The sequence below is a fragment of the Zingiber officinale genome, chromosome 3A (assembly GCF_018446385.1).
Source record: "Zingiber officinale cultivar Zhangliang chromosome 3A, Zo_v1.1, whole genome shotgun sequence".
Taxonomy (NCBI): Eukaryota; Viridiplantae; Streptophyta; class Magnoliopsida; order Zingiberales; family Zingiberaceae; genus Zingiber; species Zingiber officinale.
Genome location: NC_055990.1, coordinates 32,975,185 through 33,047,273, shown reverse-complemented (window position 1 = coordinate 33,047,273; position 72,089 = coordinate 32,975,185).

Genomic DNA, 72,089 nt, shown 5'->3' with positions numbered 1-72,089 from the left:
TTTGAAGAGGCTAGTACCCGACTTCCAAGATTGTCGTTAAACAAATCTAGGTGACAATTCCAAGGTCTTGGCCCTGGTAAGACCAAGGTCTTTACCCTCATAGAACTTGTGACTAGCTACCACAGTCTCTATTAGGGAGCGCGCATTGGTACTAAGCCTGGGCCCAAGAGAAGTTGATTATTATTTTTAAGTAATAAAGAATAAGTTTTTAACCAAGAAGAACTTTATTATTGTTTTGAAGTAATAAAGTATAAGATTTGGAACAAATGAAACAAGTTTCACATATGCTTAGAGTCAGTAAGTTTAGTTCTTTTGAATTCTAGCATGCAGTATTAGTTTTATTTGTTTCCTGATTAGTTTATTGAGCATGATTAGATTTATCTACTAGCATGCAGTTTTATCCTTGTGTAGCATGATTAGCTATTAGAATTACATGAGTAGATTTCTTAGCTTTTCTTTGCTATTAGTTTGACATGAGCAGTTATGTTTATGCTTTATTTTCTTTTAGAGCATATAGTTTCTAGTTCTTTCTGTATACATGCATATTCATGTTTTTGTGAGTTAGATATCGTTTACTGAGCAAATTTTGCTTATAGATTGCATTTCCTCTTACTGCAGATAAAGGAAAGGAAAAGATCTAGCAAGGAAGGCGACAAGGTGGTGCGGATGGTGTGTGATGCTAGGACTATGGAAGTCTTGGGGCTAGAAAAGAGTTCTTTTAGTTTTCTTTCTTTATTACTAAGTTTTCCATGTTTTAGTGGACTGTAAACATTTGAGATTGTACTTTATAGTTCATGTCATTTGAGTTCATTTTTGTTTTAGATTGTTATTACTGCGTGGTTGTGAAGTAATATATATCAGCCGCATGTGGCTGATGGTTATTATTTGCATGTATTGATGAATTTGGTCACCGGTACAGGGGAGACTCTGCCGAAATTTTTCGGTAGGGATTCCTCGTGGTTTCGATTACACCGGTTAAGTAGAGTTAATAGTTAAGTAACGGTCACCTTAGAGAGTAGTAGTAGTAGTAAGAAGGGTGGTCGTTACAAGATGTACCTTTTTTTATCGTTTATCATACCTGCAGAGAGTCGTAGAAGCTATATGCCGCCAAATTAATTAAGCTATCAAACGATCATTTATTATCATAGTTCACCTGTTGCACACACTTGGTTTGTCATATAAATCCATTATATATATATATATAAGGAATATCTTCTACTTGTGCTAGTCTCGACCGATGTTTTATACTCGTTTGGTCATTTATTCCCGACCAGGACTTTACTATTATTAATGTGTTGTCGGTCATGCCAAGTAAAAGACCTATCTGCTCGATCTACTTATCGTGCTTGACCGATCTTTGTCTGATGAGCCAATATGCTAGACCGGCCCCTTACGCTCAATCGATATTTTCTCACCTCGTGTCTGTGCTAGGATGGCTTATTGGGCTCTACCGATCATATCTTACTGACCAGAATTAATCAATTAGGCATATGTGAGCCTTTTTACCAGGCTAATCCTTTCTCGATCGATTTTTGCATATCGAGCACATATGCTCGGTCGGTCTATCATGTCCGACCGATCTTCCTCTACCAAGTCAATATGCTTGATCGATCTCTCATATTCGATCGATCTTAGCATACTGACCTCATATGCTCGGCCGGTCTTTTGAGCACGTCTGACCCTACATTATTGGCTGCAATTATCTGGCTGAGTCTATAGAAACACCATTATCCGATGATCCTTCCTTCAGCCAGCCGTGCATTAAGAATTACATAAGACCAAGTCATCTATGTTCGCTCGATCTATGGAATCCGGTCAGCCTTTATCCGTCAAGCTTATGGACTTGATCAGTACATTACTTTCGTTCGATGTTTGTCTATTGTGTACCAGACCAAGAACTTTTATATTCGACTGACTCTCTATGTTGGGTCAGTCATATATGCCCGGTCGGGTACCTGTGCTCGACCTATCTTTGCTTACTAGACTCATATACTTGGGCGACCCTGCTATGTCCCGGGCTATCCACAGTTATACTTTCTTTACATCGGATCAATCCTTTATATCCAACTGACCAGATCTATTTGGATGGTTTTTTTCAGTCGATCCTAAACGCTCGATTGGTTCTACCTGCTCGATCGGTTCGTCATACCTGGTCGGTTGGTTCGTCATACCCGGTCGGTCTATCACATTCGACCTATCCTCGTTTGTCGTGCATAGAGTGACCCATCTTTGCCTAGTATAACCTTTTCCGAGCGGCCTCTCCTCCCATCCTTTCCAGCCTTCCTCATCCTCGTTTCTCCTTCTCCTCTTTCTCCTCTCAAAAAGGGATCCTCTTATCACCACCCATATCAATAATAATAAATAATGGAATTTAAACAAGAGCATGAATGCAATAATTAAAAAAACTTTATGCTCCCCCTTTCATTATGTTTAAATTCTTAATTTCTTAACTTTGAATTTTCTCTCCCTCTTTGACATAAATAAAAAAAATAAAACTAAGTAGAGAGAAAAAAAAATGTAAAGATAAAAAATGTTTAGCTCCCCATGAAAGGTAGCTCTTATTTGAATATTAGTTTTGCAAGAAGAAAGAAAAAGTTTAGCAAAACTTTTATGTTTTTTGAAAGTGACTTAAACTTAGCTTTTGAAAATAAGTGCTTTGAAATACATTTAGATTTTTTAAAAAATAATTTAGCTAAATTTTGGCTTTTTTAAAAAAACTTAGCTGATCTTAAGTTTTGAAACTTAGCTTTATAAAGGTTTTAAAAAAGACAAAGTTCAAAGTACTCAACTTAAAAAGGGCTTTGATTAAAGCTTAGTTTAAAATTTTTGATAAAACTAAGTTAAGTACTTGGCCTTTTCAAAAAACTTTTGATACCAAAAATACTTTTAGCTTTTAAAAAATATTGTGATAAAAACTTCAACTTTAAAAATATTTTGATAAAAACTTAGCTTAAAAAAACTTTAGCTTTAAAAAGATTTTGATAAAACATTTAACTTTAAATAGAATTTCTTGAAAAAAAGTTTGATAAAAAAAATTGATCAAAAACTTAGTTAAGTACTTAGTTTTTTTTAAATGATAAAAGCTTAGTTAAGTACTTGGATTTTGATAAACACTTAGCATTTAAAAATATTAAAAAACTTAGCTAAGTAAACATGTTCTTTGAAAAATACTTTTCTAAATACTTAATTTTTGTCTTTTCAAAAATAGTTTTAAAGTTAAATTTCCTCTTTCACTCCCCCTTAATGCCAAAAAAATTAATTAAATAATCTTGGTTTGGGAATCCTAGAGTCTAAGCATGTAAATAAAAAAAATATAAAGATTATTATTTTCTTGATTTTCCATCTCACTCATTCTATGTTATCAAGCATGTTCAACATATGAGTGTGTCTGAGACGGAGTTAAGTTTATCAATGTCTTTTAAAAATATTGAAATTGAGATTTAAAAATATAAGTTTTAATTTTTAATGAGTTTAAATTTCAAATTTTAAAACATAAGTTTAATTAGATTTAAACATTTGACAGTAACTAAAATTTTGAAGATTTTGAAAATATATTGAAAATTAATTAAGTTTGAAATTATAAACTTACATATGAATTATGATTTGAAAATTAATTATCTTTTAAAAATAATTAAAATTTTGAAAATCTAAGAATTAATTATTTAAAATTTAATTATGATTTAAAAATTAATAATCAAATAATTAATATTTTGAATTCAAGTTAATTATGATCTTGAAATTATAATTTTATAAATAATGATTTTGAAATTATAATTTTGGAATTAATTATGACATTAAAATTAATTATGATTAAAAAATAATTATAATTTTGAAATTAATTATAATTTAAAAATAATTATAATTTAATTATGATTTGAAAATAATTAACATTTTGAAATTAAGATTAACATTTTGAAATTAATTAAGTTAACTTAATTGAATTAATTAATTTGGATTTGGTTAACTACTTTAAACCTAGGTCCATCTCACCCTTTTCTAAATTATCAATCAGGGAACCTTATAGGTTTTTGTAGGATGGTTAATTTAATCTTTAATTTATATTATCATCTAAGGACTAAATTACATTTGAGTTAGACTCAGGTTTTTCAATTAATCAATTAAATATTCATTTCAAAGATTGGCTTCTAAGCTGTGGCGAGGCACTAGCCTTTCTTGGGTATGAGATCATCCACCACTTCTAGACAAAGCCTTTCAAAGAAATTGGATATTTAATTATTCTTTTTGAAACCTTTAGGTCTAACTAGTCATGTGTAAATCACGCCTAGGTCTTATCTAGCCTAATCTAAGCATATATAATAAAAGCAGTAAGACAAGCATCAAAAAATTCTATTTATAAATAAAGATTATTCTTCTATTGGCTTCCCCTAGATTATAGCCTCCATAATGTCTATCAAGATAATGAATTTGATCCTTGGGGATCCAATATTGATCAAGTCCAACTTGATTAATCAAGTTAGACTTGGGGACCCATGCTTGAACTACTTTTCTATTTGCTCGATTTACAAGGGATAAATAAGACTTGTATTTTCATTTAACCTTGAATCCAAGTCCGGATCGGTTGCAGACGACTCTCTGTTTTTCAAGAATCAGGTCTAGGTTTTTGGAACTCAAAGTGAACCATTCCAACATGTCCTTTAGTTCCTTGACTTGATTTTTCAGGCTAGAATTCTCTTCCTCAAGTTTTTGGACTTGAGTTGAGGTTTCAGTCTGAGCAAGGTCAGTCAAGGAGCTAGGGTTAGTCACTTCTTTAAGGGTCGTTATCTCCTTTTGAAGTGATTTGACCTGGACATTAGATTTAGCTAATTTCTTTAATAAATATGAAACTAAATTTTCTAGATCGTCTACTTGAGTACCGTCGAATAGAGAACTTATAGTGGGGTTAGGCCCTATAGAAACAGATACAGATCCGTGTCTTCACTCAGATTCGGCTTCGGATTCACTCTCAGTATCGAACTCGGACTCGGTTTCGACAATATACGCTTTTACCGGTTGAGAGAGGAAGTTAGTTTGCTTGTATTCTTCTTCATCGGACTCTTCAGAGGACTCAGACCACGTTGCTTTCAAGGACTTCCTTCTTCGTTGCTTCTGGTTCGGATAATCCGGCTTGTAGTGTCCCTTCTGGTTGCAGCCGTAGCAGGTAACTCCAGATTTGGCCTTCGTGTTTGATGGAGTCACCTTCTTATTTTGCATATTTTTCGTATCAGGTTGACAATCTCCGCTGTGATCTCGTCGTCGTCATCTTCTGAGTCCGATTTGTCTTCAGACTCGGGTTTGGTTCTGTGCTTTACTTTTGGTTCCCGGGTTCTGCTTATACTTGCAACCAAAGCAATACCTTTCTCGGCTGGACGTGCATTAATCAGTTCATGTGACTTAAATTCGGAAAATAACTAGTCTAGTCTAATTAAAGAAAGGTCCTTGGATACTTTGTAAGCATCTACCATGGATGCCCACAAAGTATTCCTCGGAAAGGCGTTGAGTGTATACCTGATTATGTCTCGATTCTCCACCTTCTGTCCGATCGCGTGGAGTCCTTTTAGTAGATCTTAAATCCACGCGTGAAGTTGGCTAGCCAATCTCACCTTCCTGCATTTTTATGTTATATGATTTATTCAAAATTAAATCGCACTTACTTACTTTTGTATCGAAGGTGCCTTCGTGCAGCTCGATCAATTTTTCCCATAGTTCTTTTACGCTTGAGAAAGGGACAACTCTGTTCAGTTCTTCTTTTGTCAGCCTGCATTGTAGCATGCAAGTTTCTTTGGCATCGACTTCAATCTTCTTCATTAAGCTGGTGTAACACCCGTAAATTTCCATTATTTTTACAAAGCATAAAAAGAAATAGAAGAAGAGAAAAGAAATAAAAATATATGCATAAATGGCCAGAAATAAAAATATATGCATAAATGGCCCGGGCTAGGATTTGAACCCGAGATCTCTTACTTAAGATTGGTTAAAGTTGCCATTAGGGTGGTGGTAAAGCATCACATGGGTAATAGGAAACAATTCCTTATATGCGGATTATATGTGAAGAGATGCCCCAACTTCCACTTAGTATAAAAAGGGGTGGATGAGATCAAAAACCTAATCTTCCACCTCCTCTTTCCTCTCTAGCCAAATTCTCTTCCCCCTCCTTTCAAGTTTCGGCCAAGGAAACCTAGGGCTCCAAGTCTTAAAGATTTCCAAGGAGGGAATCTAAGGGGAGGGTCTCTCCCAAGGAGATAGTACGCAAAAGAAGGGCGACTCAGATATTAAGGCATACGAGGACAGATTTTGGGGTCTTCCTTGCACTTTACAATCGTAAGATTTAGAGAAAGGATGTAAGTATCTCTCACCTGCAGTATAAGTCTCTTTAAAGATATGTTTTGTAATGTCTTTTATGCAAGATTTAGAAGATGCATGTTGAAGTATGCTTTAGACGTGTTAAGGAAGAAGCATGTCATGTTATGTATGATGCCCCCTAAAGTCTTGGGATTAAGAGCATGTTTAGATTATCTTGATTTGCTTCCCATTAAGTTCTGGGAATAAGAAGTAGAATCAAGTGCCTAAAGTGCTTCCCTATAAGTATGGGGGAAATAAGCGCACATAAGGTGTTTGGCTAAATGCCAAACAAATGCAAGTATAAGAAATTGATGGTTAAAATAAAGTATTTTACTTTAGAAAGGCATGTACCAGACACAAGGTCCATGGGTAGGCTCCTAGATCACCCTTGGCTCCTAGAATGCCTAGTAGTACCTTAATGGGTTCGAGATTAGCTACCTCAGATCTTATTAAGGATGCGCGCAATGTGGTATAATGTCGGGCCCAAAACAAGTTGATTATTATTTTCACTAGTATGTAAGGTAAAATTTTCAAAGTTCATTGTTTGCCTAAGTGAAAGCATCCCTAATATGAAGTCTTTAGTTATAAGGTGCAACCTTGATGAACTCTATAGTATGGTAAGGCTTTTGTTTCCTTATATGTTTTTCCATTACCTGTTTACATTGCTAACATGGTTTTTAAGTGGTGTTTTACATGATCAACTATTTAAAAATGCATTCCACATACTGATGTTCAGATTATGTGTTTAGCATGAGTATTGTCAAGTGCATGTCGGGTGTTTTCTTTCAACCAGGTTTAAAAAGCATGATTCCCCGTTTAATGCATTGTTTTGTGAGTAGATGGTACTTACTAAGCTTTCGCTTATAGATTTGCATTTCCTTATACTGCAGATAAAGGTAAAGGAAAGCTCAAGTAGGAGGAGGTAGTAGGAGCGGTGCTTGGGTGTGTGTGTGTGGTGGAACAATGGAAAAGAGATCTGAGAAATCGTAATTGTGGGGAAACATGTAGAACTTTAGTTTTGTTTTCTTCTCTCCGTTCTATATAAAATATTGACATGAATTGGTTATGAAGGAATTGACAGCTTGGCGGAATTTTGGGATGGAAAGTGAAAGCGAAAAAGAGGAGAACAGGCTAATTCGGTAGCGAAGGGGGAGCTTCCGCACGGCCTCGCGCTGTCTCCTCTCAGCTAATGCTACACGGCCATGTGGAAGCACACGGTCGTGCCCTTCCTCTTCTCAGCCAAAGGTGACACGGCCGTGTGATTCCACACGGCCGTGCCCTTCTTCCTCTTGGCAGAGGTGACACGGTCGTGTGGGATCACACGTCCGGGCACCTCCTCCCCTGGGCCAATGCTACACGGTCGTGCGAAGTTACACGACCGTGCCTCTCCTTCTCTCAGCTGAAGCGACACGGTCGTGTGGTTTCACACGACCGCGCCCATTCCATTCTCTACCAAGGGACACGGCCGTGCGACCCTCACACGGTCGTGCCTTGGGTCAGTTGAGAGTACAACACCTATCAGGGCCACACGACCCAGACCCACTAGAGGCTTTCGACACCCTTCGGCTTACGTGGCTGCAAGTCAAGTCCTATCAGTTGTAACATGTTAGAATAGATCTATGGACTAGGCAGCATGTAATGGGTAAGAATGCCGAAAATTTAGATGTACGAGGAAAGAGTAACATTTGTCCTGTAGCTTAAGGGTATGAGTAAGGGCGGACGTTATAGCTGGTGTCCCAATTCACGCATGAGACTTGTTTTCCAATGTCGTCTCGTGGAAGCTCGAGTCCAGTTTAGATAATTATCCACACCTCGACTTACGTCTTGAGGTGGTATTCCATCTGGCTCTTCCAGTAGCCAAAGTCCTCGCATGAGAAAAGAGGCGGGCGAGCTATGCTGTAGCCTCCTTGATGGGCCATTAAGGAAGAAAATCTCGTACAAACAAAAACAAAAAACTTTGTTCCAAGACTTGGTCTTGGATTAGTAGTGCGGGATTAAAAATAAATACGCGAACTCGAGTAGTGTTGAACTAGCTTCGATCAAAAATTTCGATTGTGATAAAAATAGATCGGAAGGCAGCAATTATTCTGATTCCGATAGACTCCGAAAAATAAAAAATTACCACAAAAAACTGCTTGAATGGTGGTTTCACCAATTCGAAGCGACCCCACTCTGTACCAATTGTAGGATCGAAAGCGATAGAAGGGGGTGAATAGCGCTCGTGACTTTCACGTTCGTTTCAGAAAACTTCAATTAAATACGTAGCGGAATAACAAAACACAAACACAAATGCCAAGGGTTTTACTTGGTTCGGAGCCTGTGGCGACTCCTACTCCAAGGCCCACGCTCGTTGAGCGTTTACTTCGGGCAATCACCATCAATTTGGAAGTTACAATTTGAAGTACAATATAAATAAAAAAAAATATACTGACAAATAAGGAATTAATAAACTTGAAGCTTCTGGTCGTCGGAGTCGAGTTGTAGCTTTATCGGATCATGCTTTGAGCAAAACACGGAAGAAAGATTGTATTTTCACTTGTTGTTCTTGCTGCTGGTCAAACCAGGCATATATAGCCTGTTGAGGGTGCCCTCAACCTCATTGAGGGTGCTCTCAACCTCATTGAGGGCACCTCCAATCCCCGGGTCAGCCGCGCTTGGATAGGCCCTACTTCATCACTTCTTATCCTCCTGAGGGCACCTCCAAGCTCCATGGAGGGTGCCCTCCATCAGCATCCAAGGCGCCCTCAACCGACATGGAGGGTGCCCTCCATCCAGCGTCTAGAGCACCCCCAAGCTCCATAGAGGGCACCCTTATGCCTTTTTGAGGGGTTGTCGACCACGTGACCTGAGGCGCCTCCAAGCTTCGTGGAGGGTGCCCCAGGACTGTTCATCTAAGGCTTTCTTGTTCACTTTACATCCTGCAAGGTATGTTAGTCTACAAACAAAGTATACCCTATAAAACAGAGTTAGCACAATAAAATAAGACCAATGAAAGTAATTTTGACAGTCACCGGACTGTTCGGTTCTGACTTTGAATTTCAATCCGAAAATCCTAGGTCGAATTGACACCTACTATTCCCTCACCGGGAAACGCATTCTCACCTACTCCACTTAGGAGAGTTTACTTGTTACCAGTTGATCCTCCAGACCAACTGGACTTTTGCTTAGCGTCCGAAGCCTCCGATCTTCATGCTAGACGTCCGCTCCATGACTCGTCCAATCTTCCACCCGGTTCGCGACACTAGGATTTCAACCTAGGGTTACATCCCCTAGGATTTTGCTCGAAGCTTTCGACCCGCCAATACTTTTTGCTTAGGGTTACCACCCCCTAGGACCTAGGGTTACCCCCCCTAGGGTTTTCCCTTTTCCTAACCACAGCTAGGACTTTTCCTTACCTAGGGTTACCACCCCCTAGGGCCTAGGGTTACCACCCATTAAGGTTTTCCACCTGCCTAACCACAACTAGAACTTTTTCCTAAGGACTTTACTGCAATCTCAATCAAACTTGTTAGATAACAAAGAAACTTAACTTTGGACCCTTTGACATAATCAAAACACAGGTTCGATCATCGAATGCTTCCCGCACCAACAATCCCCCCTCTATCTCTCAGAGTCACCCAATAAGTGGTATCAGAGCGAGGTCGCTCTTCACCAAACTCATCACCGGAACGACAACGAGCTAGAGGAAGAAGAAGAAGTTGAAGCCCCAATGTCAATAAGTCAAAAACTTCGCTCAACTTCAAGATGGATTTCTAAGATGGACTTGGATTCGACATAAGGGTGCCTCCACCATTCGTATCCACAAGCTTCAATTCTTAGAAATCAAGAATCAAGAATTTCTTGATAATGGAGATAGAGCAATGGTTTACTCTAATGGAAGAATTTGATGCTCCAAGAGATAGTAAAGGAAAATTCATCAAAAGATGCAATTAGAGCAAGGAACAAATCTAAAGAAGCGAGGCCAATGACAAAGTGACCAAATTGTTGGTCAATCTATTGCCGAGCAACATTTTGAACAAAATCGGTGAATATCAAGATGCCAAGGAGCTTTGGAGTAAGTTGGTAAGAATCCATGAAGAACCCTCCACTACACCAAATCAAGAAAAATTCAAAGAGGGCAACTTATTGGATCAAGAGGAAGAGGATTCAGAGTTTAAGAGGTGCTCAACATCCAAGGAGGGAATTCAAGAAGATCCATCCTCAAGAGAGCACAAGGACAAAGGCAAAGGGGCATACTCTTTGTTTCACTCGGATGAGGAGGATGAAGAAATTGAAGAGGCCTCCACCTCAAGGATTGAAGGGGTGCGTCATTCATTGACATCTGACCAAGAAGAGGCTTCTATTTCCGGGTCAAATGGAGAGGAAGATGATGCCACCTCCAAAAATTAATAAAAATCAAATGGTGGATCAAGTGTCACCCCTACAAGCAAAGGTATAAAAATTTCAATTGTAATAATAAAAATCACATTATTTACTTTAAGTGTAGGAAAAGCGGGCACTATAAAAGTAAGTGCCCTAATTTGACCAAGAAGAAGGGTCGGTTGACACCTAAGGGCAAGGAGAAGGTCAAGGAGGTCAGCCCCTCGATACACAAAGGGAAGAAACATATTGTGTGCTTCTCTTGCAATCAAAATGATCATTATCAGAGCCAATGTCCAAAGGAGAAGAATCCGGCTAAGAACAAAGGAGGAAGCTTAAATCAAGGGGGATCCCTCAAGAATAAACCCAAGGTATCATTTATTGAAGCAATTCTTTTAAGTCATGATAAAAAAAGCATGTTAGGTCTAATCTTTTTCATTTTAATGCAATTTATTATGAAAATAGGAAGTATGATAGGGTTAAAGAAATATATATAGTGTATCATGCTAAAACTACCATACCTAAGGCTAGGAAGATAGATAAAAAATTAGGAAAGAATTCTAAGGATTTTAGATATAAGCCTAAGGATAAAAATGCCAAAGGCAATTTAGAAAAATCCACATCCAAGGATTTAAGGATGAAAAATCAAGCTTTGAGGTCAAGACTTGATAAATTGAAAAAGACCCTAAAAAGAATGGAAAATATTTTTAAGGGATCATATGAGAATAATCTAGGGATAGATAGATAAGAACCATCCAATGGTAGGAGGGGTTCATGATACAAACCTCAAGCCAAGAAGGATGTCCCTTCTTATCATAGAGTTCCATATAGTTATGGAACTAACCTTAGGTCTAGTGGTCAAGTCAATGTAACAAGGGAGGTTATCCCTAGAAGTAACTTTTAAAAAACCAATGTGACTAAGGCTTTTAAGAAGCCTAAGAAAGTCATTAAGAAGGTCACAAGGGAAGTTGACCCTAGAGTTGACCATAAGGAGTTTGTTGGTGCAGCGGGGCCGGCAAGAGGAGAGTAGTGAATTGTCTGCAATAAGAAATATACCCTCCTCGTGCTTTCAACTCTTAAAATAGCAATAGTAAAATAAAATCAAATGACATAAAAGAAAGAAAGAAGACTCAGCAATTTGACTTGGTTACAACTTAGATGGTTGTTAATCCTGTTGGGGTTGCAAGGTTGCAAACATAGTCCCATATTGAAAATACATGGAAAAGATCATGGGTTTATAAGAGAAAAGATATCTCCATTGGTATGAGGCCTTTTGGAGAGAGCCCAAGAGCAAAGCCATGAGGGCCTTAGGCCCAAAGTGGATAATATCATACCATTGTGGAGATATCTAAATTCTTTTCGATCCTACAATTAGTATCAAAGCCCGGACTGTCAGAAGGTTTAACCGCCGACTGTGCACAAGAGCTATGGTCTAATTGAGCCATGTGGATATAATATTGACCTCGAACAAAGAAAGTGGGGGCTCCTATGTTCGGATCAAGAGGACCAGACACCATGCAGGAAGTCCTAGTTGCGGCTAGGTGATAAGCCGCAAAATTACTGTGTCACGAATGGACTTATCAAATTAACAATGTATATCCACTGAACCCCTTATCTACACAATCATGTTGTAATAACGAGCCCAAGATCGAACCTCGAGGAACTAACGGTAGGATGTAATCTAGGATTGTCAGTTATTCCTATTTTTGGGGTTTTGACATATAAATGGGGGAGTTTAAGCTTTGAATCTAAATCTAACAAATGAAAGCACAGCAATTAAGAAATTAATCTAATGCATAAATGAAACCTACTAGGTGCCAACAATCAAATCATAATACATTGTCACCCTATGTTGTGATTAAACCATTAACACAATCAAACTAGAAATGAAATACAAAATACAACTAAATCTATTCTACAGAAAAATGTAAACCCTAACTTAGAACTTAAACTCTAAAAAATTAACCAAGCATCAAATAAGACTTACACTAAATTTGCATCAATGAAATTCTAACTTCTAAACACAAATTAAATTCCAACAAGTTAAAGAAACTCTAGAAGGCAGTGATAAAAACATAACTAAATCAAAATGAACCTGCTCGAAATACAAAAAACAATAATAACATGAAATAAAATAAAAACCGTTCCAATCTCACAATCAATCTATCAAACTTCACACTCTTGCAGTCACACAAGAGGCCGGAGACGAGAATGCCCAACTCCAGTCATCAGTGGAGATCTCAGCTGCGTCTCAGTTCGAGGATTGCTTAGCAACACCGGCAGAATGCCTCCGACGAGCTAGAGACAACCCTAAACCCATAAATGGCTGAAAATATGGAAATATGCAATCCGGATCTCTGGATATTGAATGGAAGCTGCGGATGATGAACTGTCATCGGCTAGAGCTCAGAAACACTGGAGGAACGCCTCCAAATGTCGCTGATGGGAGGAGAACCACAGATCCAAGGGAACGCCCAATAAATCTGTGGAAACAGAGTGTCACCGAAATGCAGAATTCGCCGGAGGGAACGCTCGCCGATGGCTCCAGATGATCGGGATGAAGCTGCTGTGAATCTCAGCACTGAAGTCGTTGCTTGAAAAGTTGGTCGGAGAAAGGGAACATGGTCGGAGTCGCAGGTGGCGCTCGCGCGGAGCACGAACACTGTGCAGGAGATCGACGAAGGATGAACACTGTAGCTTCTCGTTTTAAATCAGATCTTAGATCTGAACGGATTGCTGAAACTGATTTGGAGCTTGATCAACGGTGAAAAGTCTCTAAAAATCTGATCCAAAGGTGTTGATCTTGATCAAGGGTCTGGATCTACTCTCCCTTAGGTCGTATGGACTAGATCTTCAATGGATGGCTCAGATCTCTCCAATCTTTAATGAACGGTCCATAATGCTCCGCAGCTTGATCTTCTCATTTAAACTCCAATTCGAGCACAAATTTGGTTCGAATACATCCGAATCCAAGATCCTTTGATGCCTACAAAATAAGAATCAAATATTAGTATCAAATAACACCAAAAATAAAATAATTTGCAATTAAGTCCAATAATAAAGATAATGCATGAAATGTGATGCATATATAGGTTTTATCTATGAACATAACATCAAACCATGCATGTATGAATCAAAATAATATAGTAATATCATGGTTATCAAATCCCCTACACTTAATCTTGAACGTCCCGTGCAAGTAAAGAAAACTAAAACTCATCTCCACAAAAATTTCCTAGCAATACCTAGAAGATAGTAAAAGGAATTTAACTAAGACCATCTAAAGATCACAAACAATCATGAGTACAATCCAAACAATAATCAGTAGTTATGGTAGTTTCAATCCAATTGAAAAATTAAGCAAGTTGCAATCTCACAAGGGATTTACCTATCCTAACTCTCACACTCAAAAATGCATATAGGTGGAGCTCACTCAATGCAACTCACAACATTTCACTACCACAAGCTTGCTTATTTTCTAATTCTCCACCACTATAAAACATAGCATACATGAATCAAAAGGATTTATCAACAAGAATTGAAATGGAATCAAGAAGAACAATGAAAGTGAATGAAATAGCAAAAGAAAAGAATTCAATGAAAAATTGAGAAGATAAGAGTATTGGAGGAATATACTTGATGAGTTGACCATTTTGATGTGGAAAGAGATGAATACCATTTGTCATTACCAATTCAAAATATCAAACTAACCTCTCCTTCAATTTGATGGAAATCTAAAATATTTTTGATACTCTACCTCTAAACTTGATACTCTTTTGATTTGACAAATTTTTTTTCTTCATTGTTTTTCCACATTTCAATTCCAGCACTTTGATACTAACACAATTCAAATCACCTTATGGAGAAGAGATCCCTCCCCCACACTTAAAGTGTTGGCCGTCTTAGGCAATGAAACACAGCATGTATCCTATGTCTTGATATTTCTTTAGCCACTATTTTTCCTTTCTGCAGAATTTCTTTTTCTTCCTTTCTCTGTTTCTGTTTTTTCACAAAACACTTGCAGCAATTTTTAAATTCTGAGTAAAAATAGCAACTGTATTCTTCCAAGCATTCTGAATATATAGGACATCAAATAACATTGCAAATTAGACATTTAACTTGAATTTGATTTCTGCAACAGATTTTGTTACTGATCATTGAATCAGAAACAACAGTAACAAGAAATTCAATCCACTGCAACAACAATAGTTCAGATTTTGTTAGAATTGGTGCTAGTATCTATAAATTGTTGCTTCAATCTGCAGCTTCAAAACAAAGTTTGTTGACTCCAACAGCAACCATTTTCTATATCAATTTCCTATCTAGAATTCCACAGCCAACATCCAATTCCTTCTCACTACTTGCAACTATCAGCTGAAATTTTCAGAGAATTATTTGGCACAGCTATCAGCTTTTCGAAAACACAGTTTCAGAAACTCAAATCTATGCAGTTTTATTACTGTCCAGATTATGTACCAGTGCAGATTTTTGATACAAACATTGCCACATAATGCTGTCTTGGTAACTCCTTTCTTGATACTAAACAATAATCTAATTCTAATCAGCTTCTCTATTACTTCTTCTCTGTTATTTCAAACAGTTATATAAATGATGAAGTAGTTAAGGCCCGAAACATGAAGAGTTTACAAAATTTATAACACCATCTAGTACTGAACTATCAGGAAGCCTCAACTAGAATAGGTGCTGATTATAAACTTGATAATGGAATTAATTCCTATGTAACAAAAGCAATACTCTCCCATCAATTCAGAGTTCATCATTATGATAAACTGTTGTTCCAGATAAGCACCAAGAGCACAAAGAATTGTCAGAAAAACATGTTGAGGAACAAACATAAACCTTTCAACCATAAAATCTGAGTAGCAACAGAGTATGAATCACTGAAAGAACTGCATTTCTAGAATCTAAAATCCAATGCAAGCTCTCAAATTAAAAGATTAAGTAAAGGGTTTCATTAAGTAGACTAAATGATACTCTCTTCTAATTCTTATATTTCTGTTTTGTACCAATTTCAGCTCTACACTTGGACTTCTTTGAGTATCAATGCAGACTAAATGATACTCTCTTCTAATTCTTCCTGAATAAAATGATACTCTCCCAATTTAAGTTTGAATCTTTGTTCTTAATCAAATTATCAGCAGCTCTAACAGCTCACTGTTCTTGCATTTCAGCAACTTGAGAGTTTCATAAATCTCTTGATATAACTCTCAAACTGAATTCTCTTGAGGCTTTAATCTCAATAGACCATCTAATTTAACATTCAATCCAATCTAGCTTGTCTTCAATTCTACATAGATCCTGAACAGAGTTAATAAAGAGTTGGTTCAAATTCTACACAGTGAAGAATTTCTGGTTTATTCAGATATGTTATTTCTGTTTTGTATCCCTTCCAACCTCAACACTTAAACTTCCAGAATCTTTTCTTCATTTGTAACTTGTAGCTATGTCTAGATTAGCTGGGGCATTGTCTCATTTTGAATGAATAGAAAATACAAACAACTTCCAATTCAATCAGCACTCTTTTGTAATTTCTGCACAACAACCATTGGATAGCATACATCAGCTTCCAACAGATTCATCAATTTTAGTATTGCCATTCTTCAGCTTCATTTATGAAGAGTTGAATCACAAAAATGTCTCATTCATTACTATAATGATAGGAGACTTGATTCATGTTATTGTTGGTAAAAAAACCATTTAAAAATTTACATAAACAAAACTCTATTTCAGCTATCAAAATCGAAATCTAATTATTTTTACTATAATCCAGCTCCACAGAGTTGTTATGATGCTACCCTCAACAACCAAAAAGCTTCTAGGATCCAATTAAATTATGCAATTCATGAACTCATTAATAATTTCAAATTCAGAAATATAACTGATTTATCTGGTTTCCAAATTCTAGTTTCAGACATTAACAGTTTAGAATATCATGCCTGCCATGTGTAAGTGAAATGATGCATGAAATTTCAATGGTATACCTGAATTCTTGCTATTTAGAAATTTGCAACAAAATTTCTCATGACATAATTAAGAAACAAATCATAGCAACAATTTTTTCAACATGAAGATCTTCGATTCTGCATTTCCAATTTCAACTTCCAAATGTTAATAGATCTCCACAAATATTAAATCTCCACTTCTGAATTCCTACAATGATCAGATTCCACCTTGCTTACTTCCTTCTTGAAAAACTTGAGAAATTTTTGATTTAAAATTTAAGTTATTGCTGTTTTAACTTTCAGTTTTAGCAATGTAATTGTAGTTTCAGCAAACAAATTCAATGAGATTGCAGCTTTTAATTTACCAGGATTCAGCTTGAAAGGAAGTTGCAGTTGTCACAAGAGTAAGAATTCAGAATTCAGTAACTCTTCTAATGTTAAGGTTCAGTTTTAACATATTAGAATATGTTCCCAGATTCATCTTTAAAGTTAGAATTCAGACCTTGAATTATCCCATACATTGAATGGGTTCATTGAATGCTCTTAATTCAATAGCTTATCTCTAACAACTTTTCAAATTTTTGTAAAGTGATAACATGAATCTGTTCTTTAATTTTCTAGATCCTTCTACCATGATATTTCAGCAAAATTCTTCAACACGTAAACCTTAGAAACTAGTTCATTCTACATTGAATAAAAGGACCTTGAATTCTTTCCATTTTGGATCAGAGACATCAAGAAAAATTTGGCACAAAACTAAACATTCTTGAAAAATAGAATTCAGCTCTAGAGTTATGCACTGTTTCTGCATTTCTGTGTCCAGATGGAGTTTCTGAATTTCATCCTTTCTTATTTTGCAGATGCCATGGAAGCAAGAATACCATTTGATTCAGCATAATAAAGAACTTAACTTGAGTTTCACATTGGCTTTAAGGCTACTCCTGAATTCCGGCACAACTTTGATACTAACTCCTCATTTCCATGTTACTGCAACCCCAATTTCCTGCAGATTCTTATTTATGCATTTGCAAATTTCTACCTTTCTCAATTAACCTCTTCTACTTCAGATTTCAAGACCTTGTAACTGTCCAGAACAAACAATGTTCAACTAACCAAATTGCTGAAATTTGATAGCAGACAATGTTGGTGAAGGAAGCATCCGACTATCGAACCCAAGTTTTAATAATGGCAAAGGGTTCAAAGTTAAGTCTTGTTGTTATCTAACATGTTGAATGAGTGTTTCAGGAAAGTCCTAACTACGGTTAGGCAGGTGAAAACCCTAGGGGGTGGTAACCCTAGGTCCTAGGGGGTGGTAACCCTAGGTGGAGAAAAGTCCTAGCTGCGGTTAGGCAAAGGGAAAACCCTAGGGGGTGGTAACCCTAGGTCATAGGGGGTGGTAACCCTATGCGGAAAGTCTTGGCAGGTCGATGGCTTCAGGCAAAAGTCCTAGGGGGTGGTAACCCTAGGTGGAAAGTCCTGGTGTCGCGAACCAGGTGAAAGACTGGACTAGCCGGGAAGCGGATGTCCAGCAGAAAGTCTGGAAGCGTCGAGTGCTGAGCAAAAGTCCAGTCGATCTGGAGGATTGCACTAGCAACAGGTAAATCTCCTGAGTGGAGTAGGTGAGGGCGCGTTCCCCGTAGAGGGAACAGTAGGCGTCGGGTCGACCTACGGTTTCCGGTCGGAAACCCAGAAGTCAGACTCGGACAGTCCGAAGACTGTCATTATCACATCTATTATGTTTTATGTGCTAACTTTGTGTTGCAGGGTATATTTGGGACTAATGTATCTTGCAGGGACCAAAGTGTAAAGATTAACCTCGGATGAACAGTGTCCGAGGTGCCTCCATGGAGCTTGGAGGTGCCTCGGGTGCAAAAGCTGACCTGGCCACGAAGTAGGGCTGAAGGCGTCTCGGTTGGCTATGGAGGTGCCTTGGAAGGCGCCTTGAAGACCTATGAAGGCGCCTTCAAGGTGATAAGCGCAGAATGGTCAACGCTCATCTGCACGGTGGACTCGGAGCTATGGAGGCGCCTTCGAAGGCTTTCAAGGCGCCTTGGATGCCCTTTATAAGGGGTCTTCGAGCAACAGTGAAGATCAACAATTGACAAGCTTTCCTTCTGCTGTGTGCTGCTCAAGAAACGACTCTAAAGAGCTGTTGCAGTCGCCAACGACCCGAAGCTTCAGTTATTATTTTGTTGTCGGTATTATTTCAATTCCAGTTGTACTTATTTCCTTGTACTTATTCACGATATTTTAGTTGTTGCCCATGGAAAGCGATCAAGGATCACGGGTCTTCGAGTAGGAGTCACCTTAGGCTCCGAACGAAGTAATTCCTTGTGTCTCTGTGTTTCTTTATTTTATTTCCGCTTATTCCGCTGCACGTTTTAACTCCGATAGTTTTCCGATAATCGAACGAAATAGCCGCGAGCGCTATTCACCCCCCCTCTAGCGCTTTCTCGATCCAATAGACAACATCTTTCAACAATTCATTCCAAGCAATTGCTATAATAGAAACTCTAAAATTGCTAAGCTATAGAATCATTACTGCATTTAGTCCCAACCTTGGTATCACAATTCTATTGTTAAACACATTCTTCTTAAAGGCTATAGCACAACTCATGGCAGCAACACCAACAAAATGCTAAGATTCCAGCATTTCAAAACTTTCTTCAACATATGTCTTCAAACAGCTTGAGTGTATAACCATAGTAACAATTTCCATAATTCAAAACTGTTCAAGCTTGCTCTATACATGAATATGATAAAGGAATGATTAGGCTTAGCATACAATCTAATCAACCATCCTTTCTCCACTTCCCTATACAGGAGGAGTATTAACCATGTAGGCACAAGAATTCTACAAAAACAGCCCTTGTCTTCATTTTTTTTTCTTACCTAAAACCATTTCTTGAATTGTAATTTGTGCAAACTCCATGCAGCTACCACTAAATTCCAATGCACTCTAACTTAACTTCGAACATCCAAAATTCCGGTCATGAGAAAATGCATCCAAACATCCAAACACATCAACCTCAAAATTCCCAATCTCCGTGAACTTCAATGATAAACAAACCTCCCCCACACTCAAAACTTCTAATCCATCCAAGGCAATCTAACTCATCAAGTATTCATCCAAACCTCTCAATGAAATAATGACAAGCAAAGATAATCAAGGGTTAAAATGCAAGATGAAATGAAAATGTTTAATGAAAATTGTGGATAAAGAAATTAGAAAGTATGAGGGAACAAGAATGAAAAATTTCCTTCATCTCCATGCACACATATGCTATTGTGACTTTGAAAAGAAGCTAAGCAAGTTCTAGAGTTTCAATTGCTATGAGTGCATGTCACACAAAGAAAGTAATGAAGTATAGGCTTAAGGTGGTCCTCTCTAGGTAATTTTCATGCAATTAACTCAATTAATCAAAATGGAATCCACACCCATACTAACCAATATCATGTAAGTAAAGCATCTAATCATGTCAAATGACCTAAAATTTGATGATCAAATTTAAGAAACTTTTACCATCTTAAAAATATTACTTAGAAAATTCCATTGAGAATTTTATTCAAATGACAACTAACAAAATGCAAAGTATGGAAATAAAATGCAAGTGTAAAGTATGAAACTAAGTAAATACATAAAAAGAATTTATTAACAAAGCATGAATTAAAATGCAAGAGAAAGCAAAATTGGAACCAACTCCCTTTTAATTCCCGGTGGTTGAAGAAGGTTTAGAAGAAGAATCCACCCCGGAAGTGGAGTAATCATGGTTCTACTTAAATTCTTCTTGTTAATCCTTTTTCCCTTGAAAATTCTCTCTGGAGGTCTGAGGCGGTTCAGTTCAAGCATCCACTCCGGAAGCTTATATTCTACTACAACATCAATAAAAGGAAACACCTCCCATACGCATATGGGATAAAAAGGAAATAGGAGAATATTAGTCTTGGTAGAAAATAATGAATCACATCTAATAAAATCAATAAATTGTACCTTTATTAAATTTTCTGAAAAATCACAAAAAATTCTCACCTTGTCATGTTGATAGGTACCTAGAGTGGTGTTTGTTACCTCCTTTTCATCAAATAATGGCACATGCTCTAGTTCTAGTGAATGTACATCTTCATGTGGTGATTCTTAGGTGCTTGGCTCAATAGCACAAGTCCCTACACTTTCATCCTCTATTCTTGGTGATCTTTGGGGTATTGCTTCCAGTAAGTAATCCCCTACACTTAAATTCTCTTCAACATTAATTCCTGCATCATTTCCAACATCTACAGCAACACTATTAGTAGAATTAGAAATTTGAACAACTACATCATCATCACAAATTAAACTAGAAAATTCTTGTGAAGAAATGGGAGTAGGGTTAGGCCTGACAGAATCTCTACTTCCGATCTCTGCACTGGAGTTTTGTGCTTGTAACTGATTGATTGATGATGTAATTTGATCTAACTGAATCTGTATGTTCTGTATCCTTGCAAATTGTTACTCTTGATGCTCACTCATTTGTTGCATAATTTCATTGAATTTCCATGTTGACTCTGCAAATTGTACTTATGCATCCTCATACCTGAAATGTGAAAAATCCACCCTATTAGAATTATATGTATTAGGAAATGACTCATACCTATTCTGCTGCTCCATAGGTGGGTAGTACTGATATTCAGGCTGATAGAAACCAGACTGAGGCTGATAATAATAACTCTCCCTCCAATCTCCAAAATGTTGATCCATGGTTACTAAATGTATATCCTGGTCTTGCCTGCAAAAAAATCAAACAAAATCACCTGACACAGGAAGCTCAAAATACTGAACACATGGATATATAAAACATTTAAAAATCAAAGCACCAAATAAAATAATAAAAATAATCCTAAGATTACCAAACACCGTCGTCCCCGGCAACGGTGCCAAAATTTGATAAGCCGCAAAATTACTGTGTCACGAATGGACTTATCAAATTAACAATGTATATCCACTGAACCCCTTATCTACATAATCATGTTGTAATAATGAGCCTAGGATCGAACCTCGAGGAACTAATGGTAGGATGTAATCTAGGATTGTCAGTTATTCCTATTTTTGGAGTTTTGACATATAAATGGGGAAGTTTAAGCTTTGAATCTAAATCTAACAAATGAAAGAAAAACAATTAAGAAATTAATCTAATGCATGAATGAAACCTACTAGGTGCCAATAATCAAACCATAACGCATTGTCACCCTACGTTGTGATTAAATCATTAACACAATCAAACTAGAAATGAAATACAAAATACAACTAAATCAATTCTATAGCAAAATGTAAACCCTAACTTAGAACTTAAACTCTAAACAATTAACCAAACATCAAATAAGACTTACACTAAATTTGCATTAATGAAATTCTAACTTCTAAACACAAATTAAATTCCAACAAGTTAAAGAAACGGTAGAAGGCAGTGATAAAAACATAACTAAATCAAAATGAACCTGTTCTAAATACAAAAAACAATAATAACATGAAATAAAATAAAAATTGTTCCAATCTCACAATCAATCTATCAAACTTCACACTCTTACCATCACACAAGAGGCCAGAGATAGAACGCCCAACTTTGGTCATCAATGGAGAATCTCAGCTGCGTCTCAGTTCGAGGATTGCTTAGCAACACCGGCGGAATGCCTCCGGCGAGCTAGAAACAACCCTAAACCCATAAATGGCCGAAAATATGGAAATCTACAATTCGGATCTCTGGATCTTGAATGGAAGCTGCGGATGATGAATTGTCGTCGGCTGGAGCTCAGAAACACTGGAGGAACGCCTCCAAATGTCGCTGATGGGAGGAGAACCACAGATCCGAGGGAACACCCAATAAATCTGTGAAAACAGAGTGTCATTGAAATGCAGAATTCGTCGAAGGGAACGTCCGTCAATAGCTCCAGATGATCGGGATGAAATTGATGTGAAGCTCAGCACCGAAGTCGATGCTTGAAAAGTTGATCGGAGAAAGGGAATGTGGTCAGAATTGCCGATGGCGCTCACGTGGAACACGAACACTGTGCAGGAGATCGACGAAGGATGAACACTGTAGCTTCTCATTTTAAATCAGATCTCAGATTTGAACGAATGGCTGAAACTGATTTAGAGCTTGATCAACGGTGAAAAGTCTATAAAAATATGATCCAACGGTGTTGATCTTGATCAAGGGTCTGGATCTACTCTCCCTTAGGTTGTATGGACCAGATCTTCAATGGATGGCTCAGATCTCTCTAATCTTTGATGAACAGTCCATAATGCTCCGCAGCTTGATCTTCTCGTTTAAACTCTGATTCGAACACAAATTCAGTTTGAATACATCCAAATCCAAGATCCTTTGATGCCTACAAAATAAGAATCAAATATTAGCATCAAATAACACCAAAAATAAGATAATTTGCAATTAAGTCCAATAATAAAGATAATGCATGAAATATGATGCATATATAGGTTTTATCTATAAACATAACATCAAACCATGCATGTATGAATCAAAATAATACAGTAAAATCATGGTTATCACTAAGCAAAGAAGTCCTAGTAGGTCGGGTGGACCGAGGGGCAGGAAGACCTGGTGGGTCGATGATCGGACGTGGGAAGCCTGTGGTCCTTTGTTTGAGGGGAGATTGTTGGGGTTGCAAGGTTGCAAACATAGTCCCATATTGAAAACACATGGAAAAGATCATGGATTTATAAGAGAAAAGATATCTCCATTGGCATGAGGCCTTTTGGGTAGAGCCCAAGAGTAAAACCATGAGGACTTAGACCCAAAGTGGATAATATCATACCATTGTGGAGATATCTAAATTCTTTTCGATCCAACAAATCTAAGACGGTTGAACAACGCACTAAGAATCTCCTTCTCTGAAGGCGGAGAAGCCTTTTACACACTTAAAGAGATCAAGAGTTGCTAGGAAATTGAATACATAGTTGAATGACTAATTCCTAGCTCCAGGGGCCTTTATATAGCTCTTGGAAATCCTATCTCGAGTCTTGAGGGCGCCTCCATCCGAGCCATCGGATACAACTTTATCCAACTATGAAACAGTCAAGTAGAATGGGTCGAGGGCGCCCTCAATGGCCTTAAGGGTGCCCTAGACAATGTGGAGGTTGCCCTCAAGGCAATGAGGGCGCCCTCATGCCTGTAGGAAGCCGAGGCACCTCCATCACTTCATTAAGGGCACCTTCAGCTTGCTTTTCAAGCTCCTTTTGACTTCTTTTCTTCTTCCAAAGTCCTGATAGCTTGGGTGATTGTGGCCAACCAAAATAGGACTCACCCGAACCCAATTTCCAACCTTCTCCTCGAGCAGGCTTCTGCCCTAGCTTCCCATCCCTCTAATGTTGTGAACATTCTTCTCGTCCACCGGTGTACTCTTCCGTAGTTCTTTCGTCCTTCGGACGCACCAAGCCCGTCGACTCCCTTCCCGTGTCGTCCTTCTTGCTAGCTGCGTCTTCCGCTCGACTTCATGCGCTCCTAAGCTCCTGCACACTTAGACACATGGATCAAAAATCAAACAGGACCTAACCTAACTTGGTTGATCACATCAAAACAACCACAAGGTCCAATAATATCTCCCTTTTTGATGTGCATCAACCCAAGTTCAAGTTAGGAAAAAAAACAGACAAGTAGTAATTTAAAGAAATTAATAAACTAACATTTTAAGCATACAGATTGTAATAATAGAATTTATAATTTTCTAAGTAAAAAAATATTATCTTGTTCCTATCAAAAAGAATTTTTAAGTACCAATTTTTAAAAAATATTAACTCCCCTATCTCTCCCCCTTTGATCACAACAAAAATGGGTAGGAATTTTTCAAAATAAATTCTAAGTTAGCAAAGAACTCTAACCTTTAGGTAATTTAAATAAAATATTTTTTGAGAAATTTCCAAAAAAAAATGTTAAAAAAACTTGTTAAAACATGATCTAATTTCTATTTTCATGCTTTATCAGTAAGTTAATTAAACATTTTCTTTCAATATTATGGCTTCTAGGCAGTGGCGAGGCAGTAGACCTTTTTGGTTATTGGAGCAACAACCACTTTCTTAGACAAAGTCTCATAAAGAAATTAACTGTTTAATTTGTTTGGTTTAAAGCATGCATCAGTTTTCAGATTTTCAATTTGCATTATCAAATTATCATTTTTTTATTTTAAATTATCTAACATTAATTTTAAGTCAGCAATTTTTTTTTCTGATTTTACTAAGTCTTTTGTAAGAATTTTGATAAACTGAAAAGACTGTTTAGGGGTTAAAGTACGTACCTTACTTACCTCTATTTCTGATGCTCCCTCTTCATCGTAGCTTTCTTCTAATGATTCTCCCCTTCATCTATGCTCATCTCTGAGCTGGTTTCTTCTTTAATTTGATGGTTGGCCATCAATGCTACTCTTGAGAAGGCTTCGACTTCTAACTCGGAGGATGATGATTCATCCCATGTAGCCTTCAGACTCTTGCGTTTAAAGGACATCGGTCTTTGAGACTTCTCCTTGTCCCTTTTCTTTAATTTTGGGCAGTCATCCTTGATGTGCCCTTCCTCGTTGCAGTTGTAGCATCAGACCGTCCTTCTGTTGCGTTGATGCTTTCTCGACTGCGATCTAAATTTATTAGTCTTAATAAACTTATTTAACTTTCTTACCAATAGCGTCACTTCAATTTCGTCGATTGGCGCTTCAGAGTCAGGATCGTCCATCTCGACTTGTAGGACAACATTGAGATTTGACTTCTCTATTTCTTTAGGTTCTGCAATTCGAGATTCGTGAAGTTCAAAGGTAAAGAATAAATTTTTTAACGTACTTAATTACCTCAAAGTCCATAGAGATGTAGTATGCATCTACTAAGGACGCCCATTATGGAGTTCTTGGGAAGGCATTGAGTGCATACCGGATCGAGTCTTGGTTCGTTACCGATTCTCCAAGGTTGTTCAGTTGAGTTATTAGTTCCTTGATTCTTGCTTGGAGTTGTGCTACCTTCTCGCCATTATTCATCCGGAGATTTGTAAGCTGAGTCCGGAGAATGTCATGCCTTGCTAACTTTACTTCTGAGGTGCCTTCATGGAGCTCCAGGAATTTTTCCCAGAGGTCTTTGGCGGAGTCGTAGCTTCCGATTTGACTTACCTCCTAGGGTGGCAGAATGCTGAGCAGATGGAATTCTACCTTTCCGTTGGCCATGAAATCAGCTTGTTCCTATTTCATTTAGTTGTATTCTTCCTTGTCTTTAGGGACTGCAAAACCATATTTCATAATTAAAAGAATATCAAATTCTATTTTATAGAATACCTCCATTCGACGTTTCCATGTAGCGAAGTCTCCGTCAAATTTTGGGGGATGAATAGTTACACCAGCCACAGTTTTGATATTGATGCTTCACTTGGCGGTCAGTCCTTCTGAGGCGGTCTGACTCTGTGTAACTCCCAAAAATTCTCAAAATAATTATTAGAAATATCCTAGTATTTTTCTAGAATTTTAGGATATTTTTACAGAATTTTTAGAGTAGCAGAAGTAGCAAAAATAAATAGAATCGTAAAATAACCTACGCGGGAATTGAACCCGAGACCTATTGGGTCCTACGACTTATGGTGGACTCTAGTAACCAAGTGAACCCAGCAGGGCCGTGCTGAAAGAAGAGAGAATCAATTATATTTATACTTAAGTTGGGCGAATTAACCACTTAATATAAATAGGGAAAATAATTAAGTGAGGAGTTATTTTGGGATCGTGACTTTTCCTCCCCTCAACCTAATTCCGCCGAACCCTCTTCTCTCCCTCATTCTCTCAGCGCCAACCACAAGCAAGCCTAGGGTTCCATCCCTAGGGTCATAAGGGCTTCTTCCGGCGACATCTCGGATACGAGGACGCTCCTCTCCGCGAGAGGAACACGTAGACGCAAGGAGATCGCCGAAGGAATCTTCTCCACCGGAAACCTAACGACTAGAATCGTAAGAAACATCAAGCAGGAGGTAAGAAACCCCTCACCTACTGTATAGGTAGTTTTCGTACGATTGTACTCTCTTAGATTAGCCATATACAGATTTTCAGTTGTAGGGTGTGTTCTAGTGCACCCCAAGTGTTTGATAGAATGTCTAGCTCAGTTAAGTGCTACCAGAAGCATTTTAATATCTTAGAAAATGTAGTAGAAGCATTTTATAGCATGAATTTAGTCTTACTACAGCTGATATGGGACTACGGTCCAATGGGTGGGCTCCCACAGTCGCCTCTAGGTTCAGATAACCTAGTTCTAGGTTCAGATAACCTGGGAATAGTAAGATAAGAACTATTAGCTTATGAAACAGTATTTTATTTTACTCAGTGGCACTGTACCGGACTAGATGTCCTTGGGTTGGGCTCCCACAGTCATCCCTAGGTTTAGATAACCTAGTAAACCCTACTAAATTCAGGATTTGCAACCCCGGGTCTAGTTAGGGATGCGCTCACAGCAAGTACAGTTGTCGGGCCCATCAGCAGCATGATTATGTATTTTTACCTAGTATGATAATAGCTTTCAAGCTCACAAATCAGTCAGGTGATTATATTTTAAAATCAGTTCTAATTCAGCTTTAGTTTAGCTCAGTATGTTTCAGTTTAGTCTCTTCATAATAACATTTCAGTTATAGCAATGTTTAGCTTATGGCTTCTATGTTTGTATAATGATATGCCATGTTTTAACATGTTCATCATATATTTCAAATATCATGTTTTAAAAGCATAAATTGCATCGCATGCATGTTTTGTGAGGTAGATGGTTTCTTACTAAGCGAAAGCTTACAGATACTTCTTTTCCCTATACTGCAGATAAAGGAAAAGGGAAGATGGACTAGTGGAGGCTGGAGGTCAATGCGATGAAGATGTGTGTGGAAGGAACCTGGAATGAAGATCTTTGGGCAAATTAGCAAACTAAAGAACTTAGTTCTTATATAGAGTTATTTGTTGCATTTCTAGTTATTTTAATGCCTCGAATCATGAAAGACTTGTTTAGATTGTTAGTACTTATGCTCATACTCCTAGTTATGTGTTATTAGTATGTTCCCAGCTATTATAGAACTCTTGTAGGTGAGTTTGGCACGAAACAGTACTGAAATCAGAGTTTTACTGTGAAATCAGAAACCCCGATCGATCAGCGGATCGATTGGGGGCCCTCAATCGATCAGCGGATCAATTGGGAGCCTGGTTCTATGAATAGTAAGCTTCTGGATCGATCAGCCGATCGATCCAGTCGCGTCCTGTCGCAAACAGAAAGTTCCGGGATCGATCGTTCGATCGATCGGGAAAATCGCTCCCGCGAACAGAGAGCTCTGGAATCGATCACTGGATCGATTGGCCAGTCTGAATCGATCAACCGATCGATCCAGATTATTACCCCGAGCACAGTAGCAATCTGAATCGATCCATGGATCGATCCAACAGCTTGCAATCGATTGAGTTCAATCTGGATCGATTGAGAAGTTGGGTTTCGACCAAGGGACCTTGTAATTCAGCTTCTTGACCATAGGGGATGTAGGATATACCATATATACCTTAGATTGCATCCCTTAGCACATGTAGTACCAAGAACTTGTATTAACTTAGCAAGGTTTTAAATTGGTACAGTTTTCCGCACCTAGACTTAGTAATGGTTATGGATATAGCTTAGCACAGCATAATGTGACGGTCCGGCCTTACAGCCTAGCCAATAGAAGGCGGGTCGTCATAGAGTGGTATCAGAGCAAAAGTTCCCTACTTCCTACACACACATCAGCATTAAACCTGCAGCTTCCAAGTAAGAAACGTCTCTCACTTTATTATGTTCTTTCTTTCATGTTTATAGATACTGTAGCATGTTAATTGATGATAGTACCTAACATGATAGTAGTAGTAGTTATATAAACATGATTGCCTTAGTCATTGTATGTCCTCTATCTCTTTAGAAAATGGTACGAGGACGCCCAGCTAGAAGGGCACCAGCCACTAAGCCCCAGCATGAGGCAGGCAGTTCAGTGCCTCCTCCAGACCTTACAACAGTAGTGGCTCAGTTACAGCAGCAATTAGCTGAACAGCAACAGGAAATAGCCACTTTAAGGGCTAATCAGCAGAACACTCCCACTGTCACTCCAGAGCCTAACTTGGCAACTCCAGTAGTGATAGAGGTTCCACCAGTCCAACCTACAGCACCAGTAGCCCCAACAACAGAGGCAAAGAGAGAAGTCTATCTGATCCAGTGGCAGAGGGTCAAGCCCAAGAACTTCTCAGGCACCAGTGAACCATGGGATGCTCAAGCCTGGTTCAAAACGCTGGAGAGTACGATGGAGCTTCTGGACTGGCCGGAGCATGAACAAGTGAAGTGCGCCTCCTTCTGCTTGACAAGAGATGCACGTATGTGGTGGGAGAGAATTAGAGCGAAGCACCCAGTGAACCAGATGACATGAGCTGACTTCGAGAAAGAATTCTTCGAGGAGTTCTTTCACATGCAGGTCACAAACCATCACTACGACGAGTTCACTGAGTTTCGTCAGGGCAACCTATCAGTTGCGAAAGCCGTGAAGAAATTCAATAGACTGGCTCGTCTATGCCCCGAACTAGTCAACACAGAAAAAGAATGAGTCCGGTTGATGCTCAAGATGCTGAGGCCGGAAATAGCAATGAACGTGGCTGGCGGTGTTCATAGGTCGCAAACCACCGAAGAACTAGTCAGCAGTGCTCTGACCACCGAGCACTACCAGAATAATATCAAACAGCAGAAGCAAGTCCTCTCAGAGTCCAAAGGTCAAGGACGCTCAGGTACTCAGAAACACCAGGGCCACAGCTCCCACCACTCTAACTAGAAAGGGAACTCCAGCAACAAACGCAAACCAGGGAGTTACCCGAAAGGAGGACCAGCTAGTAAACAGCCTAGTTATCCCAAATGTGCTACTTGTGGGAAATTCCACCCTGGAGTTTGTCGTAAGGGCACACGGGGATGCTTCGAATGTGGACAAGAGGGGCATATGGCTAAGCAGTGCCCGAACAAGACTGGTGTTCCTCAACCACAGTCGATTCAGTACGGAGGCCAACCAGCTCATTTACATCAGATGCAGGCCGCTTTAGATGGTCCGCACATCAGCCAGGGCAGACTAGAAGCCTCTCCAGCTACGACCAATGCGAGGATCTACTCACTCACCAGAGAGGACGTAGCGAATGCCTCGACGGTTGTTTCAGGTCAGATTAGTATTTTACAGTAAAGTGCAACTGTCTTATTCGATACTGGGGCAACCCATTCTTATATATCCAAGGCGTTTGCCGAAAAGATAGTGATACCTCTAGAGGTACTCAGTGGTCAGTTTTTGACAATGTTACCTTCAAGAGAAATTATGGCATCCACGCACTGGCTCAGAGCAGTGCAAGTCATTATAGCAGACAGAGAACTCTTTTGCGATCTGATAATGCTAGATATGACTGATTATGATGTCATCCTTGGAATGGACTTCCTGATCAGATATGGTGCCTCTATAGAGTGCCGTAAACAGAAAGTCGTATTCCAACCTGAAGCAGAAGTACAATTCGAGTACATCGGAGAACCAAAGAGAAAGGCCAAGAAGTTTCTCTCAGCTCTAAAAGCACAGAAATTAATGGATTCAGGATGTACGGGATTCCTAGCACATGTAGTCAATACTAGTCAGGACAAGGACCAAAAGCTAGAAGAGATCCGAGTTGTATGTGACTACCCAGCAGTCTTCCCTGAAGAGTTACCAGACCTAGCACCAGACAGGGAGATTGAATTCAAGATAGAACTCATTCCCAGTACAAATCCTATCTCCAAAGCGCCTTACCGCATGGCTCCAGCAGAACTGAAGGAACTTCAGGAGCAACTACAGGAGCTGCTTGACAAGGGCTTCATACGTCCTAGTCACTCACCATGGGGAGCGCCTGTATTGTTCGTGAAGAAGAAGGATGGGAGCATGCGCCTATGCATAGATTACAGAGCACTGAACCAAGTCACGATCAAGAACAAGTATCCTCTTCCCAGAATAGATGACCTGTTCGATCAGCTAAAGGGAGCAGCAGTGTTCTCTAAGATAGACCTCAGATCAGGTTATCATCAGGTGAAAGTTAAAGAAGGGGATATACCCAAGACAGCATTCAGGACTAGATACGAACATTATGAGTTCGTAGTCATGCCCTTTGGCGTGACAAATGCTCCAGCTACTTTCATGGACCTCATGAACAGAGTATTCAGGGACTACCTAGATAGATTTGTTATTGTGTTTATCGATGACATTCTTATCTATTTAGGAACTCAGGAAGAACACGCCGAGCACCTGAGAATAGTATTGCAAACCCTTCAGCAGAACCAGCTGTACGCCAAGTTCACGAAATGTGAATTTTGGTTAGATCAGGTGTCCTTCCTGGGTCACATCATCTCAAAGGATTGTATCATGGTAGACCCCAGTAAGATAGAAGCTGTGAGTAATTGGAAAAGATCCAAGAACGCCAGTGAAATCAGAAGCTTTCTGGGATTAGCAGGTTATTACAGAAACTTTGTAGAGGATTTCTCCAGGATAGCCTCCCCACTGACAGCTCTTACCAGAAAGAACAGGAAATTTCAGTGGACAGAGGACTGTGAGAACAGCTTCAGCGAGTTAAAAAGGAGGTTGACCAGTGCTCCTATTCTGGCTCTACCAGAAAACACCGACAGTTTTGACATTTATAGTGATGCCTCTAAATTGGGACTAGGAGCAGTACTGATGCAAAATGGAAAGGTAATCGCCTACACCTCCAGACAACTCAAGGACTATGAGAGGAACTATCCTCCTCATGATCTTGAGCTTGCAGCAGTCGTGTTCGCTCTCAAAATTTGGAGACACTACTTGTATGGAGCTCAGTGTAGAGTGTATACAGATCATCAGAGTTTGAAGTATTTCTTCACTCAGAAGGATCTGAATATGCGACAGCGCAGATGGCTAGAGCTGGTCAAGGACTATGACATTGACATCCTCTACCACCCAGGAAAGGCCAATAAGGTGGTAGACGCACTTAGCAGAAAGTCCAGTGCTACCTTATTATCCCTAGCAGCCATGTCACCACCCTTACAAAAAGAGATTACATATTTCAGTCTCGAACTTATAGTGGGACAGCTCTCTACTATGACTTTAGCATCTACCCTACTTGATGACATCCAGACAGCTCACGAACAGGATCCTGAAATTCAGAAAATCAAGCAAGGGATAGCAGAACCAGGAAGTGGAGAGTTCAGAATGGCTGATAGTGGGGCAGTATATTTTGGTGACAGACTATGTGTCCCAGATCAGGAGGAACTACGAAGGAAGATTTTAGATGAAGCTCATAGGACTCCCTACGCGATGCATCCTAGCTCCACCAAGATGTACTAGGACTTGAAGAAACGTTTTTGGTGGCCTGGGATGAAGAGAGACATCGCTAGATATGTCAGTACCTGTCTAACCTGTCAGAGCGTCAAGGCAGAACATCAGAGACCAGGAGGAGTTCTGCAGCCTATCCAGATCCCAGAATGGAAGTGGGAAGATATTTCCATGGATTTCATAGTGGGATTGCCCAGAACCACGAATGGTTTTGATGCCATCTGGGTAATAGTCGACAGGTTGACTAAATCAGCCCACTTCTTAGCTATCAGAATATCCTACTCCATGGAGCAGCTAGCTCAGTTGTATCTCAAGGAGATAGTCAGACTGCATGGAGCCCCATGGACCATTATTTCAGACAGAGACAGTAGATTCACATCACACTTCTGGGAGTGTGTACAGTCAGCATTGGGCACCAAGTTAAAATTTAGCACATCTTTCCATCCTCAGACAGATGGTCAGACGGAGAGTGTAAATCAGGTACTCGAAGATATGCTCCGAGCATATGCCCTAGACTTCAAGGGAAGTTGGTGCAAATATCTGAGTTTAGTAGAATTTGCATACAACAATAGCTATCAGGCCACCATCGGCATGGCACCTTACGAGGCTCTCTACGGGCGGAGGTGTAGATCTCCAATCTGCTGGTATGAGAGTGGTGAGCAGAAAGAACTAGAACTTCAGACAGATCTAGTAGCAGACACCACAGCAGCTATACAGCAGATCCGCCAGAGGATAGAGATAGCTCAGAGCTGCCAGAAAAGCTATGCTGATACACGGCGCAGACCTTAAGAGTTTTCAGTTGGGGATACAGTGTTCCTCAGAGTGGCTCCCATGAAGGGAGTAATGCGTTTTGGAAAGAAGGGCAAATTAAGTCCCAGATATGTGGGACCATACCTTATCAGCAGAAGAGTTGGCAAGGTAGCATATGAGTTAGAGCTACCATAGGAGATGTCAGCTATCCATAATGTATTTCATGTCTCTATGCTGAAGAAGCATATCCCAAATGTCACCCAGGTGATTGAGCCCTAGTCGGTACAAGTCCGCGAAGACCTCAGCTATGACAGTCGGCCTATTCAGATAATAGACCGAGCAATTAAGAAATTGCAGAACAAGGAAGTACCATTAGTAAAAGTTATTTGGCAAAATCACACAACAGAAGAGGCAACTTGGGAGACAGAAGCCAGTATGAGACAGAAGTACCCAGAGTTATTCTAAGTTCGAGGACAAACTTTTTATAAGGTATGGGGGATTGTAACACTCGAAAATTCTCAAAATAATTATTATAAATATCCTAGTATTTTTCTAGAATTTTAGGATATTTTTACAGAATTTTTAGAGTAGCAGAAGTAGCAAAAATAAATAGAATCGTAAAATAGCATACGCGAGAATTGAACCCGAGACCTATTGGATCCTACGACTTATGGTGGACTCTAGTAACCAAGTGAACCCAGCAGGGCCATGCTGAAAGAAGAGAGAATCAATTATATTTATACTTAAGTTGGGCGAATTAACCACTTAATATAAATAGGGAAAATAATTAAGTGAGGAGTTATTTTGGGATCGTGACTTTTCCTCCCCTCAACCTAATTCCGCCGAACCCTCTTCTCTCCCTCATTCTCTCGGCGCCAACCACAAGCAAGCCTAGGGTTCCATCCCTAGGGTCATAAGGGCTTCTTCCGGCGACATCTCGGATACGAAGACGCTCCTCTCCGCGAGAGGAACACGTAGACGCAAGGAGATCACCGAAGGAATATTCTCCACCGGAAACCTAACGACTAGAATCGTAAGAAACTTCGAGCAGGAGGTAAGAAACCCCTCACCTGCAGTATAGATAGTTTTCGTACGATTGTACTCTCTTAGATTAGACATATACAGATTTTCAGTTGTAGGGTGTGTTCTAGTGCACCCCAAGTGTTTGATAGAATGTCTAGCTCAGTTAAGTGCTACCAGAAGCATTTTAATATCTTAGAAAATGCAGTAGAAGCATTTTATAGCATGAATTTAGTCTTACTACAGCTGATATGGGGCTACGGTCCAATGGGTGGCTCCCACAGTCGCCTCTAGGTTCAGATAACCTAGTTCTAGGTTCAGATAACCTGGGAATAGTAAGATAAGAACTATTAGCTTATGAAACAGTATTTTATTTTACTCAGTGGCACTGTGCCGGACTAGATGTCCTTGGGTTGGGCTCCCACAGTCGTCCCTAGGTTTAGATAACCTAGTAAACCCTACTAAATTCGGGATTTGCAACCCCGGGTCTAATTAGGGATGCGCGCACAGCAAGTACAGTTGTCGGGCCCATCAACAGCATGATTATGTATTTTTACTTAGTATGATAATAGCTTTCAAGCTCACAAATCAGTCAGGTGATTATATTTTAAAATCAGTTCTAATTCAGCTTTAGTTTAGCTCAGTATGTTTCAGTTTAGTCTCTTCATAATAACATTTCAGCTATAGCCATGTTTAGCTTATGGCTTCTATGTTTGTATGATGATATGCCATGTTTTAACATGTTCAGCACATATTTCAAATATCATGTTTTAAAAGCATAAATTGCATCGCATGCATGTTTTGTGAGGTAGATGGTTTCTTACTAAGCGGAAGCTTACAGATACTTCTTTTCCCTATACTGCAGATAAAGGAAAAGGGAAGATGGATTAGCGGAGGCTGGAGGTCAATGCGATGAAGATGTGTGTGGAAGGAACCTGGAATGAAGATCTTTGGGGAAATTAGCAAACTAAAGAACATAGTTCTTATATAGAGTTATTTGCTGCATTTCTAGTTATTTTAATGCCTTGAATCATGAAAGACTTGTTTAGATTGTTAGTACTTATGCTCATACTCCTAGTTATGTGTTATTAGTATGTTCCCAGCTATTATAGAACTCTTGTAGGTGAGTTTGGCACGAAACAGTGCTGAAATCAGAGTTTTACTGTGAAATCAGAAACCCCGATCGATCAGCGGATCGATTGGGGGCCCTCAATCGATCAGCGGATCAATTGGGAGCCTGGTTCCGCGAACAGTAAGCTTCTGGATCGATCAACCGATCGATCCAGTCGCGTCCTGACGCAAACAGAAAGTTCTGGGATCGATCGTTCGATCGATCGGGAAAATCGCTCCCGCGAACAGAGAGCTCTGGAATCGATCACTGGATCGATTGGCCAGTCTGGATCGATCAGCCGATCAATCCAGATTATTACCCCGAGCACAGTAGCGATCTGAATCGATCCATGGATCGATCCAACAACTTGCAATCGATTGAGTTCAATCTGGATCGATTGAGAAGTTGGGTTTCGACCAAGGGACCTTGTAATTCAGCTTCTTGACCATAGGGGATGTAGGATATACCATGTATACCTTAGATTGCATCCCTTAGCACATGTAGTACCAAGAACTTGTATTAACTTAGCAAGGTTTTAAATTGGTACAGTTTTCCGCACCTAGACTTAGTAATGGTTATGGATATAGCTTAGCACAGCATAATGTGACGGTCCGGCCTTACAGCCTAGCCAATAGAAGGCGGGTCGTCACACTCTGATACCACTTGTTGGTGCAGCGGAGCCGACAAGAGGGGAGGGGTGAATTGCCTGTAATAAAAAATATACCCTCCTCATGCTTTCAACTCTTAAAATAGCAATAGCAAAATAAAATCAAATAATAGAAAAGAAAGAAAGAAGACTCAACAATTTGACTTGGTTACAACCTAGATGGTTGTTAATCCAAGGTGGTTGAACAACGCACTAAGAATCTCATTCTCTAAAGGTGGAGAAGCCTTTTACACACTTAAAGAGCTCAAGAGTTGCTAGGAAATTGAATACAAAGTTGAATGACTAATTCCTAGCTCCAGGGGCCTTTATATAGCTCTTGAAAATCCTATCTCGAGTCTTGAGGGCGCCTCCAAAGGGGTTAAGGGCACCTCCAGCCGAGACATCGGATAAAACTTTATCCAACTATGAAACAATCAAGTAAACTAGGTCAAGGGCACCCTCAATGGCCTTGAGGGTGCCCTGGACAATGTGGAGGGCTCCCTCAAGGCAATGAGGTCGCCCTCATGCCTGTAGGCAGCCGAGGCGCCTCCAACACTTCGTTGAGGGCACCTTCAGCTTGCTTTTCCAGCTCCTTTTGAATTCTTTTCTTCTTTCGAAGTCCCGATAGCTTGTGTGATTACGACCAACGAAATAGGGCTCACCTAAATCTAATTTTCGGCCTTCTCCTCGAGCAGGCTTCCGCCCTGACTTCTCGTCCCTTAAACATCGTGCACATTCTTCTCGTCCACCGGTGTACTCTTCCGCAGTTCTTTCGTCCTTCGGATGCACCGAGCCCGTCGGCTCCCTTCCCGTGTTATCCTTCTCACTAGCCGCGTCTTCCGCTCGACTTCCTGCGCTCCTAAACTCCTGTACACTTAGACATAGGGATCAAAAACCAAACAGGACATAACCTAACTTGGTTGATCACATCAAAATAACCACGGGGTCCAACCGAGTCAAGCATGACCAATACTTCTAAGAAGCTTAGGAAGGTTATTAGGAAGGTACTAAGGGAAGTTATCCCTAGTGAGTACCTAGCACATCTAAGGAGCACTAATAGATTTTGGGTTCCTAAGAGTGTGTTCTCTACACCCTAGATGGATTTAGAGAGTGTCAACTCCATTTGGAAAGGTAGTTAATCCAACCTTGGTGAAGTTGACACTTGGGCATTTTCAAGGTTTTGTTAACCTTTGAAAATGTAGGTTCAAATATTTACTCTTTGGAAGATTAATATGTGCCAAAATTTGAAGATTTGAACTTAATTAAAAATGACACAAATAGGATAATTCAAAGAAAGTTTAAGTTGGGATTTTAGTATTTTCTTGGGAGATAAAGGCAAACTTAGGTCTATTCTTTAAATTTAGTAATTAATTAGGGATACTTAGATAGATAATGTAGGTATATTATTTATGCTAAATTACCATGATTGTTTGTCCATCATATGCCATGACATCATGTTTTACACTCATATCATTATGAAAAATATCATGTCATACATACATCATGTAGCTATAGTATGTTTTCTTTTAAAAACTACTCACTTTAATGTATGTCATAAATCATCATGCATTATTTTAATTTCTCGTAAAGTAAGGATAATAACATAAATCAACAAGTGACATCCTAGGTGGATGATTAATTTTAAAATGCCTAAATAGAAATACATGATCCCTTAGTTTAGGGTAAAACTAAAATCTACATCTCACAAGGACTATAAGTTGGCTTGTATGTATTTTAGTGCACATTAGATACAAGTGAGATGCTAGGAGGATGAATGTAAAATACCGAAAATGGCGAATATTGATAAGAGAATTTTCCGAAATTTTTAGAAATTTTTCGGGAATTTTTCGGAGCTCGTATGGACGAGTTAACGGGGATATAAATGGGGCCCGGGAAAGCCTGTTTAGGCTACCCAATTTAAGTGAGGAAAAGTTGAAATTATTTATTTATTTCTTTTTCTTTTTCTTTCCCTGTTTTCGCCGAAACCTCTCCCCCCCCGTGCGTGCCATTTCTCTTCTCCTCCGCCGAATTCACCCGTGCCCTAACCTCCTAGCGCCGACGGTTATCTCTTCTCCTCCCGCCCGATTCTGTCTCTTCCTGTGCCGCAGACGTTTCTTCTCGCCGACACTTAAGCGCCGCCCTTTCCCCTTCTCGGATCTGTGCGCCGACGCCGCCCAGCCCCTGCAGCCAGGTGATCATCCCGCGGCTCCCTCTGCCCTAGCGCCGGCAGACGACCGCCGCCCTGCGCCGCTGCCAACTCTTGACCCGAGCAGTGCTATCGGCTGTGCCCTAGATCGTCGGAATCCAAAAGCTTGCGTTGGTTGGTCCTCGATTTGGAGAAGCAACCCAAGCATTTGTGTCCCCTTCCGTGCCCTAATTCCATTGTTGGGTCTACTTCAACCACGTTGTGCCCTAGCTTTGGCCAGGCAGCCACTACCTTGCGGTCATGTTGGAGATCAGTAAGTGAAGAATTTTCCCTACTATGGATTAGAAATCACAGCTGTGAGGGAGAGTTTCTAGCCAAGTATTATGTGTTGTGGGGAAGACTTTAGCAAGGAGGTCTTGCTGTGGTATACCTTGTTTACAGTAGCAATTAGTTCACCTTGTTCGGTGATCAGCAGCGGTTGAGCTTGAGGTACGATGTAGGGATCTTGATATGTTTTATAATTTATGTGATCTATGAATTAGCATCTTTGCTTATTTCTTGATCTTATGGTTGATTTTTTTGACCAGAAGGGGAGAATCCAGCAAGGTGGTTTCGCGCTGAGGTGTTCTTGTCCAGCATACCATTGCAGCTCTTTAATTTTGGATCAACAGCAAATCATCTGTTGAGGTGAGTTTTTGTACTGAGAATTAGGGTTGCAGCAAATCTTTTGCTGTATGATTGGAGTTTAGTTACAGATTTAGATTCATTAGTAATCATTTACTTGAGGAATTGTTAAGGTGGATTAAATCAACAGAAAATGATTATCAAGTGTTGGATGGATTTTGGAAGAAAAGGATGAGATTGTTAGATTGGATTTATTGAGATTTTGGCTTGCATTGTCCGATCTACGATAAACCTAAGTGATTGATTGTATATTTATTTCAGGGTTCTGATTTGAGACAAGAGTTCTGATTAGAGGACATACGATCTACATTGGAGGCGGGTACCTCTTGACTTATCTTGTATGATATTGTCTTTGGATATGCATAGTATTTTATAACTACAAGCAATGAACATGTTTGTCTTTGGTATGCCACTGTTTGATATCCATAGCATGTTAGGTTTATTGCCTGTGACGTATCCGTGCTTATATCATGTGATTTATTGCCATGAGTACTGTATTACCATGAGTATCTTAGTTTCTAGAATAAGTGACATACCATGTTTTACTGAGGTTAGGACTAGGTTCTGGACTTTTGGTTTCAGTCATGTGTATCGAGATTATCTGATACTTAGGTTTTATGCTATGACTGGCTTGTGTACCTCTATTTGTATGTCATATATGATTCGTGTACCTAGACCTTGATTCTTGATATGTGCATATTGTTGGTACATATGTTATGGAAGGAGATATGTTTAGGATCTAGGTTGCTATACCATAGAGGGCCTGTATGCCCTAGATCCGTGGATTGACCTACTGATACTATGGTACCCATATTATGTATATATGGATTTTTTTCTATGCTGATCAGGATATTCCATACTTATTATGTTCAGGACATAGGTTTTTGATATTCTATCTGACCTGTGTATTCTAGATTTTGGTATGTGACCATCGCTTTTACAGTACCCATCTTGTATATATGGATATGGTTATGTTGATCAGTTTTTGTTATGTATAGTGACATGCATCATGATTGCATGCTGTGCGATTGTCGGCTCCACTATGGTTGAGCCCATCGCCAGTTACATGTACTGCACACACCCCCACTCATGGTTTAGTGGTATATCAGGCAGGTGTGTGGCGGTTCTGCTGTTTGGCTCCGTTGGTCATATGACTCAGCGTGGTAGCCGGCAGTCAGTTCCGCTCTGTTTGGCTCCGCTGGCATTTAGTGTAGCAGTGTAGTAGCCGGCAGACGGTGGACTCTGTTTGGCTCCGTTGGTCAGGTGACTCAGCGTGGTAGCCGGCAGAGATTTCCTCCCCGTCATCGTGTACCGGGAGATGAGAGCATTGAGCTCCCCCATTTATGATTTGGGGTCACAGGACAGGAGTACTCCGATAGCATCCCGTCCACTCAGTCACTCGTCAGGTGTAGTGATGGTAGAGTGCACGGTTGTCACAGCCCTACCCACTCGGTCTCGCCTTTTATGTGTGAGAGGACTGACTGGCGTCAGGGGTGACCAGGATGCATCATTAGCATCATATGCATTGATGTATTTATATTCTTATGATTGTGTTTGCTGCATTTGGTTGCTGCATTTTGGTTGGATGCATACTTTTGACCTGCATACAGGATTATTGACACTTTCGTTTTGACGACCCTTTTGTCTGGATAGGAGTTCCTGGTGAGTACAGCTTCCTCAGTTACCTTTCAGTTTTGCATATTCCCTATATATGATTAGGAAGCTGTATTCCATGTTTATTGCTGTTAGATATATCTTACTACTCATGTCCATTGGTATTCATGAGTTGTTGAACTCACCCCGTTGACACTATCTTTTCGGTACCAGGTTATTTATGGTGTCGCTTGGAGCATCCTGTCTGCTGGTCCCCACGTCACATCAGAAGACTTATCGGTTTCACGTATGTTTTGTTTGTTTTATGTATCAGTTTGTTTAGCTCTGTACTCTGGTTTTATTTTTGGAGAGTTGATGTTGTTGTGTGGTGTTTTGTATTTGTTATTGGTTGTGTAAGCCTAGCCGGCTAGCAGTTTTGTGTTTTGGTTTTGGTACAGCCGAGTAGGCTGAATTTGATATTAACTGCGTGGTGTTTTTTTTCTTTTATTGTTATTGTTCCAGCCGCATGTGGCTGAGGTATATAGTGCTTGTAGAAAAGTTTCAGATTGTCCGTCGTACAGGGGAGATGCTGCCGAAATTTCTTCGGACAGAGACTCCTCTGGGGCGTGACAATTTAGTGGTATCAGAGCAGGTATACGATACTTGCTATGTGTTTTGGATTTTCGAGATTTATCTGATATCAATTTATTTGGTATCAGAGATCGACTTACGTGTCTTATTTTTTCCGGTGTTTCAGATTTTGTGTCTTGGTCTTCTCGATGTGACTTTTTGGATTTTGGGACCTGGCAGCGACAGGACATCTCCAAGCTATAGGAGGTATGTGGTATACTGTTATCCTACATTTTTGTTAGTATATGCACTGTTGACTATTACTGTTTATGACCTGTATTAGCACTCTTTACTGGTACCTGTCTAGTTGATATAGCATATATTTTATGTATTAGGTTAGCCACTGATGATGATCGACCTTGATAGAGATTAAGGGTTACAGTTTCTGGTGATTTATCATATCATACACTAGTAGTTTTTAGCTTATGTTATTACTAGTTGGTTAGCAGATTGAGGCACATACCAGCCTCTGCTTTTAATAGCTGGGTAGTGGATAGTATTTATATCTTTATGTTGACCTAGCCAGTAGTATACCATGTTATTTTAGTTAATTTCATCAGTAAATATTGATTTACTCTTGTTAGATCAGTCAGTAGGAGTCTGATTTACACTTATTGATTTGGGTAGTCGTATATTGATATACCTTAGTTGCTTGTGGAGGATTAAGGTATTCTTGATTAGTTAGAAGATGATTGATTTAGTTTTGTTGGGTTGATCAGTAGAGGACAATTATACTCTATTTTTAGAGGTTTGAATCTTTTGATTTTTCGTGCTTAGTTGGATATTATGAGCACATTGGAGTACATGATTGTTACTAACGTGGGAAAAGACTGAATTATCGTATATCATTGTGGATTTTGGTCAGTCTTTAGAGGATTGATTTATCCTATTCCGTGGGTACCTTAAATTTAGACTGTAAGTACCTTGTAGGATAACTTAGAAGGTGGCGTAGGGTTTGTGTGGTAGATTGGATTTAAAATATGTTGATTATGCATATTTATGTGGCATGTACATATGTGTTTGGTGTGGTATCTGAGGCATCTTGTTGATTATGTGTGATTTGTGAATGCACTTGGGTTTTAGTATGCCTTATTGGAAGTATACATTGATTATATTCTTGGCATAGGTGTATGTATGCCATGTGAGTGTTGTTTGAGGGGTATTGTTGATTTTACCTACGATGTTATATGCACACGTGTTCGGTATGTAGTGTTGGAGATATCACGGTGATTTATACCTGTGATGTGAGTATTTTTTTGGTGTGTACTAATTGGAGGATTATGACGATCATACATATGTTGTGTGTGCACGTGTGTCAGGTGTATGGTATTAAATGTCTACATTATGATATTGGTTGTTTTACCCTGTCAACTAATTCTTTCATTAGTGGGTGACCGACCCACTAGGAGGATGATAGAGTTGACTATGGATTTGATTTGCTTACCGGGTGATTATACCCTAGGCTACCCACAATGATCTGTGGTAGAGAGATCTCGCACAGTCTCTAGCTAGATAGTTAGGTGCCTTGGACACTTATGAATTGTTTATGATGGAGCGTTGCTTCCACAGGTTATGGATCGTTTGTGGTGGAGTGTAACTCCCATATATTATTGTTTGTTTGTGGTGGAGCGTTGCTCCCACATATTGCGGATTGTTTGTGGTAGAGCGTTGCTCCCACATATGTGGTATTTCGTGTGATAGAGCATTGCTCTCACACTGGAGGTTCTGTTCTTTGGTGATTATATATCGTTGGTGATTAGATCTGTTTATTGTTGAGGATCTTATGGTTAGGAATGTCTGTGATACAGACATTATTTGTCTTGGTTTTACCATTAGTTCTTGCGGTGCCCTAAATGTTATCATGGACTCGATGATTTGGGTATCCCTAGAATGTTTGGATCGGTTTCCATTTTCTTTGTTGACGATGTTGTGATTTATTATGGATCTAAGGTGAGTCACGTACACTACCTTTGCTTAGATCTAGAGATGTTTCGACGAGAACATCTATATGTGATGATCAGTAGTGCTTATTTGGATTGTCTTATGTGATGATGATTAGGACACATGGTCACCAGCAGGAGTATACCGTGGTTCCACAGGAGATCGAGGTTGTTACCGTTGGGAGTAGACGGAGTCGATATAAGAGGCTCGCAACTTCCTTTGTTTGGCTTGATATTTTCGGAGATACGTTGAGGGTTTCTCACGGATTGCTATGCTACTTACACGCCTGATCAGGAAAGGCGTGAAGTTCACTTGGACTGAGGTTTGCAAGACCAGCCTTTAGGAGCTGAAGCGGAGTTTAGTGTCGGCTCCGATTTTTGGTTTTACCTTTTGGAGAGGACGAATTCGTGGTCTATACCGACGCATCTCTACTGGGTTTGGACGCTGTTTTGATGCAGCACGATAGAGTAGTCTCCTATGCTTCTCGTCGGTTGAAGAAGCATGAGAAGAACTACCCTGTACATGATCTGGAGCTAGTCGCCATTATTTTTGCCATGAAGATTTGGCGACATTATTTATATGACGTTACAGTTGAGATTCTCACTGACCATAAGAGTCTCAAATATCTATTTTCGTAGAAGGAACTTAATCTCCGACAGAGGAGATGGATGGAGTTCCTGAAGGATTTTGATTGTACCATTAGCTATCACCTAGGAAAAAGCTAATGTGGTTGTTGACGCGCTTAGCTGGAAGTCTAGAGTGACTTTAGCTTGCCAACGAGTTGTGGTCACAGACTGGTTACCATGGTTGCTCAGTCGTCGATTAGGACGAGGATCCGAGAGCCCTAGGCTGTATTTGAGGGTTATTTGTAGCCAGATAGCTTCCGGGTAGCAGACCGAGTTCACACGAGATGAGGAGGGTATTATATACTTCCGAGGTAGATTATGCGTACCTCAGTCTCATCCGGTCTTATAAGAGTTACTTTCGGAGGCTCATCGCTCATGATTTGCTGTCCACCCAGGCGGTACCCGCGTGTACAAAGATTTGAGGTGTTTCTATTGGTGGAACGACATGAAGGAAGACATCACAGATTTCGTAGTTAGATGTCTCGTCTGTCAGCAAGTGAAGGCCGACCATCAGAGATCTGCCGGCTTACTTCAACAGATGGATAGTCAAAGCGGACCATTCAGACTTAAGAGGACCTACTGAGGTCATGTGTATGGATTTCAGAGGCAGTAGGAAGGACTATCTGCCGTTAGTAGAGTTTGCCTACAACAACAGCTTCCATTCGAGTATCCAGATGGCACCGTTTGAGGTGTTGTATGGTAGGTCTTGTTGGACAACCACCCTCTGGGATGAGGTTGGAGAGGCCTAGCTGTTGGGACCTTATAAATCTCAGCAGGACGAAGAGTTGGTCCGTATTATCAGACGAAGGAATGTTAGAGGCTCAGGGTCGCCAGAAGTGTTATGTTGATTGGAGACGCAAACCCTTGGAGTTCTCTATAAGCGACCATATTTTACTGCGAGTTTCACCACGAAAGGGGTGAAGAGATTCGGCCTCATTGGTGAGCTGGCTCCGCGATACATTGGACCTTTCCAGATCTCGGAAAGGATTGGAGCAGCAGCTTACGGGTTGGCACTATCGCCGTCCTTGGCGGGCGTTCACGATGTATTCCACGAAGCTATACCGAGAAGATATATATATCCGACCCGACACATGTGCTGATAGATATCTCAGTTCCTTTTCAGCTTGATGTCACCTATGAGGAGGTTCCGGTATGGATTTTTGACCGGAAAGAGTGTCAGTTACGGAACAAGACTATTTGGCTGGTTAAGTCGGATGACAGTATCGTTTGGACGAGGAAGTTACTCAGGAGCTCGAGGATACGATCCGAGCTCGATATCCCCATCTTTTCACTTGAGGTATGTGAATTAGATTACCGTTCAGCATTCATACTTTCTATATCTGTTGTTAGTACTTGCTGATGGTAGATAACGAAATTTGGGGACCAAATTTTTATTAGTGGGGGAGAATGTAAAATACCGAAAATGGCGAATATTGATAAGAGAATTTTCCGAAATTTTTAGAAATTTTTCGAGAATTTTTCGGAGCTCGTATGGACGAGTTAACGGGGATATAAATGGGGCCCGGGAAAGCCTGTTTAGGCTACCCAATTTAAGTGAGGAAAAGTTGAAATTATTTATTTATTTCTTTTTCTTTTTCTTTCCCTGTTTTCGCCGAAACCTCTCCCCCCCCGTGCGTGCCATTTCTCTTCTCCTCCGCCGAATTCACCCGTGCCCTAACCTCCTAGCGCCGGCGGTTATCTCTTCTCCTCCGATTGAACGCCGGCCAAGCTTCTTCTTCCCCTCTCTTCCTTCCTTTTCCCTCTTGTCTCTGCCCGACGACGCCACCCGACCCCTGCAGCCAGGTGATCATCCCGCGGCTCCCTATGCCCTAGCGCCGGCAGACGACCGCCGCCCTGCGCCGCTGCCAACTCTTGACCCGAGCAGTGCTATCGGCTGTGCCCTAGATCGCCGGAATCCAAAAGCTTGCGTTGGTTGGTCCTCGATTTGGAGCAGCAACCCAAGCATTTGTGTCCCCTTCCGTGCCCTAATTCCATTGTTGGGTCTACTTCAGCCACATTGTGCCCTAGCTTTGGCCAGGCAGCCACTACCTTGCGGTCATGTTGGAGATCAGTAAATGAAGAATTTTCCCTACTATGGATTAGAAATCACAGCTGTGAGGGAGAGTTTCTAGCCAAGTATTATGTGTTGTGGGGAAGACTTTAGCAAGGAGGTCTTGCTGTGGTATACCTTGTTTACAGTAGCAATTAGTTCACCTTGTTCGGTGATCAGCAGCGGTTGAGCTTGAGGTACGATGTAGGGATCTTGATATGTTTTATAATTTATGTGATCTATGAATTAGCATCTTTGCTTATTTCTTGATCTTATGGTTGATTTTTTTGACCAGAAGGGGAGAATCCAGCAAGGTGGTTTCGCGCTGAGGTGTTCTTGTCCAGCATACCGTTGCAGCTCTTTAATTTTGGATCAACAGCAAATCATCTGTTGAGGTGAGTTTTTGTACTGAGAATTAGGGTTGCAGCAAATCTTTTGCTGTATGATTGGAGTTTAGTTACAGATTTAGATTCATTAGTAATCATTTACTTGAGGAATTGTTAAGGTGGATTAAATCAACAGAAAATGATTATCAAGTGTTGGATGGATTTTGGAAGAAAAGGATGAGATTGTTAGATTGGATTTATTGAGATTTTGGCTTGCATTGTCCGATCTACGATAAACCTAAGTGATTGATTGTATATTTATTTCAGGGTTCTGATTTGAGACAAAAGTTCTGATTAGAGGACATACGATCTACATTGGAGGCGGGTACCTCTTGACTTATCTTGTATGATATTGTCTTTGGATATGCATAGTATTTTATAACTACAAGCAATGAACATGTTTGTCTTTGGTATGCCACTGTTTGATATCCATAGCATGTTAGGTTTATTGCCTGTGACGTATCCGTGCTTATATCATGTGATTTATTGCCATGAGTACTGTATTACCATGAGTATCTTAGTTTCTAGAATAAGTGACATACCATGTTTTACTGAGGTTAGGACTAGGTTCTGGACTTTTGGTTTCAGTCATGTGTATCGAGATTATCTGATACTTAGGTTTTATGCTATGACTGGCTTGTATACCTCTATTTGTATGTCATATATGATTCGTGTACCTAGACCTTGATTCTTGATATGTGCATATTGTTGGTACATATGTTATGGAAGGAGATATGTTTAGGATCTAGGTTGCTATACCATAGAGGGCCTGTATGCCCTAGATCCGTGGATTGACCTACTGATACTATGGTACCCATATTATGTATATATGGATTTTTTTCTATGCTGATCAGGATATTCCATACTTATTATGTTCAGGACCATAGGTTTTTTTTGATATTCTATCTGACCTGTGTATTCTAGATTTTGGTATGTGACCATCGCTTTTACAGTACCCATCTTGTATATATGGATATGGTTATGTTGATCAGGATATTCCATACTTATTATGTTCAGGACCATAGGTTTTTTTTGATATTCTATCTGACCTGTGTATTCTAGATTTTGGTATGTGACCATCGCTTTTACAGTACCCATCTTGTATATATGGATATGGTTATGTTGATCAGTTTTTGTTATGTATAGTGACATGCATCATGATTGCATGCTGTGCGATTGTCGGCTCCACTATGGTTGAGCCCATCGCCAGTTACATGTACTGCACACACCCCCACTCATGGTTTAGTGGTATATCAGGCAGGTGTGTGGCGGTTCTGCTGTTTGGCTCCGTTGGTCATATGACTCAGCGTGGTAGCCGGATCGCCTCTGTTTAGCTACCGGCATTTAGTGTAGCATGTAGTAGCCGATGACGGTGGACTCTGTTTGGCTCCGTTGGTCAGGTGACTCAGCGTGGTAGCCGGCAGAGATTTCCTCCCCGTCATCGTGTACCGGGAGATGAGAGCATTGAGCTCCCCCATTTATGATTTGGGGTCACAGGACAGGAGTACTCCGACAGCATCCCGTCCACTCAATCACTCGTCAGGTGTAGTGATGGTAGAGTGCACGGTTGTCACAGCCCTACCCACTCGGTCTCGCCTTTTATGTGTGAGAGGACTGACTGGCGTCAGGGGTGACCAGGACGCATCATTAGCATCATATGCATTGATGTATTTATATTCTTATGATTGTGTTTACTGCATTTGGTTGCTGCATTTTGGTTGGATGCATACTTTTGACCTGCATACAGGATTATTGACACTTTCGTTTTGACGACCCTTTTGTCTGGATAGGAGTTCCTGGTGAGTACAGCTTCCTCAGTTACCTTTCAGTTTTGCATATTCCCTATATATGATTAGGAAGCTGTATTCCATGTTTATTGCTGTTAGATATATCTTACTACTCATGTCCATTGGTATTCGCTGAGTTGTTGAACTCACCCCCGTTGACACTATCTTTTTCAGGTACCAGGTTATTTATGGTGTCGCTTGGAGCATCCTGTCTGCTGGTCCCCACGTCACATCAGAAGACTTATCGGTTTCACGTATGTTTTGTTTGTTTTATGTATCAGTTTGTTTAGCTCTGTACTCTGGTTTTATTTTTGGAGAGTTGATGTTGTTGTGTGGTGTTTTGTATTTGTTATTGGTTGTGTAAGCCTAGCCGGCTAGCAGTTTTGTGTTTTGGTTTTGGTACAGCCGAGTAGGCTGAATTTGATATTAACTGCGTGGTGTTTGTTTTCTTTTATTATTATTGTTCCAGCCGCATGTGGCTGAGGTATATAGTGCTTGTAGAAAAGTTTCAGATTGTCCGTCGTACAGGGGAGATGCTGCCGAAATTTCTTCGGACAGAGACTCCTCTGGGGCGTGACAATGAACATAACTCAAAATGTTGATTTAGTGCATCTTTTTGAGTTTTTATTTCATCAAAATACATATATTATGTGTTATCCAATTATGGGGAAAGGAAATGTACAAGTCATGTGTATTTTGTAACGCCCGCCCCTCCTGCTAGTAGGGGCGGGGTTACTTACTTGCAAGGGGAACATACATGCATATTAAAATTTCTTTTCTAAAGTAAAACAGCGGAAGAACTTATTATGAAATCATGAAGTCATGCGGAACATTAACATAAATAAACTTAGTTCATGTCAACATAAAATAACATAAGCAGGTCTTTTTATTTTTCTTAGCCGAGCCACCACCACACACATCTCTTGCCTCTCCTACGGCTCCCCTAGTTTATCCATCCTTTGCCTTTATGTGCGGTACAAGGAAAGTAAGCTATAAGCACACAGGCTTAGTAAGATCCTTTCCTACTCACAAAAATGTATTTCGTATCATAATCACATAAGCATATCACAATGGAAACATAATCATCTAAACATCATATCATGTAAACATAGCATCCTAACATATCATCTCATAAAGAACATCATGCTATATCATATCGTAAATCATAAGAGCATCATGTCATATAAATCATAGAAGCATATCATATCATAAAGAAATATCATGATGTATCATATCATAAATAAAAGAGCATCATATCATATAAATCATAAGAGCATATCATGTCATAAAAATCATAGGAGCATATCATATCATAAAGAAATATCATGATGTATCATATCATAAATAAAAGAGCATCATATCATATAAATCATAAGAGCATATCATGTCATAAAGAAATATCATGCAAGATGTCTTTTAAAACATGTGTCATGTCATGTACAAGATGTCTTAAAACATATCATATAGTACTTGAACATAATATCATTATGAGGGCCCGACTTGTACCACATACATAAATAAATGCGCGCAATCCCTAGGACAGGATAGCTAGCCCCGAACCTACTAGGGAACTAGGTCTGTACTACGATCGTCGACCTAGGGGCGTACTAAGGAGCTCATCCCTTTTTACTAGACTCGTTCATAGTCCGTCGGCCTAGGGGCGCTTATGGAGCCCACCCTTGGTACAAGTCATACAAAGTAAAATAACATGCCATAGTTACTTATCATATCATGAAGAGTGCTCTTAGTCCCACTTCACAGGGAAGCAACTCTTAGGTCTTTACTTATCATATCATAAAGAGTGCTCTTAGTCCCACTTAATAGGGAAGCAACTCTTAGGCCCTTACTTATCATGTCATAAAGCGTGCATACTTGAGCATATAGCACATCATAAGAGTCATCATAATGCATGATTCATAAGCATACATAAATGAGCATATTACTTGTCATATCATAAAGCATGCATACTTGAGCATAAATCACATCATAAGGGTCATTATCATGCATGGTTCACAAGCATACATAAATGAGCATATTACTTGTCATATCACAAAGCATGCATACTTGAGCATAAATCACATCATAGAGTCATCATAATGCATGATTTATAAGCATACATAAATGAGCATAAAATGCATCATAGGAAACATAATCATGCATGAAAAACTTTAACTAGCATCACTTCATTCATATCGTAGTATATGAGACACATAGTGAAATCATAATTGGGTCTCTAACCCTAATTCCATGTAGTGGCCGAAAGTTCCAAGTCTAGCCCTAGGTTTTAAACAACATAAAAGCATGTGAACCCTAAACCAATTTCATATCATAAACCATTAAGAACATAATGAACATATTTGGTTTAGGTTCTAAGCTCCCTAGGTCCTTGGTCTTGTTGTGGCCGAAAGTCACCATGCTTAGTTCTAGGTTTTAAACAACATAAAAGCATGTGAACCCTAAACCAATTCCATATCATAAATCATTAGGAACATAATGAGCATATTTGGTTTAGGTTCTAAGCTCCCTAGGTCCTTGGTCTTGTTGTGGCCGAAAGTCACCATGCCTAGTTCTAGGTTTTAAACAACATAAAAGCATGTGAACCCTAAACCAATTTCATATCATAAATCATTAGGAACATAATGAGCATATTTGGTTTAGGTTCTAAGCTCCCTAGGTTCTTGGTCTTGTTGTGGCCGAAAGTCACCATGCCTAGTTCTAGGTTTTAAACAACATAAAAGCATGTGAACATCAAGCTAACTTCATATCATATCATAAGGGAATTCATGAGCATGCTAGATTAAATTTTAAGTTTCCTTGGACCCTAAAATTTATCATGGCCGAAACATAAAGAGGCATGCATCTTGATTTCAAGCAACATTCAAACATGATAACCCTAAGTTAGCTTTATATCATGTCATAAGAAGAGTCATGAGCATGTTGGAGTAAGTTTTAAGCTCTCCTAAGTCTTAATTCTCATCATGGCCGAAGCCCTAAGGTGCAACATATCAAGGTTCCAAACAACCTACAAGCATGAAACCCTAAGAAATTTTCCCACCTTTTCATAAGGAAAGTCATGAGCATGATAGCTTAAATTTTTAAACACTTCTAGGTCTTCATTTCTATCATGTCCGAAACCCTAATTCCCTAAGGTGGCATGCATTTAGGTTCCAATCAACATACAAGTGTGAAAACACTAAGTACTCTTCATAACATATTAATAAGCAAGTCATGATCATGGTAGACTAAATTTTTAACCTCTCCTAGTCAATTTCTCTATCATGGCCGAACACTTCATGAGCATGAATTTAGGTTTAAAGCAACATACAAGCATAAAAACACCAAACTAATCTCTTATCATAGGGTACATATCATGAGAACATAGTGAGCATGTTTAGTTTAGGTCTTAAGCCTTCCTAATCTTTTATTCACACTTTGGCTGAAAGTTCAAGAGCATGGATCTAAGTTTTAGGTAAGCATACAAGCATAAGAAACATTAACTACTTCCTATGCTAGGGTACATATCATAAGAACATAGTGAGCATGCTTAGTTGGATCTTAAAACTTCTCTAAATCCTTTTTTTTTTTCAAGTCTTGGCCGAAAGTTTCAAGAAATGATCCTAGGTTTTTAAGCATTCTAACCTCATGGAAAAACACATAAACAACTTGTACCACAGGTGAGGGGATACTTACATCCTCTTGCTTATTTTTCCTAAGGAACATGGTACCCTTGTGAAGAGGAAGAAGAAACTTCTCTTCCTAGTTCTCTCTTTTCTTCTCTTGCTTGTAAGGAGTAGATCTTGAGGACTCCTTCTTGTGAATTAGTTTTCTTAGCAAGAAAAACCTTAACTTGGATTTTTGGAAATGAGAGAGGGAGAGGTTTAGATTTCGGTGGAGAAGGAAGAAGGAGAAAGAAGGAGGAGGAAGAAGAAGGAGGAAGAGTTAACCAACTTTCTTTCCCTTTTCTTCTCTCATTCCTATTTATTCCCAATGAGGATGAAAGTGTCCCAATTCATCCCCTTTCCTTCTCTATCTTCTCACTCTCTTAATTCCCACAAAAATAGAGAAAAGAAGGAAGAAAGGCAACTTGTCTTTTGCTTGCTTCTTTTCTTAACCAAGAGGAAGAGGAGGAAAACTACTTGCTTTTCTCTTGTTCCCTTATTTAGTTATACTCTTACTTTTAACTACAATTTTCATTCTTTTCTATTCATATATCATTCATTACTCTAGTGGTTACCATACACCAATTTAACTCTATCATTTGTGGGAGGTTCAAGGTTCAAGCCTTAACCTCTCTTTCTTTTTATTTCTTTTTGGTTCTATTTCCATTTCCCTTTTATTCTAAAAGAAGAATGTCATAGGTATAGCTTCTTATTTCTTGGGTGTTACATATTTAGCCTAAAGATCATGGTTGGAAATTTAATTTTGAAAATGATTTCAAAAATATTTTGGAAAATCTTGGTGAAGTCTATTTGTTTATAGTAATCACCATTGGAAAGTTAAACATAAACTTGAATGAAATATTGAAGTTTTCAAGAGTTTTCAACTTTGTGTTAATATTTAAAAATATGATGTATTTTCTTATAAAACTATTTTTCCATGATAGTATATGACATAATTAATGTTTACATGAATTTTTATAATTTTATAGAATTATTTATGTATTTTTAAAATTCGGTTGAAATTGATTTCAGAAATTCAAAAATCATAATTGCTTAGGGCAATTGATTACAACACCTTAATCAATTAGGTCAATCAATTAAGGTGAATTCCCGTGAGATAGTGGCTCACGAAATCGATCAGTGTGATCGATTAAAGGTCTTAATCAATTAGAGCAATTGATTAACACTTGGTAATCGATTAAATCCCAACTTTAATTGATTAAAAGAGGCTATAATCGACTGGTAGCTGACACCAATCGATTAAGAATACTGATTTTGGTTTACATGGTCTGATTTTAGTCCATTAAGCCATGTTTAGTCATGATAACTATTCCTAACCCTAGGAAGTGCTTATATAAGCATTTAAGGGTAGTTTTCTTGTTGAAACAAAAAAAGAATGGTTAAAGAAAACTAAGTTAGAGTTTAGGATGAGGTTTAGTTTTAAAATTGAATTTTAAACCTCAAAACTTCAAAATTTAGGTTTTCTAAAGGTTTAGAAATTCCAAGTTATTGTTGGTACAATGACAGAAAGTTATGTTGGTGCAGGTTGCACTAATAATATGATTTTAATGTATGACAAATAGATTAAAGTAAGATGTGTTATTTATCTAACCTTTCTACCAAGTGTGCAGGAATTGACTGGTCTAAAGGACCTGACATCAAGTTGAAATTCAACTAGGTCCACAGGACCCGATAGTTGGTGCGAAGTCCAGATAATTCCGCGAGACCAGATATCTAGTGGGAAGTTTGGTTGGGTCCGTGAGACCTGACAATCGACAAAAGTTTAGTTGGGTCTATGAATCTGACAACTGGCGGAAGGACCTGGTGGGTCAAAGGCAAGTCAAGTGACTGCAGTTGGTAAGTGGAGGTTGTTAGAGTGTATACTAAAAGCCTAGCTTTTGTAAACATTTATTTTAAAATAAAGAATCACATTGGAAAAAATGTCTACATTTATGCTAAGTGTAGCTGTTCAATTAATTTATATTATAGATAACATGGTGTGTGGTGTTACATACAGAAGATCATGTTATTGGTTCTTTATAAATTATAAATAGTAGCTCGCGACTAAGATGGAAAGAATAAACCATTGGAATAGTTGTAGTGTAATTAGGTATTAGTTTATCTTGACTAATAAGTTACACTAGTACACTCTAAGTGTATTGAGTAGGACCAATTAAGGCAAATTCTTTTTATACTAACTTAATAACAGAACAAGACCTCAGTTATTATGGAAGTATGTGCTATTAATCCTAATATAATAACAAGCATATATATTTAATATTTATTTCTTTGACTTATCAAAGGGTGAGATTTAGCTTGATAAATCAATATGCGCGATAAGTTGGGAAATGATATTACTTATAGTGTGTGTTGTTGATTATAGAAGAAAATTGTGTCCTAGTTATCTAGGTTGAGAATGTCCCCAGGAGGAGCTCATAAGGATTGTCATGTTAAACCCTGCAGGTGGACTTAGTCCGACATGACGATGAGGTTGAGTGGTACTACTCTCAGAGATAGATGTTAATTAAATGAGTTGTCAGTAACTCATTAAATTAATGGACATTCAATATCTTAAACACAGGGAGAATAATACACTCATGATAAGAAGGAGCCCATAATGTAATTTGGGATTGGTGTGGTAGTGCAACAATAACTCTCTAGTGGAATGAGTTATCATTTATGAACTTGAGTTGTGTGTTCGGGATGAACACGGGATACTCGAACTCGTCGGGAGGCCAAAACTAATTTCTCCTCTAGGTCCCTATCGTAGCCTCATTAATGCCTTAAATCCACTCATGAAAAAGTCCATCTTGGTGTCCAAGAGAGGGTCGGCCCATGGCTTGGTGACCAAGCCATGAGGCCAGCCACTTCCTCCTCAATGGGGGTTGACCCCTTTCTTGGTGCCCAAGCAAGAAGGGGTCGACCATAATATTCAAATTATAGGGGGTGTTTAGAATTTTTAAAATCTTCTTTTTGTAGACATCTACAAGTTTTAAAAGAAGGATTTTAAATTTACAAAACTTTCCTTATTTGAATTAGGCCACATGGTTTAAAAGAATGTTTTAAAAGTTTTAAAAACTTTCCTTTTTTAACCATCCACATGGGTTTTAAAAAAAAGAGAGTTTTAAATTTGAAACTTTCCTTTTTTGTAACCATGTTAAAAAAAGAAATTTTAGAAGAGAAGTTTTAAATTTTAAAACTTGGTTTTAATTTTTAAAAATTTTCCTTTTTTAACATCCACATTAGGAAATTAAAAGACAGCTTGTAAAATTTTATAAGAGATTTCCTTCTTTGCTTATAAAATTTTTACAAGATTTTTTCTTCCTCTTTTTAGGGTCGGCCACCCTTGCTTGGTGCCCAAGCAAGGGGCCGACCAATCAATTTAATCAATTAAGAGGAGAAAAGAAAAAATAAAAGGGGAAAAGGAAATCAAGAGGAAGAATTTATTTTTTTGTAAAGATCTTTCCTTATTTGCCTTGGGAAAGTATTATAAAAGAAGGGGAGGAGAGGCCTCATGAGAAATCTATTATTTTCTCTCTTCTCTCTAGTCTTCTCCAAAGGGCCAGCCCTCGCTTCTCTTCATGCTAGGGTCGGCCACCTCTTGTGGATACTTTATGTGGTCGGATACAAAGAGAAGGAGAAGAAGAGGAGAAGTAGGGATTGCATAAACTCTTATTTACTTGCTTGTGCTCTCTTTTATGGCTGAATCTCTTCCCTTTCCCTTTCCCTTTCCCTTTCCCCTTGCTCTCTTTTGTTCCTTGGTGGTGGTGGTGGCCGAATACTAAAGAAGGAGGAGGAGCTTTTGGGTGGTGTTCATCTTGGAGGATCGTCGCCCACACGACGTCCAAGAGGAGGCGAGGAATACGGCAGAAGATCTTCAGGTTATTAGCATACAAAGAAAGGTATAACTAGTAATTATTTTCCGCATCATGCTAGTTTTACTTCATATGAATTCCAAACACAAGAGGCATATGAGTCTAGAGTTTCGAATTTGCGATTTGAGTTTATGTTTTTTTTTGTTTTTTGAATTTGTGATTCAATTGTTCCTTTTGGTTAAACCTAATGTTATTTTAGGAAATTAAATATTAAATTTCCTTAAAAGGCTTTTTCTAAGTGGTGGTGGATGATCCCATACCCAAGAAGGACTAGTATTAAATTGTCATGCAGTCCTGGAAGCCAATTTTAGAAATTAATATTTAATTAAATTTATAACATAGGTAGATTTGGATCAATAGTGTTAAGTTCTGCTTGCGATCCAAGTCTCAATCATTAAGAACAGATAAGTTAAATTTAGAATCAATAATGTAAAGTTCCATTTGTGATTCCTAATTTAACTTCTAAAGAACACAATATGTTATTAGGAAAGGTTCGACACTTGTACAAAATTTTGTACAGTGGAACCGGTACGATCTTCCTAGGATTAACCAACAATTGGTATCAGAGCTAGGGTTTGCCTCTGTGTGTTTGGTTTTCAATTTAATTATGCACATGTCATACATAATTTAGGAAGGATAATAGTAGGATATACTAACTCTTTGGTTGCAGGCTCCAACTATTATGGCTTATAGATGTTGTGTGTGATTGGACCCTTGGACATGTCAAGGGCATTATTTTTGTGTGTGCATGATTGTATGTAACTAATACAGTAGGATCTGTATTAGCCCTAGGATTTTAGAATTTTATTTTCGATCTAGATTACATGTACATTCCTTCGTGGAATATTGGATCTATTGGTGCAATATCCCTTAGGTCAAGGTTGACCAGTTTAGCTAAGCTTGAGTTGGCTCAAGCTTGAGTCTTGGTTTGGGTTTTGATGTTTGACAATACAATACATGGAGACATGGAGATTGCAGGTGTAATTGTCCGACTAGGTCTGATTAGGGTTTGATCAGACTGGGTTGTAGAAGAGTCAAGTATACTTGACTGGAAAGTCCTGGTGAGTGAAGCCAGGCAGTTGGAAAGTCCTAGTGAGTGAAGCTAGGCAGAAGTGAAAGTCCTGGTGAGTGAAGCCAAGCAGATTGAAAATCCTGGTAAGTGAAGCCAGATGAAAGACCTAGTGAGTGAAGCTAGGCAGTGGGAAAATCCTAGTGAGTGAAGCTAGGTGAAAGTCCTGGTGAGTGAAGCTAGGCAGATGGAAAGTTCCGGTGAGTGAAGCGGGGCAGTGGGAAAATCCTGGTGAGTGAAGCCAGGTGAAAGACCAAGTGAGTGAAGCTAGGCAGATGGAAAGACCTGGTGAGTGAAGCCAGGCACGAGGAAATCCAGATGGGTCAAGAGTGACCGGACATCTGGTGGAAGGAAGTCCAAGTGGATAATGGAGGACCGGACACTTGGCACAAATAGAAAGTCCAGATGAGTCAAAAGTTGACCGAACTCTTAGCGGTCGTAAGTCCAATAGGGAGTTGGCATGGAACTAGGAAGTTCGGACGTAGTAAACTTCCGAAGACCATAACTTTTGACTTGGATATCGGAATGAGGTGATCTCGGATGCGAACCGAAGCTAATTTCAAGATCTACACAGATTTCTACTTCCAATTGATTGGTCAATCAATTGGGGGGTTCAATCGATTGGGCGACGCAATTTTGTGCAGAAAAGTTGTGGATCGATTGGGTAATTGATCGAAACTTTCCCAATCGATTGGTCAATCGATTGGGAGAGTTTCTGAGCGAACAATAAGCTTCTAAATTGATCAATTGATCGATTAAAGCCTCCAATCGATTGGGCAATCGATTGGAGCACTGGAAATCACACGAGAAGCTTTGAATTGATTAAGCAATCGATTCAGGGCATTTCCAGAGAGCACAGAGCCATTCTGGATCGATTAGTCGATCGATCCAAAGCCTCCCCAATCGATTGGGAGTAATCCGATCGATTGGGATTCGACCGTTGGCGCGGATAAAGTCGTTGGCGAGCTTTTTTCTGCGCACTTCTTCCTCTCTTCTCTACAAGCGATCACAGAAAATCTCCACAGTGATTCTTTCATCCTCACCGCCAGTTCTTAAAGGTTCTTGGAGGTACGTCCAAGTCAAGAGGCGAGTTGCAACAAGAAGAAGAAGAAGCTAGGGTTTTCATTGTAATCTTGTAAGATTCATTTGTATTTTGCTTCTTTCTTTCTCATTGTTGTATTGTGAGGTTGTAAGGCTTCTCCTCCTTCGGTAGTTACCGAGAAGGAGTGTTTTTATAGTGGAGGGTGCGTGAGTGTGTGGATCCTTGGGCTAGTCACCTCTTCTTGAGGTGGATACCAAGTAAATCCCTAGAATTAGTGTTGTGTGTTTATTTTCTTGTATTTCCACTACACATCATCGTAATAGGCAAGCAACGACGAGCACGAGATCGCGCCAAGCCATTCACCCCCCCTCTAGCTACATTTCGGTCATAACAGGATCGATATATGTAAAATTCTAATTTTGTGGCGGATTGGAGGCTTGCGAGGCATGGTATTTTTTGAGAACCAGAGGCGCAGCGGAATAAGAAGCAAGATAGATGCGATGACTGGACCTGATGGCGGTGGCTAAAGATGATAGCAGCTAGGGTTGGAGCACGCGGAGAACAATGACGGAAAAGTCCATAATAGTTGGAAAATTAATTTCCAAATTTATTGCTTTTATTTACTGTGATGTGTGTGTGTGCATGTGATATATGCTAGCATAGGTTAAAATTCCTCACCTTAAATAACTAAGTGGGAGAGGGATTTTTAAATAAATTCCACGGTCTCCATTACTGGTTTGTAAGTGATGCAACAAGCTTGCGTGTTGGCTCTGAGTGCCTCCCTCCACAACGGATAGGTTTGTTGCGGATCACTAGATCAAACTTCCTTTATGGATGGTTATAGGAAATTATTTAGGAGCGTGTGATCTTCTCCAACTGAAGGGGCACAATCCTATTTAATGGACTAAGTATAAAGTAATGGTATACACTTAGACGCATTCAACAGTATCCTCCCCAATGGAGTCACTCCTATTGTTTTGCATGACCAAAGTAAAATCAACTATTAATTTTATTTGTCATAAAGTTAGGATGACAAGATAATAAAATTAATGGGTAAAACCCTCCTCTTACAAATATTGAATTTGTATACGTCCACACTAATGTGGCATGCAAAATTCCCAGTGTTTGAGGTGTTGGTGAATTTAAATAATATTGTTTGAAAAATCAATGTTATTTTAAAATTCAAAGTTTTGACCAAATATTTGATTAAAGATAGACCAACTATTAATTTTATTTGTCATAAAGTTAGGTTGACGAGATAATAAAATTAATGGATAAAATCTTTTTTGAATTTGTATACGTCCACACTATCGTGGCATATAAAATTCACAGGGGTTTTATAGTGTTGGTCTTGACCAAATATTTTTGTGATTCTTAGGATTTCAAATGTTTGTCAATCCCCTAGCTATTATACTATAGAATAGACTTAGTAGTCCCAATTATATTGATTGGGAATAAGACTTGGACATTAAGATGGACTGTCCTCTCTGAACTAAGAACAATATAGGTGTATTTAATTCATTAGTTGTTGAAACATGTTTAGTGGTGTTATCTACCGGTACCTGGTGTGTAGATACGGGAGCCACTAATCATGTCTGCAATTCATTGGATGGTTCCAGGAAACCCGACAACTATATGAAAGGGAAAACACTATCTATATGGGCACTACTGCAAAAGTAGCAGCTGTTGCAGTGGGAGATGTTTATCCTCTGATAAGAATAAAATATGGATTTTGAGAAATTGTCTTTACGTACTAAGAACCTGATTTCGATTTCTAAACTATTAAAGAATAGATATTGTGTCTAATTTGATAACAAAGTTGTTATCAAGAAAATATGAAAGATATCTATTCTGGTATATTGGTTGACAATTTATAAATCGAATAACTCCCACGATGCAATAAATGGAATTTAATAGCATATATTCTAACTCTAATAAGAGAAAGCAACCTTCGAAAATGAACCAATCATATCTTTGGCATCTAAGGCTAGGTTATATTAACTTGAGTAGGATTCAAAGGATAATAGCTGATGAACTTTTGGGTTCATTGGTAGTGGAAATCTTTCCAAACCTGTGAATCTTACTTGGAAGGAAAATTAACCAAGAAGCTTTTTAAGTCTAAGGGGTATACAGCCAAAGATGTGCTGGAATTGGTTCATTCTGATTTGTGTGGTCCTATGTCTATCCAGGAAAGAGGTAGTTTTGAATATTTCATCTATTTTATAGATGACTATTCAAAATACGGGTACATTTATTTCATGTGTCGCAAGTCTAAGTACTTTGATAAGTTCAAAGAGAACTAGGTTGATGTGGAGTAACGTCAAGGTAAAAGTATCAAGACACTACGGTGATATCGTAGTGGCGAGTACCTCTTGGGAGAGTTTAGAAGTCACTTATCAGAAGACGAGATTTAATCCCAACTAACTACACCTGGTACACCCCAACAGAATGGTGTAGTAGAAGGTATAGGACTCTTATGGAAAAAGTTAGATCGATGATGAGTTATTCAGAATTACCAAATTCGTTTTGAGGATATACACTGGAAATGAAAGTGAACATAGTACCTTCTAAGTCAGAACCTTCTACTCCCATAGAATTGTAGAATGGGCGTAAGCCTAGTCTAAAGCATATTCAGATTTGGGGAAGTCCAGCACATGAGCTAAAGGGAGACACTGATAAGTTGGAATAGGAGTTAACTTGTTTGTGGGTTATCCTAGAGAAACGAAAGGAGGTTTATAGTCCTTAAAATCAGAAGGTCATTGTTAGCACCAATGCTCGATTTTAGAAGAGGACTATGTAATGAACCACAAGCTCATAAGTAAATTTATTCTTAAGGAAATTAGAAAGGACATATCTAATCTAGTACCAATTGTACAAGATGAAATATCACAAGAAACTGCAACACGTATAACAAATGATACACAATTGTAGAAAGTGCCTCGTCGTAGTGGGAGGGTTGTTAAGCAACCTGAAAGATTCATGTTTTGGGAAAGTCTTTGGACTTGATCCCTGGTGAACATGAACCTAATCCTGAACATATGACAAAGCACTCCAAGATAAAGATGCAGCATCTTTGTAAGGAGCAATGAATACAGAATTAGAATATATGTATTCTAATAAAGTCCGGGAGCTTGCAGAAATGGTGTAAAAACCATTAAGTCTATAATAGAAAAAGAAGGACAGATGGGAAGGTAGAAACTTTCAAAGTAAGGCTAATTGAAAAAGGGTATCAATTATGACGAAACTTTTTCACCGGTAGCCATGCTTAAGTCTATCCTGATACTTTTATCTATTGTTGCTCATATGGACTATGAGTTTAGGCAAGTGGATGCCAAGACAGCTTTCCTTAATGGAAGTCTTGAAGAAAACATCCATATAAAGCAACCAGATGAGTTCATTGCAAAGGGCAAAGAGCATCTTGTGTGCAAGCTCAATCAGTCTATAGACTGAAGCAAAGCTTCAAGGTCTTGGAACATCCGGTTTAATGAAATAATCCAGTCGTATGGATTTATTTAGTGTCCGGATGAGTCTTGTGTATACAATAAGTGTGATGGAAATGTGGTGGTATTTCTTATACTATACGTAGATAACACTTTTGATAGTTGGAAACAATATCAAAGTGTTGTCGGAAGTAAGGGTATGGTTGTCCAAGCAATTTGATATGAAGGACTTGGGAGAATGCACACATATTCTTGGGATCAAAGGGATCACAAGAAAAGAATGTTGTGCTTATCCCAAGCTTCATATAACGAGCTCGTTTTAGCATGCAAGACTCCAAGAAAAGTTTTATACCTTTTAGACATGGAGCAGCTTTATCTAAAGAAATGTCTCCAAAGATATCAAAAGGAGATAGAGGACATGAAGGCAGTTCCTTATACTTCGGCTGATGGAAGACTAATGTATGCTATGAACGAGACCGGATATCTGTTTTGTCGTGGACATGATTAGCAGATATCGAAGTAACCTAGGACCAAGACACTAGACTGTCGTAAAGCATATATTAAACTACCTTAGAGGGACTAGAGATTATATGCTAGTTTACAAGGTAGATGATTTAATCCCTGTGGGTTACACGGATTTTTGACTTCCAATCAGATAAGGACAATAGTAAATCAACCTCGGGGTTTTGTGTTTACTTTAGGAGGTAAAGCTATAACTATGGAGGAGTGTTAAGCATATGTGTTTTTTTCGGACTCCACCATAGAAGCTGAGTATGTGGTAGCCACAGAAGTTATATGGCTCAGAAACTTCATGATGGACTTAGACATGATTTCTGGTTTGCCCAAAAATTATTACAATTTATTGTAATAATAGTGGTGCAGTAGCAAACTCGAAGAAACCATAAGTCCATAAGGTAAGTAAACACAATAGAGCGCAAGTACCACCCAATACGAGAAATCGTATAACGAGGAGAAGTTGTTGCCGCCTAGATTGCATCAAGTGATAACCTGGAAGATCCTTACACTAAAGCCCTTAAGGCAAGAGCTTTTGATGGGCATGTTGAAGGGTAGGGAATCAGATGTATGGTAGGATATATGGCGGTATAGTCTTTTAGTATAAGTGGGAGATTGTTAGAGTGTATACTAAAAGCCTAGCTTTTGTAAACATTTATTTTGAAATAAAGAATCACATTGGTCAAAAATGTCTATATTTATGCTAAGTGTAGTTGTTCAATTAATTTATATTGTAGATAACATGGTGTGTGGTGTCACACACAGAAGATCATGTTATCGGTTCTTTATAAATTATAAACAGTAGCTCGCGACTAAGATGGAAAGGAACAAACCATTGGAATAGTCATAGTGTAATTAGGTATTAGTTTATCTTGACTAATAAGTTACACTAGTACACTCTAAGTGTAATGAGTAGGACCAATTACGCCAAGTTCTTTTTATACTGACGTAATAAAAGAACAAGACCTTAGTTATTATGGAAGTGTGTACTCTTAATCCTAATATAATAACAAGCATATATATTTAATATTTATTTCTTTGACTTATCAAAGGGTGAGATTTAGCTCGATAAATCAATAGGCGTGATAAGTTGGGAAATGATATTACTTATAGTGTGTGTTGTTGATTATAGAAGGAAATTGTGTCCTAGTTATTTAGGTTGAGAATGTCTTCAAGAGGAGCTCATAAGGATTGTCATGTTAAACCCTGCAGGTGGACTTAGTCCGACATGATGATGAGGTCGAGTGGTACTACTCTCGGAGATAGATGTTAATTAAATGAGTTGTTAGTAACTCATTAAATTAATGGATATTCGATATCTTAAACACAGGGAGATTAACACACGCATCATAAGAAGGAGCCCATAATGTAATTTGGAATTAGTGCGGTAGTGCAACAATAACTCTCTAGTGGAATGAGTTATCGTTGATGAACTTGAGTTGTGTGTTCGGGGTGAACACGAGATACTCGAGCTAATCGGGAGACCAAAACCAATTTCTCCTCTAGGTCCCTATCGTAGCCTCATTAATGTCTTAAATACACTCATGAAAAAGCCCATCTTGGTGTCCAAGAGAGGGTCGGCCCATGGCTTGGTGACCAAGCCATGGGGCTGGCCACTTCCTCCTCAATGGGGGTCGGCCCCTTGCTTGGTGCCCAAGCAAGAAGGGGTCGACCACAATATTCAAATTATAGGGAGTGTTTTGAATTTTTAAAATCTTCTCTTTGTATACATCTACAAGTTTTAAAAGAAGGATTTTAAATTTACAAAACTTTCCTTATTTGAATTAGGTCACATGATTTAAAAGAAAGTTTTAAAAGTTTTAAAAACTTTCCTTTTTTAACCATCCACATGGGTTTTAAAAAAAGAGAGTTTTAAATTTGAAACTTTCCTTTTTTGTAATCATGTTAAAAAAAGAAATTTTAGAAGAGAAGTTTTAAATTTTAAAACTTGGTTTTAATTTTTAAAAACTTTCCTTTTTTAATATCCACATTAGGAAATTAAAAGACAGCTTGTAAAATTTTATAAGAGCTTTCCTTCTTTGCTTATAAAATTTTTACAAGATTTTTTCTTCCTCTTTTTAGGGTCGGCCACCCTTGCTTGGTGCACAAGCAAGGGGTCGGCCAATCAATTTAATCAATTAAGAGGAGAAAAGAAAAAATAAAAGGGAAAATGGAAATCAAGAGGAAGATTTTAATTTTTTGTAAAGATCTTTCCTTATTTGCCTTGGGCAAGTATTATAAAAGAAGGGGAGGAGAGGCCTCATGAGCAATCTATTATTTTCTCTCTTCTCTCTAGTCTTCTCCAAAGGGCCGGCCCTTGCTTCTCTTCATGCTAGGGCCGGCCACCTCTTGTGGATACTTTGTGTGGTCGGATACAAAGAGAAGGAGAAGAAGAGGAGAAGAAGAGGAGAACTAGGGATTGCATCAACTCTTATTCGCTTGCTTGTGCTCTCTTTTATGGCCTGATCTCTTCCCTTTCCCTTTCCCCTTGCTCTCTTTTGTTCCTTGTGTTGGGTTTTTCGGGCTGCGAAAATCACGTTTTCGCGTCGCGATAACCGCGTTTTCGCTTCGCGAAAACCCCGAATCACCCTAGCCATTAGATCTCGTGCGAAGAAAACTTTCCGAAAACACGAGTACGAGTTTTAAACTACGATCTACAGTAGATCTACAAAGGAAAAACATTTTACCTTCGAAGCGTGCCCTCGCAAATCCCGCTCGTCCAACGGTACGCCGGATCTCGAAGTTGTCAACGTAGACAACTCTCTAGTGATATCCACACGAACAAGGTGTGTTCTCTAACACACAAGGATGGAGAAGAGAGCACCCAAGTGTGCTAGCACTTTCTAGGGCTCTCGGGTAGGATTTAAAAAGGAGAGAAAGGAGAGAAAGAAAAGGGATCTCACATAATCCTCTAGGTACCCTCCTTTGTGACCTTCACTTCACCCTTTTCTTGGAACACAACTTATACACCTTCTCCCTCCATGAAAGCTCACGGCAACAGCAAGAGAAAGGAGGAAGAGAGCTAGGAGGAAGGAGAAGCATTCAACACCACTTGAATGACACAAAATGAAACCTCCTACACCATTAGTGTGGCCGGCCACACACATGTAACCTCCCAATTTAATGTGGTCGTCCACATTAAATGGAATGGGAGGTGTAACCTCCAAGAGGTGGAGATGATGCGGCTGCCATGTAGGATGAGTCATCCTCCATGAAGTGGCAATTCATCAAGTCAAACTTGATGTTTCAACTTCCCATTTTGGTCAAGTCAAAATTGACCAAATCTCTTCCATGTTGAGTTGAATTCGTTCTTTGATTCAAGCCAATTTCAATCTAATGAATCTCAATTCATTAATATAAATTGACTTAATGAATCAAATTTAAATTAGACTTATTCAACAATTGAATCTAATTGAGTCTAACTCAATAAGTCTAATTTAAATCAATCCGAATCCAATTGGTTCATCATATGAACCTAATCTCCATCCACTTGTTCTTTGTGTGTGACCCAATAGGTTCTTGTAACGTTGGCAATGTTTCTAAACTCCTTTAAAAACATAAGCAATGAGCGGCATCTAGCAATACATCATTGCTACCCAAGTTACAAGAAATGTTGAGATCCAACATCACCTTGTGACTACTAATTGTGACTCCTCACAATATATGACAAGTGTCCTTCTATCCTAGACATCTAGATTGATCAATATGAGGCATAGACCATGTCATCCTCTAATCAATCTAAATCTTGAACTCCAAGTAGATACACTAAATCAAATGAGCTCAATATCCTATATTGACTCATTTGGGCATGGCCATGCACTTCGTGGTCTCACTCTATCAAGAATACCGATGTCACTCCCATCATATAGGAGGGATAGATCCCATCTACATCACTCACATCCCTCCGTATAATTTGTTACATACCCAGTAATCGCCTTTATAGTCCACCCAGTTACGGGTGACGTTTGACGAAACTAAAGTACATAACTCCTTATCTAGGGAACCATGGTGACTTCAGGTCTAAGGACTAGTAGTCATACTAATAGCCACATGAGAAAGTATATGACACTCATATAACGATCCATGATACTTTCTCATAGCGGGTCATTCAGTATACATTCTCTAATGCATACCCATGTGTCAACTTTATATCTCTATATCCATGACTTGTGAGATCAAGTCATCGAGTTGACCTACATGCTAGTCTTATTGCATTAATATTGTCCCTGAATGTTAATACTCGACTAGGAATGATTTAGAGTAATGTTCCCTATATCATCTCACTATCGATTCAACCAATCGATTGATATAGGTAAGAACCTTCTACTCTAGGATGTTATTATACTTAGTTTATTTGGCACCAATACAAGTAAGTATAATAACCAAAAGCCAAATGCCTTTATTTATATAGAATATGATACAACAAGTCCAAAATACAATCATCAAATGATTGGCTCTAGGGCTCTAGCTAACAATCTCCCACTAGCACTAGTGCCAATCAGTGTAGGCTCTAAGCCCCAATGACCTAGTGTGACCATCATGCTTCCTCTGTGCCAAAGCCTTGGTCAAGGGATCTGCGATGTTAGCCTCTGTAAGTACTCTACAAATCTTCACATCTCCTCTCTCGATAATCTCTCGAATGAGATGGAAGCGTTGTAGTATGTGTTTGGTCCACTGGTGTGAGCGAGGTTCCTTCGCCTGTGCTATAGCTCCATTGTTGTCACAATAGAGCTCAATGGGGTCAGCAATGCTAGGAACCACCCCAAGTTCAGTGATGAACTTGCGAATCCAAACTGCCTCCTTTGCTGCCTCTGATGTAGCAATGTACTCGGCTTCTGTTGTAGAATCAGTTACTGTGTCCTGCTTTGAACTCTTCCAGCTCACAACACCACCATTAATGCAAAACACGAACCCCGACTGCGATCTATAGTCATCCTGGTCGGTCTGGAAGCTAGCATCACTGTAACCCTTTATAGCTAGCTCATCACTGCCTCCATATATCAAGAAATATTCTTTAGACCTTCTCAAGTACTTAAGAATATTCTTGACCGCTATCCAGTGACTTTCACCTGGATCTGACTAGTATTTGCTCGTCATGCTCAAAGCATACGAGACATCAGGTCGAGTACATAGCATGGCGTACATGATAGATCCTATGGCTGAGGCATAAGGGATCTGATCCATGCGGTCTCTCTCCTCTCTAGAAGAGGGACCTTGAGTCTTCGAAAGACTCACGCCATGTGACATCGGCAGAAATCCCTTCTTGGAGTTCTGCATGGCAAACCGAAGGAGTACCTTGTCAATGTATGTACTCTGACTTAGGCCAAGCAATCTCTTAGATCTATCTCTATAGATCTATATCCCTATAATGCGGGATGCCTCACCTAAGTCCTTCATTGAGAAGCAACTCCCTAGCCAGGTCTTGACAGACTGAAGCATAGGGATGTCCTTCCCAATGAGGAGTATATCATCCACATACAATATGAGAAAGATAACTATGTCCCCTACAACCTTCTTGTAGACACAAGGTTCATCTTCATTCTTGATGAAACCAAACTGTTTGATTACATCATCGAATCGAAGATTCCAGCTCCGAGAAACTTGCTTTAGTCCATAAATGGACCTATGCAACTTGCATACTCTGCTAGTATGTTGTGGATCTACAAAACCCTCAGGTTGTGTCATGTACACATCCTCGAGTAGGTTTCCATTCAGAAACGTGGTTTTGACATCCATCTGCCATATCTCATAGTCATGGTAGGCTGCAATAGCAAGCATGATCCGAATGGACTTAAACATCGCTACTGGAGAAAAGGTTTCATCATAGTCAATACCATGAATCTGCTTGAAACCTTTAGCTACCAAGCGACCCTTATAGATAAGTCCATCCATGTCAGTATTTCTCTTAAAGACCCACTTACACCCAATGGGTTTTACCCCTTCAGGCGGATCAACCAAAGTCCATACTTGGTTGGTGTACATGGATTCCATCTCGGATCTCATGGCCTTTAGCCATTTCTCGGAATCTGGTCTCATCACAGCTTCCTGATAGGTGGTAGGCTCATCCTCTATGAGCACAACGTTATCATGGTCAGACAAGAGAAATGAGTATCTCTCAAGCTGACGACGTACCCTATCAGACCTGCGAAGAGGTATGTCTACTTGAACTGGTTATTATTCCTCAACTCCTTGTGGAACAACATCATCCACAACACTTTGTGGTTCCAGTTCAATTTCCATCGAGGCATCAGTGCTATTTTTCGCATCTTGAACTTCTTCAAGATCGAACGCGCTCCCACTAGTCTTTCTAGAAACAAAGTCCCTTTCTAGAAAGACCCCAGTCTTTGCCACAACTACCTTGTGCTGACTGGGAATGTAGAAGTAATATCCCTTAGTTTCCTTGGGATATCCAATAAAATAGCACTTGTCGGATTTGGGTCCTAATTTGTCTGAGACTTAACGTCGAACGTAAGCCTCACAACCCCATATCCTCATGAAAGACACATGGGCATCTCTCCCAGTCCATATCCTATATGGTGTCTTTATCACGGCCTTGGATGGAACTCGGTTGAGTATAAAAGCCGCCGTGTCTAAAGCATAGCCCCAAAGGTATGTCGGAAGATCTGTGTGACTCATCATAGATCGCACCATATCTAATAGGGTACGATTCCTCCTTTCGGATACACCATTCCACTGTGGTGTTCCAGGAGGAGTGAGTTGGGATAGAATCCCACACTCAGCTAGGTAGTCACGAAACTCATGGCTAAGGTATTCTCCACCTCGATCGGATCGAAGTATTTTAATACTCTTGCCAAGCTGGTTCTGTACTTCATTCTTGAATTCTTTGAACTTTTCAAAGGATTCATACTTATGTGTCATCAAGTACACATAACCATATCTACTGAAGTCATCAGTAAATGTGATGAAGTACCTATAACCTCCTCTAGCAGCGACATTGAAAGGGCCACATACATCACTATGTATGAGTCCTAACAAATCAGTCGCTCTTTCGCTGTGCCCACTAAAGGGAGTCTTGGTCATCTTGCCTCGTAGGCATGACTCGTATATCTCATATGATTCTAAATCAAATGAGTCCAACAGACCATCCTTATGGAGCTGGGATAAGCGCTTGTCATTTATATGACCTAAGCGACAGTGCCAGAGATAGGTTTGGTTCAGGTCATTTGACTTGAACCTCTTGGTATTTATGTTATAGATAGGGCTCTCAAGGTCTAGAATATAGAGTCCGTTTATCAGAGGTGCACTACAATAGAACATATCGTTTAAATAGATAGAACAACATTTGTTCTTTATTGTAAACGAAAATCCTTTCTTGTCCAAACAAGAAACTGAAATTATGTTCTTAGTCAAGGCAGGCACATAATAACAATCATCTAATTCTAGTACAAGCCCAGAGGGCAGAGATAGATGGTAAGTTCCTACAGCAATAGCAGTAACCTGTGCTCCATTGCCTACTCGTAGGTCTATCTCACCTTTCGTCAATGCCCTGCTATTTCTCAGCGCTTGTACATTAGTACAAATGTGCGAAGCACATCCGGTATCTAATACCCACGATGAAGAAATAGAGAGGTTGACTTCTATAACATGTATACCTGAAGTAGAAATCTTATTTCTCTTCTTCTTAAGATCTTCCAGGTATTCTTTGGAGTTCCTCTTCCAGTGCCTTGCTTGTCCTTGATATAGGTGATAAAGATGTTCAACCATATCGTAAGCGCTCATCAACTCATGTTGCTTCTGAAGCTCAGAGTTCATGGTTGCATGCATAAGACAGGACACATCTTATGCGTCATCTTGATGCTTCTTGTAAGCATCTCGGTCTGCTCGCGTGGTAGTGGCAGGAGGAGCCTCCAGAATGGGCTGCTCCAGAATGTACAGTTTACGTTCTTGGGTGAGAACTATTCTCAGGTTCCTGTACCAGTCCAGGAAATTTGCTCCGTTGAGCTTGTCCTTCTTAAGGACAGATCGCAGAGAGAAGGTGTTCATATTCGACGTCATGGAAATTCTACAACAGAAATAAATGCAGAAATAAGTATCATATTCTTAATCATTTAATTAGGCCTTTAACTAAATGATGCTCCCACTGAATTCTATAATTCACGTGGGACAAGATCCACATCATACTAACCCTTGAGTTAGCTTTGGCTAATATGCCCAAGACTTAGTATGATTGGTAGGTAACGATTACCAATTACATCTCTATGCAACTCTTGTTTATAGAATAAAATCCGCATTTATATTAAAACTCAAGTTAGCTTTGGCTAATACGCCCGAGAATTAATATAAACGTGATTTTGTCCTACCTTTCCAACCATTGGAAGAATGCCTATAGTTGTACTCGATCCAACCGAGTAAACTAGGAATACTCAATCTGATTGAGTTTGTATTCACCCATGCGTTGATAGGCGGGACCAAGATTGTCCCTCCGTACCCTACCAAGATAGTATGTGTTGCTCTGCTTTGGCAGATTCAACAACAGCATGCGATCGAGGTAGTGGTAGGTATCACAACATGGTAGGCATTATGAGTTGACGCGTTTTAGATCTAATCTAAACGATGATGCGTATCATATACTCGATAGATCCAATCTAATCGAAGGGTGCATCATGTGCACGATTTAGATCTAATCTAATCGCTAGGCACTAATTAACTACTTAATTAAACATGCATCACATACATATAAGTAATTAATTAAATTTTATGATTAGTCATGGCCCTACTACGATCTTCTCAAGCCAATGAGAAGATCGGATGGTCAACCTAAGGTCAACTTCTCAAGCGCCTTCCTTTTGACCACCTTGTGTTGCTCACGCCTTCCTCGTAACTCCGTCTCGAGTGGACCTTCCACAGCTCCAATTTTTGTACATTAAAATTTTGAAACTCGAGTTACATTCGAGTCTAAATCTAATTTACAACCAGAATAAAAGAAAGGCACAACGCGCAGGTCACGAAAAAAAAGTACAACGCGCACATCACATCACGGCGCGCAGGTCGTATTATGAATTACAACACAAATTATCCAATCAAATTGGGTCTTTGGGCCATGACTATCACAAAATTAATATATAACTCAAAATTATATATTTTTCATAATTTTCTGTAATTTTTCATAATTTTACAGATTTTTATGAGTAAATTTTTCCCGGCGGTCCCGATTAGCGATTTCGGGCGCAATCGCGGAGCAAATCCCCTTGCGGGGTTAGGGGCAGTACCCCTACCCGCGATCTAACCATCGCGAGTTGCTCCTAAGCGATCCTATAGCGCCTAAGTCCGCTGTCCCAAAACAATTTGGGTCGAAACATTGCCGTTTCGGAAAATTCTTCTCGGTAGTCGAAGCCTACAAGTGTAAAAACACTTGTGCTTCGCTTCTACGAGAAAAATACCCATAAAATCATAAAAATTAGGAAATTCACAGAATGTTTACAGATCTATATATTTCATAAAAATATGAATCTAAACTCATACTCACTTCGCACGTGGCTCTGATACCACTGTTGGGTTTTTCGGGCCGCGAAAACCGCGTTTTCGCGTCGCGGAAACCCCGAATCACCCTAGCCATTGGATCTCGTGCGAAGAAAACTTTCCGAAAATAAGCATACGAGTTTTAAACTATGATCTACAGTAGATCTACAAAGGAAAAACATTTTACCTTCGAAGCGTGCCCTCGCAAATCCCGCTCGTCCAACGGTACGCCGGATCTCAAAGTTGTCAACGTAGACAACTCTCTAGTGATATCCACACGAACAAGGTGTGTTCTCTAACACACAAGGATGGAGAAGAGAGCACCCAAGTGTGCTAGCACTTTCTAGGGCTCTCGGGTAGGATTTAAAAAGGAGAGAAAGGAGAGAAAGAAAAGGGATCTCACATAATCCTCTAGGTACCCTCCTTTGTGACCTTCACTTCACCCTTTTCTTGGAACACAACTCATACACCTTCTCCCTCCATGAAAGCTCACGGCAACAACAAGATAAAGGAGGAAGAGAGCTAGGAGGAAGGAGAAGCATTCAACACCACTTGAATGACACAAAATGAAACCTCCTACACCATTAGTGTGGCCGGCCACACACATGTAACCTCCCCATTTAATGTGGCCGGCCACATTAAATGGAATGGGAGGTGTAACCTTCATGAGGTGGCACACCTCATGAGGTGGAGATGATGTGGCTGCCATGTAGGATGAGTCATCCTCCATGAAGTGGCAATTCATCAAGTCAAACTTGATGTTTCAACTTCCCATTTTGGTCAAGTCAAAATTGATCAAATCTCCTCCATGTTGAGTTGAATTCATTCTTTGATTCAAGCCAATTTCAATCTAATGAATCTCAATTCATTAATATAAATTGACTTAATGAATCAAATTTAAATTAGACTTATTCAACAATTGAATCTAATTGAGTCTAACTCAATAAGTCTAATTTAAATCAATCCGAATCCAATTGGTTCATCATATGAACCTAATCTCCATTCACTTGTTCTTTGTGTGTGACCCAATAGGTTCTTGTAACGTTGGCAATGTTTCTAAACTCCTTTAAAAACATAAGCAATGAGCGGCATCTAGCAATACATCATTGCTACCCAAGTTACAAGAAATGTTGAGATCCAACATCACCTTGTGACTACTAATTGTGACTCCTCACAATATATGACAAGTGTCCTTATATCCTAGACATCTAGATTGATCAATATGAGGCATAGACCGTGTCATCCTCTAATCAATCTAAATCTTGAACTCCAAGTAGACACACTAAATCAAATGAGCTCAATATCCTATATTGACTCATTTGGGCATGGCCATGCACTTCGTGGTCTCACTCTATCAAGAATAACGATGTCACTCCCGTCATATAGGAGGGATAGATCCCATCTACATCACTCACATCCCTCCGCATAATTTGTTACATACCCAGTAATCACCTTTATAGTCCACCCAGTTACGGGTGACGTTTGACGAAACTAAAGTACATAACTCCTTATGTAGGGAACCATGGTGACTTCAGGTCTAAGGACTAGTAGTCATACTAATAGCCACATGAGAAAGTATATGACACTCATATAACGATCCATGATACTTTCTCATGGCGGGTCATTCAGTATA